Source organism: Phyllobates terribilis, unplaced genomic scaffold, assembly GCF_046119375.1.
Source record: "Phyllobates terribilis strain yellow unplaced genomic scaffold, ASM4611937v1 Scaffold_11__3_contigs__length_659146591, whole genome shotgun sequence".
NCBI lineage: Eukaryota > Metazoa > Chordata > Amphibia > Anura > Dendrobatidae > Phyllobates > Phyllobates terribilis.
The window spans coordinates 92,263,940-92,336,028 of NW_027362771.1; the positions used below are offsets into that span (position 1 = coordinate 92,263,940).

Consider the following 72,089-nt stretch of genomic DNA (forward strand, 5'->3'; position numbering starts at 1 on the left):
CCTGACCTTGGATGTACCCAGTACGTCATGGAAGGAAATTATTTCCTGACCTTGGAAGTATTGGGTATGTCATGGCGACTTTGCAAGCACAGGAGATGTTCGTGGGCGATCGCCGCCAGGTGTTCAACTAGCATCACAGCTGACACCCGGCTTTCACTGCCAGGAGTGGTGCCTGCACCGCTTCTGCTCTTTCAACCCCCTAAATGCTGCGATCGGTATCGATTGCAGCATTTAGAAGGTAGGGAGAGGGAGGGGGCTCCCTCTTCCTTCCAAGAGTTTTTTAAGCTATTTTTATTGCTGCACACAAATCGTTATGGCTGCCATACCAAGCATACTGTCCTGTAGCTAGAATCCCATGTAAGAAATACATCCCTAGTGTGCTACTAGTACTCACAGATCAGAGCTGCCTTTCTAGCTGCAAGGCCAAACACCTGTGCAGCTTGTAAACTCCATCCTGGCAAGGAGATGGTCACATTGGTCAGTATAGTGGGGAAGGACCTGGGATGATGTTACAGTCAAGTGGCCTGAGGGGGTGCGGCTTGTATGCAGAGATTGAGAAAGAAAATGAAACAGACTAGTGATGGACAGTCCGGCTCTTTTTGGTGATCTGGCTTCGCTCACCAAAAAGAGCCGGCTCTTTTGGATCCTAAATTGATCCCTATTAAATGTGTTCACCATTGGTGAACACATATTTAAGATGAGGATAATGCTGTCAAAACTCCGCCCACTCGCTACCTGCCAATTAAATCGAAGAGTGGGCGGAGTTCAGATTGGGTGGGAGGAGTTAAGACCACCGAACATCGCGATTTAACGCCCAATGAGAGCCATTTAGAAAAGTTAGTGACTCCCATCAGTCACAGCAGGGAGCCGGCTCTTTGTGTCAGGTCGTTCGCGACCGACACATCACTAAAACAGCCCATCTCCTCATGTGGTTAGTGCTCTCTGTCTGTATAAACGTGGGGAATGCTGGGAGACAAATGCAGATCTAGTTAGTATATACCCTCCTTGTAATATCACTGTCACATAGCCTGGACATGCTGAGAATTGTAGTTCACCTTCATATAAATTTCTCTGACATCCCATAGCAGCCTGGACATGCTGGGAGTTTTAGTTTGCTTTTTATAAGGGCACAAAATTTGTTTTATTGCTGCACATATGATTACTGCACAAATTGTGTATTACTGCACACTAAAAAAATACACTGCCCTCAGACATCCGCGTCACCAGGCCCAAGGGGTCTAAGGGGTTTGTGTCAGTGCAGCACTGACAGTTATAATGCATTGCAATGCTTTATAACAGTGATCAGAGAGATAAAAGTAAAAGTCCATTAAAGGAACTAAGTAAAAAAAGTAAAATAAACAAAAAAAAAAAATAACCCACACAACTCGGCAAAAAACTATGTTTTTTCATACCGCCGAACAAAAAGAGGAATAATAGGAGATAAAAAAGACAAATGTAAATAAAAATAGTATAGCTGAAAACGTCATCTTGTCCCGCTAAAAACAAGCCGCCATACAGCTCAGTTAGTGGAAAAATAAAAAAGTTACAGCTCTCAGAATAAAGTGATGAAAAATTCATTCCATAAAATACCGTCGTTTTTATTGTTTAAAAGCGCCAAAACACACAAAAAAAAATTATATAAATGTATCGCTGTAATCGTACTGACCCAAAGAATAAGGCTATGTGCACACGGTACATTTTTTATGCATTTTTGATGTGGTAAATCCGAGCGGAATTGGCCCCAAAAACGCATTGCAAACCTTATCTCAGCATTTTCTGAGATTTTGCAAGATCTGTGCACATGATCAAGATTTATCTGTACAGAATTCATGTGCGTTAAAAAAAGCAGCATGTCCATTCTTTGTGCGCTTTTCCTATACAATGCATTGGAAAAAACACATGGCAAATCGCCAGGCAAAAATGCATAAAAAAAACCTGCAGAAGAGGTGCAGAACCTTGCAGAAAAGCTGCAGAAATTTCTGCAAGCAAATACGGATAGTGTGCACATATCCTCAGGGTATGTGCCCATGTAGCATTTTACAAGCGTATTTGGTGCGGATTTTCCGCAGAGGAAACGCTTGTAAAACACATGGTAATCCGCACCCCATGGTCCCCAATGAGAATCCGCAAGTTCTATGCCCATGCTGTGGATTTTTCCGCAGCGTTTTTGATGCGCACAAAAATCCGCAGCATGTCAATTAATATTGCGTTTCCGCATGCGGAATTGCCTTTCAATGCAATAAAAAAAGCAAGGCAATTCCGCATGTCGAAAACGTGCGAAAAACGTGCGATAAACGCTTGCGAAATTCCGCATGCGTTTTTCCGGGAAAGGACATGCGGAAATGAAGCGCAAAGTTTCCGCTTCATTTCCGCAACGTGGGCACATAGCCTAAAGCTGCCTTATTAATTTTTACCACACGTGGAACGGCATAAAACAAACAATTACTGAATTGCTGATTTTTGTTCATTCTGCCTCCCAAAAATTGGAATACAAAGCAAAAATGGTACCAATAAAAATGTGAACTAGTTCCGCAAAAAACAAGCCCTCACACGATGCTGTCGGCCGATATATAGAAAAAATTATAGCTCAAAATATTGCAATGCGCAATAAAAAGAGTCTTTTAGTGTGTGACAGCAGCCAAACATAAAAACCCGATATAAATCTGGTATCGCTGTAATCACTCACCTGAAGAATAAAGTCAACTAATCATTTATACCGCACGAGGAAAAAACTAAAACAAATTCTTCACCTGCTGTTGATTTGTTCATTCAGCCTCCCAAAGTTTGCAGTAAGGCTCGGCTCACATTTATCCTGCGCTCTGACTGGGGTTTTTGTGTAAATCTCTGAAATTGTGATTTAGACAGAACCCCAGGCGGAAGATTCCCTATAATGAGGCAGATGGAGGCACTGTGGACGCTGTTTGACCTGTGATCTGGCGGAGTCCATCTTTTTATAAGGCGTGCATAAAAGTGTCATCACCCACAGTTTTGTGCACTTCTGAAAAGGAAAACGCTGAACAGAGGACAGATAGAGTCCAGAGTAACTTTGCTGCCTCATTATAGTGAATGGATCCCTCTGGGCTTTTATCTGAATCACATCATTCAGAGATTTAGGTGGAAACCCTGATATAAGTGCTCAGCATAAAGCGAAGGATAAATGTGATCCCAAATGTTATATAAAATGTTCCCAACAAAAGCTTTAACTCAAGCCACAAAGAGGCCCCACTCAGGTCCATCATCTGTTATCGGAAATAGAGGGGCTTCCATGTTACTGGTAGCACAAAAGCTCTGGAAAAGAGAAATGGCTCCTTGCTCCACATAAGAAATTCAGCAAATTCTGCTCTCCCAAATCCAAATTCCCCCTCCCTCCTGAGCCACAGTGTGCCTAAAACACATATATTGCGTCCACATGTTTGGCATTTCTGTTTTGATCAGAGCCCGCCTAATTTATGGGTGCATGTTTCCAGAAGCACGAGCTGAGCATAATGTACTGGTCACTACAACGTACTGATCACTACAATAACAGATTCGCAATTTTCACTCCGCAACATCAACTGCTGCTTGTTTCTGGATAACACACAGAGTCAAATCATCCCTACACCTGTAGATAAATTCCCAAAGAAGTATAATTTTCAAAACTGTCACTTGAGAGGGGATTCTGGTCTACTAGCACTTAAGGGCTCTGTACATGGAGTCCGCAAACTATTCAAGGAAAGTCTACGCTCCAAAAGGCAAATAGCACTTAGTCCTTCCCGAGTCTCGCTGTATGGCTAAGCAATACTGTAAATGGGGCATTTCTATGTTCAGCAGAAATTGTGGGACAAATTTTGGTGCCATGTTTACCCATTTCCCTGTGTGAAAATGTAAAATCTGGGGCTTATACAAAATTTTGTTGGTAAAAATTAAATTATTTTTTCTTTACTGCCCAATGGTATAAAATTCTGTGACACATGATCACTGCACCCCTAAATGAATTCATTGAGAGGTGTAGCTTGTAAAATGGTTTCACTTATGAAGGGGGGGTAAGGGATTCTGCTTTTCTGGCACCTCAGGAGTTCTCCCAATTGGGTCATGACACCCGCAAATCATAACCGTAAAATCTGCACTATAATATGGCGCTCCTTCCCTTCTGAGCTTTGCACTGTGCCTCAAAAGTATGTCTCGATTATATGCAGAGTATTGGCGCACTCAGGAGAAATATTTAAAACAATTTTTTCCTACTATCCTTGTGAAAATGAAAAAATGTGCGGCTAAAAACATTTTTGTGGGAAATATTTCATTTTCACAGATCAACGTAAAATTCTGTTAAGTAACTGTGGGTTCAAGGTGCTCACCACACATCTAAATTCCTTGAGGGATGGGGAGTTTCCACTGTTTAGGCACATCAAGGGCTCTCCAAACGCGACATGGCATCTGCTGTAGATTCCAGCCAATTTTGCGTTCAAAAAGGTGCTCCTTCCCTTACGAGTGCCCAAACAGTAGTTTTCCCCCACATATGGGGGTATCGGCTTACTCAGGAGAAATTGCACAACAAATTTTGGGGTCCATCTTCTCCGGTTATCCTTGTGAGAAAAAAAATGGGTCCAAAAGTAAAATTTTTGTGGAAAAAGTTAAATGTTCATTTTTTACCTTCCACGTTGTTTAAGTTCTTGTGAAGCACCTGAAGGGTTAATAAACTTCTTGAATATGGTTTTGAGCACCTTGAGTGGTGCAATTTTTAGAATGGTGAGACTTTTGGGTATTTTCTGTCATAAAGGGTTCAAAGTCACTTCAATGTGACGTGAACCCTAAAAAAATGGTTTTATAAACATTGCTGGAAAAATGAGAAATCGCTGGTGAACTTTTAACCCTTATAACTTCCTAGCAAAAAAAATAGTGTTTCACAAATTGTGCTGATGTAAAGTAGACATGTGGGAAATGTTATTTATTAACTATTTTGTGTGACATAACTGTCTGGTTTTAGGGCATAAGAATTCAAAGTTTGAAAATTGCAAAATTTTCAAAGTTTTCGCCAAATTTCCGATTTTAAACATTGGGAAAATTTCAAAATTTTCTATTTTTTTCACAAAAAAATGCAAGTTAGGCTGTGTGCCCACTATGTGTTTTTTTAAGGAGTTTCCACAGCAGCAATTCCGCTGCAGAAACACTTAAAAAACGCTTGGTAGAAGGCCTGCCATGTTCCCCAATGATAATCCGCATGTGCTGTGCACATGCTGTGGAAATTTCCGCTGCGGATTATCATTGCGGAAAAATCCGCTGCGGATTATCATTGCGGAAAAATCCGCTGCGGATTATCATTGCGGAAAAATCCGCAGCATTACCAATTATTTTGCGGAATCGCTGCGTTTTTGCCGCCATTGACTTGCATTGAATCGCTTAATATCAGCATGACTACATGTGCACATGTGGATATTAAGCGATTCAATGTGCGGATGGTACCCGGGTCTGGAGAAGAGGAGACTCTCCTCCAGGCCCGGGTACCATAGTACCTGTAAAAATAAAGAATTTAAAATAAAAAAACAAATTATACTCACCTTCTGATGGCCCGCGGTCTTCTATCCGGTATGTCTTGGCTCCCCGGTGGCTCCCGATGGAGTAAAAGGACCTTCCATGACATCATTCAGTCATGTGACAGGTCACGCGACCGCCGTCAGCGGTCGAGTGACCTGTCACATGATTGAATGATGTCATGGAAGGTCTTTTTACACCACCGGGGAGACCGGACGCATCGGAAAAGGCCATCGGAAGGTGAGTATATGGTTGTTTTTTTTATTTTTTATCATTTTTATTATTTTTTTTTTAACTAACTTGGTCACACTATATAAAATCCATGCCGATTGCATGGATTTATATAGTGTGACCAAGTTGTCAAGCACTTTTCCGAGTGATGCTAAAATAGCTTGGAAAGCGCTTGACAACCCGCATGCGAAATCGCATGTGCAAAACGCGTGACAAACGCTTCTACCTAGCAGGAAAAATGCACGTAAAATCCGCATGTACAATCCGCACGCGTTTTTTTTCTGCCAGGGAGATGCAGAAATGCTCAGGAAAAATCCGGAGCATTTCTGCATCGTGGGCACATAGCCTTATATTGAAGAAATTTTACCACCATCATGAAGTACAATATCACAAAAAAAGTCTCAGAATCAGTGGGACACGTTGAAGCGTTCCAGAGTTATTACCACATAAAGTGACAGTGGTCAGAATTGTAAAATTTGGCGTGTTCAGGTAGGTGAAAACAGGCTGTGGGGAGAGGGGGGTGTAAAGGTCCGTGTACAATAGCTGACTCGAGGTACTAAACAAAAACTAGTTGGCTAGTGTAAACTAATGCTTATACAGGCCGACCCCGCTTCAGATGCGTATTGAACGATCTGTGCTATTGTTCTTAGATGTGCGTCCGGTTTACACAGGATGATGAGCTGCAGAAAGCGATTTTTTAGAAATCAAACAAAAATAATTCCATCCAACAAATAAGCATTTTGGTCGTTCTTCAGGCGATTGGCAGCCTGTTTACACTGTACAAGTATCACGTACATTTGCAATAATCAGCTGATTTAAATGCAAGATTAAGTTATTAAGTATTTGAAGGGCTAGCATAAGGCTCAGTTGACTAAAAAAACAAACAAAAAAAAAACAACATATCCTATGCACGCTATAGTAAATTTATAAAATAAAAGTTTGCTTTTTCACCCCAAAATACCACTCTTGTTCACCGACTATGTTCAGGATATAAAAAATACCCACTAAAGTTAAAATGAGGGAATGTGATAAAATTAAACTATTACTCACCTGGAAATCCCCTGCCGTTTTAGTGGTCCCCTCAGTATTGGCTTAAATTCCTACAGCATAGACAGCAGGAACCAATCACTGGCTTTGGTAGTCTCAAGCTGTACATGCTATTATCACCGCTGCAGCCAGTGACTGGTTGCATCGGTCAAGAGGATGTAGGGCACTTCATCACTGCTGGGAAAATCAGCAACTCCATGGCCAACAGTGGTGTTTCAGAAAAAGCACACTTAATATGTTACCTGTTCAAACAAATGAAGAGAAGCGGCTTTACTTGAACCTGAAATTGCCAGTGTCGGGATAGCTAAATTAGGAGGAGGGGGAGGTTGTCCATGGACTGGGTCTGGTACGATTGGTAATCCTCATTGATGTGAAATAGGGAAAATATATATTCTTGTACCGGGTTAGCCAGTAGATAGAAAAATATTTAGATTTGAGAGTCCTCAGTGGTTGATACCTTTTAATGGCTAACTGAAAAGATGGTAACAAATTGCACACGGTACATTTTTTATGCATTTTTGATGTGGTAAATCCGAGCGGAATTGGCCCCAAAAACGCATTGCAAACCTTATCTCAGCATTTTCTGAGATTTTGCAAGATCTGTGCACATGATCAAGATTTATCTGTACAGAATTCATGTGCGTTAAAAAAAGCAGCATGTCCATTCTTTGTGCGCTTTTCCTATACAATGCATTGGAAAAAACACATGGCAAATCGCCAGGCAAAAATGCATAAAAAAAACCTGCAGAAGAGGTGCAGAACCTTGCAGAAAAGCTGCAGAAATTTCTGCAAGCAAATACGGATAGTGTGCACATATCCTCAGGGTATGTGCCCATGTAGCATTTTACAAGCGTATTTGGTGCGGATTTTCCGCAGAGGAAACGCTTGTAAAACACATGGTAATCCGCACCCCATGGTCCCCAATGAGAATCCGCAAGTTCTATGCCCATGCTGTGGATTTTTCCGCAGCGTTTTTGATGCGCACAAAAATCCGCAGCATGTCAATTAATATTGCGTTTCCGCATGCGGAATTGCCTTTCAATGCAATAAAAAAAGCAAGGCAATTCCGCATGTCGAAAACGTGCGAAAAACGTGCGATAAACGCTTGCGAAATTCCGCATGCGTTTTTCCGGGAAAGGACATGCGGAAATGAAGCGCAAAGTTTCCGCTTCATTTCCGCAACGTGGGCACATAGCCTAAAGCTGCCTTATTAATTTTTACCACACGTGGAACGGCATAAAACAAACAATTACTGAATTGCTGATTTTTGTTCATTCTGCCTCCCAAAAATTGGAATACAAAGCAAAAATGGTACCAATAAAAATGTGAACTAGTTCCGCAAAAAACAAGCCCTCACACGATGCTGTCGGCCGATATATAGAAAAAATTATAGCTCAAAATATTGCAATGCGCAATAAAAAGAGTCTTTTAGTGTGTGACAGCAGCCAAACATAAAAACCCGATATAAATCTGGTATCGCTGTAATCACTCACCTGAAGAATAAAGTCAACTAATCATTTATACCGCACGAGGAAAAAACTAAAACAAATTCTTCACCTGCTGTTGATTTGTTCATTCAGCCTCCCAAAGTTTGCAGTAAGGCTCGGCTCACATTTATCCTGCGCTCTGACTGGGGTTTTTGTGTAAATCTCTGAAATTGTGATTTAGACAGAACCCCAGGCGGAAGATTCCCTATAATGAGGCAGATGGAGGCACTGTGGACGCTGTTTGACCTGTGATCTGGCGGAGTCCATCTTTTTATAAGGCGTGCATAAAAGTGTCATCACCCACAGTTTTGTGCACTTCTGAAAAGGAAAACGCTGAACAGAGGACAGATAGAGTCCAGAGTAACTTTGCTGCCTCATTATAGTGAATGGATCCCTCTGGGCTTTTATCTGAATCACATCATTCAGAGATTTAGGTGGAAACCCTGATATAAGTGCTCAGCATAAAGCGAAGGATAAATGTGATCCCAAATGTTATATAAAATGTTCCCAACAAAAGCTTTAACTCAAGCCACAAAGAGGCCCCACTCAGGTCCATCATCTGTTATCGGAAATAGAGGGGCTTCCATGTTACTGGTAGCACAAAAGCTCTGGAAAAGAGAAATGGCTCCTTGCTCCACATAAGAAATTCAGCAAATTCTGCTCTCCCAAATCCAAATTCCCCCTCCCTCCTGAGCCACAGTGTGCCTAAAACACATATATTGCGTCCACATGTTTGGCATTTCTGTTTTGATCAGAGCCCGCCTAATTTATGGGTGCATGTTTCCAGAAGCACGAGCTGAGCATAATGTACTGGTCACTACAACGTACTGATCACTACAATAACAGATTCGCAATTTTCACTCCGCAACATCAACTGCTGCTTGTTTCTGGATAACACACAGAGTCAAATCATCCCTACACCTGTAGATAAATTCCCAAAGAAGTATAATTTTCAAAACTGTCACTTGAGAGGGGATTCTGGTCTACTAGCACTTAAGGGCTCTGTACATGGAGTCCGCAAACTATTCAAGGAAAGTCTACGCTCCAAAAGGCAAATAGCACTTAGTCCTTCCCGAGTCTCGCTGTATGGCTAAGCAATACTGTAAATGGGGCATTTCTATGTTCAGCAGAAATTGTGGGACAAATTTTGGTGCCATGTTTACCCATTTCCCTGTGTGAAAATGTAAAATCTGGGGCTTATACAAAATTTTGTTGGTAAAAATTAAATTATTTTTTCTTTACTGCCCAATGGTATAAAATTCTGTGACACATGATCACTGCACCCCTAAATGAATTCATTGAGAGGTGTAGCTTGTAAAATGGTTTCACTTATGAAGGGGGGGTAAGGGATTCTGCTTTTCTGGCACCTCAGGAGTTCTCCCAATTGGGTCATGACACCCGCAAATCATAACCGTAAAATCTGCACTATAATATGGCGCTCCTTCCCTTCTGAGCTTTGCACTGTGCCTCAAAAGTATGTCTCGATTATATGCAGAGTATTGGCGCACTCAGGAGAAATATTTAAAACAATTTTTTCCTACTATCCTTGTGAAAATGAAAAAATGTGCGGCTAAAAACATTTTTGTGGGAAATATTTCATTTTCACAGATCAACGTAAAATTCTGTTAAGTAACTGTGGGTTCAAGGTGCTCACCACACATCTAAATTCCTTGAGGGATGGGGAGTTTCCACTGTTTAGGCACATCAAGGGCTCTCCAAACGCGACATGGCATCTGCTGTAGATTCCAGCCAATTTTGCGTTCAAAAAGGTGCTCCTTCCCTTACGAGTGCCCAAACAGTAGTTTTCCCCCACATATGGGGGTATCGGCTTACTCAGGAGAAATTGCACAACAAATTTTGGGGTCCATCTTCTCCGGTTATCCTTGTGAGAAAAAAAATGGGTCCAAAAGTAAAATTTTTGTGGAAAAAGTTAAATGTTCATTTTTTACCTTCCACGTTGTTTAAGTTCTTGTGAAGCACCTGAAGGGTTAATAAACTTCTTGAATATGGTTTTGAGCACCTTGAGTGGTGCAATTTTTAGAATGGTGAGACTTTTGGGTATTTTCTGTCATAAAGGGTTCAAAGTCACTTCAATGTGACGTGAACCCTAAAAAAATGGTTTTATAAACATTGCTGGAAAAATGAGAAATCGCTGGTGAACTTTTAACCCTTATAACTTCCTAGCAAAAAAAATAGTGTTTCACAAATTGTGCTGATGTAAAGTAGACATGTGGGAAATGTTATTTATTAACTATTTTGTGTGACATAACTGTCTGGTTTTAGGGCATAAGAATTCAAAGTTTGAAAATTGCAAAATTTTCAAAGTTTTCGCCAAATTTCCGATTTTAAACATTGGGAAAATTTCAAAATTTTCTATTTTTTTCACAAAAAAATGCAAGTTAGGCTGTGTGCCCACTATGTGTTTTTTTAAGGAGTTTCCACAGCAGCAATTCCGCTGCAGAAACACTTAAAAAACGCTTGGTAGAAGGCCTGCCATGTTCCCCAATGATAATCCGCATGTGCTGTGCACATGCTGTGGAAATTTCCGCTGCGGATTATCATTGCGGAAAAATCCGCTGCGGATTATCATTGCGGAAAAATCCGCTGCGGATTATCATTGCGGAAAAATCCGCAGCATTACCAATTATTTTGCGGAATCGCTGCGTTTTTGCCGCCATTGACTTGCATTGAATCGCTTAATATCAGCATGACTACATGTGCACATGTGGATATTAAGCGATTCAATGTGCGGATGGTACCCGGGTCTGGAGAAGAGGAGACTCTCCTCCAGGCCCGGGTACCATAGTACCTGTAAAAATAAAGAATTTAAAATAAAAAAACAAATTATACTCACCTTCTGATGGCCCGCGGTCTTCTATCCGGTATGTCTTGGCTCCCCGGTGGCTCCCGATGGAGTAAAAGGACCTTCCATGACATCATTCAGTCATGTGACAGGTCACGCGACCGCCGTCAGCGGTCGAGTGACCTGTCACATGATTGAATGATGTCATGGAAGGTCTTTTTACACCACCGGGGAGACCGGACGCATCGGAAAAGGCCATCGGAAGGTGAGTATATGGTTGTTTTTTTTATTTTTTATCATTTTTATTATTTTTTTTTTAACTAACTTGGTCACACTATATAAAATCCATGCCGATTGCATGGATTTATATAGTGTGACCAAGTTGTCAAGCACTTTTCCGAGTGATGCTAAAATAGCTTGGAAAGCGCTTGACAACCCGCATGCGAAATCGCATGTGCAAAACGCGTGACAAACGCTTCTACCTAGCAGGAAAAATGCACGTAAAATCCGCATGTACAATCCGCACGCGTTTTTTTTCTGCCAGGGAGATGCAGAAATGCTCAGGAAAAATCCGGAGCATTTCTGCATCGTGGGCACATAGCCTTATATTGAAGAAATTTTACCACCATCATGAAGTACAATATCACAAAAAAAGTCTCAGAATCAGTGGGACACGTTGAAGCGTTCCAGAGTTATTACCACATAAAGTGACAGTGGTCAGAATTGTAAAATTTGGCGTGTTCAGGTAGGTGAAAACAGGCTGTGGGGAGAGGGGGGTGTAAAGGTCCGTGTACAATAGCTGACTCGAGGTACTAAACAAAAACTAGTTGGCTAGTGTAAACTAATGCTTATACAGGCCGACCCCGCTTCAGATGCGTATTGAACGATCTGTGCTATTGTTCTTAGATGTGCGTCCGGTTTACACAGGATGATGAGCTGCAGAAAGCGATTTTTTAGAAATCAAACAAAAATAATTCCATCCAACAAATAAGCATTTTGGTCGTTCTTCAGGCGATTGGCAGCCTGTTTACACTGTACAAGTATCACGTACATTTGCAATAATCAGCTGATTTAAATGCAAGATTAAGTTATTAAGTATTTGAAGGGCTAGCATAAGGCTCAGTTGACTAAAAAAACAAACAAAAAAAAAACAACATATCCTATGCACGCTATAGTAAATTTATAAAATAAAAGTTTGCTTTTTCACCCCAAAATACCACTCTTGTTCACCGACTATGTTCAGGATATAAAAAATACCCACTAAAGTTAAAATGAGGGAATGTGATAAAATTAAACTATTACTCACCTGGAAATCCCCTGCCGTTTTAGTGGTCCCCTCAGTATTGGCTTAAATTCCTACAGCATAGACAGCAGGAACCAATCACTGGCTTTGGTAGTCTCAAGCTGTACATGCTATTATCACCGCTGCAGCCAGTGACTGGTTGCATCGGTCAAGAGGATGTAGGGCACTTCATCACTGCTGGGAAAATCAGCAACTCCATGGCCAACAGTGGTGTTTCAGAAAAAGCACACTTAATATGTTACCTGTTCAAACAAATGAAGAGAAGCGGCTTTACTTGAACCTGAAATTGCCAGTGTCGGGATAGCTAAATTAGGAGGAGGGGGAGGTTGTCCATGGACTGGGTCTGGTACGATTGGTAATCCTCATTGATGTGAAATAGGGAAAATATATATTCTTGTACCGGGTTAGCCAGTAGATAGAAAAATATTTAGATTTGAGAGTCCTCAGTGGTTGATACCTTTTAATGGCTAACTGAAAAGATGGTAACAAATTGCAAGCTTTCAAGACTACTCAGGCCTCTTCATCAGGCTGGTATGACACAAAATCTGAAGAGTCACATATTTATATACAATAAGACACAAAAATAATGCAATAGATAAGACAGGTGATGGAAAGCAGAGTTATTATGGAAGAGATAAACAGTTCTGGCTATAAATATTTTAGCAGTTAATAGATAAGGAGTGTGAAGGTATTATTGTCCAGTGACTAGGTCCAGTGTTATGATGGCCTCACAAGTCTGAGGGGCACATTCCTTAGTTGATGTAGATTGACATAAATCCTTGCGACACATTCATTCCTGCTCTGAAAGTGTCAAAGGTTATCATCAGTTTATATTCTGAGATTCTTCTTTCTCTTTGAGATATAAAGTTACCTTTTAATACCAGTAATTTCATGTCATTTATGCTGTGATCAGGGGAACAAAATGCTTGGCTACGGGTAGATCTATTCTTTTGTGTGGCAATGAGGATTCATCCTTGTGCAAAGTTTTTGCCCTGTCTCTCCTACATAAAGACCCCCAGCTGGACATTTGGTACATATAATTAAGTACACTACATTAGATGTGATACAGCTGAAAGTCCCTGGAATCTTGTAGTCCTGATGTCAATTGGGTATCCTCATCTTGTCTGTGGTCGTTATAAACGGATATGTTTTACATTTTTTTTGGTTGCAGGGAAAGGTAGGTGGAATTGGTAGGGAGCTTCTGACAATGATGCTTCTTAAGATTTGGGGGCAGCCTGAAACACAGAAGTGGGGGGGTCTGGAAATATGGATTGTAATCGGGCATCTTTTTGTAGTAAGGGTTGTAGTTTCCGTGCAGCTCTTCTTAGCGCCTACAGATTTGGGTTGTAGGTGACTACTAGAGGCACCCGGTTGCTTTTTTGTTTGGTTTTGTAATGTAGGAGATGATTCCTTGATATTCTGGTGGCTCTTGTAATCTGGTTCTGATCTAGTAACTGCTAAAATATTTATAGCCAGAACTGTTTATCTCTTCCATAATAACTCGGCTTTCCATCACCTGTCTTATCTATTGCATTATTTTTGTGTATAAATATGTGACTTCAGATTTTGTGTTATACTAGCCTGATGAAGAGACCCGTGTAGTCTCAAAAGCTTGCAATTTGTTACCATCTTTTCGGTTAGCCATTAAAAGGTATCAACCACTGAGGACTCTCAAATCTAATTATTCATTGATGTGAACACAGCTGGAGTTCAATCGACAGTCTATGACCAGAAGCAGATCCTTTATTCTAGTCATGGACAATCCCTTTAAGGTAATGGTACATCCATTGCTGAAAATGTATAATACAGCATATTAATGTGTAATGTTATTCCACGTATGTTGTTAGACCTGCAGGAACAGTTCGTGCACAATGCAGACAAAGCTTGTTTCGGGAACCAGTTTGGTCTTGCTTGGGACGGTTAATTACAGGAAGGAATGTGAAAGGCAGCGTTGAGGAAGAGGAGGGGGAACACTAGGAGGGAGATGTTATAAAAGCAGAATTCTAGTGACTTATACATTTTCTGTTTGAGGTGTCATCTAAAGCTTTATTTAGAAGCCATATCTGTCCTTTTGGGTTTCAGCACTTCAGGTTATGCGTCACACTGCAGACCATTTTTATTTTCTTTTGAGTAACAAAGATGAAACTAGTGCAAGCAAAAAGCCATAGGAACTAGTATATGTAGTACGACTTTGTATGGCATGTAAAGTATAGTGGCTTTCGGCTATTTTTGTCTCTGGAAGACTTGGCAGGATCTACACACCATTTATTCTGTAGGCCTAAAGGTCCTCACATACAAGACTAATGCTGTCTGGTATCTATGGGTTCAGCTGACAGATATATTGAGAAAGTCCTCGGACTGAAGGTGTTGGGAAAATAGGAATCCAGTGTGTCTCATTTAGGACTGTCGATTCTTTGGTCCTCCCTGGACACAAGGCTCTGCAAGAAGTCGGGCAGCCACTCTCTCAGAGAACACATGAGCGCTCCTATGTGTGAGACAGCCTTTTGAAACATAATGCAGGTGATAGTCTAAAAGGTATATGAAGGGTCAGAGGGGGGTAGCTTTAGAATTAGATTGCTCACAATAATGTGCAATGTAAATGAACCTTCAGAACATTTCAATGCATTAAGGGGTTAACAAGATTACAGCCATTTACCTATACATGTCTGTATAACACAAGCAAGTTATGTCAGTGCCTTTAGCCAAGCACACCCAGGTTCAGAGAAAACTGTCAAGGGCAAGAGCATTGCCAATTTTCTCACATTAAAATTCCAACTTTGTAAAATTAGTAGTCACCACTAAAATTTTGCATTTTAAGGGAAATATTGATGCAGGCAGCTATAAAATACTTTGTACCCAGCATATTACATTTTTATCTTCACTTCAATGATTTCAGTAACATGCTTAAAGGAAATCTGGTCAGTAGGATCAACCCTCCTAAGCCACCTATATGGGTATGTAGGTCATAGGAAGCTGAATAAAATACCTTGATATCTGCGATCTGATGTCTTATTCCTGAGAAATCCAATTGTTCCTTAATATCTAAATAAGCTGTTAAGATCTATGGGCAGGACATAAATCTCCCTCCACAGCTTATTATAAATAAAAGTGGGTGTTACCAGTGTGAGACCTGTAGATCAGATGATCAGACTGTCAGTCATTACATGTCTCACTAGTAAAGCCCCCTTTTATTTAAAATAGAGCTCCCTAAAAATCTGCCACCAGGGCTTATGTCAGACCTATAGACCTTAACAGCTCATTTACATATTGCAGATAAAATACATGTTTTTCTTAAGACGACATGAGATTGCCAATATCAAGGTATCATTTTATTCAGCTTCCTATGACCTACATGCCTATAGATTGTTTAGGAGGGACGATCCTACTGACAGATTTCCTTTAGTGATGTACTACATGTACTTTAAGGGTGACCAATGGCAGCATGATTATGCACATAAAACCACATTGCCATGGGCTAGCACATGTGGGCATAGCTTCAGCCACATATGGCATACCAATTGTCTCATGTTAGAATACTAGAGGCAGTTCCCAAGCACATCACACTGATAGGAATCACAAAACTTTAACCAAACCATTGTTTAATCAATAAATGTATTTTGGTTGGAGTGAATTAAATTAAACCACAATCCATTTCCCAGCATGCATTTTGCTGTGACATTAGCAATGCCTATACATTCTTCAGGGCAGTCTGACCGGCATGTAGGATAACGTTGTCGTTAAATGGACATTCCATTAGCCTCACTACAAAAGCCTAATGTGGCAATCCCCTGAGAATGCCATACAAGGGTACTTGAAGGGCCTCAATGTGTATGATTTCAAGGGTATTACCATAGAAGATAAATGTCTAATCAGAGAAAACATTGGCGGTTACGGTCATTTATTTCCACTTTCCAGCATTAGACCTGGAGCCACATAATCACTTGCTGACGTTAAAAGAAGAGGATTACAATGCGGAGGAATAACCAGTATTTTTATTTCTAGTTGGGCATAGGAACAAGTGACAGGCTGTACCAGCATACTGCTCCTGTATATAGATGCTCTAAGTGGGGCACTGTAATCCAAAGTGATAGGCAGTTGCTGAATTCACGTGAGAACTATCTGCATGCATGTATAATGCGGTTCCCAACAGTGCTGCACATTAACCACGTGAGCCATATTTATAAGATCCCTGCTGTAATAAAGACATTCTGAAAACAAGAAAAATTAATAGCTCAGAGAAGGTCCTAGTACTTAGAACTTCTATACGGTGTGAAGTCATTCCATGTCAAACCATAAACTTCCCTCTGGGCTCGTTGCAGGCAAAATAAGACCATGATAGAAGATCTGAAAGCCAGATATTCAACCCCCCCCCCAAAAAAAAAACCCACAGCAAGATACCTTCCAAAACCAGCAATAGCTGGAATATAAAAGGAAACCTGCATCAATAAGCAGGTCAAGGACCCTACCAGGTTATTGCTCAAATCAGATCTTTGTGTTTTTTTTTAATAAAACTAGCAATCTTGCAAGTTTCACACTGACATTTTAGACTTCAAGTCCGTTTCAGAAGAGTTTTCAGCAAGGTTCCTTAGCAAAGGCAGGATTACAATGAGGGGGTAACACCTCTATACACAAAGTGCAGGTTCCACCAATCACAATAGCTGGTGCCACAGCAGACCCTGAACCCCCTACTTTCACAATGACCTTTGCTGATAAGACATCAGTGCAGAAGATGGGCGAGTGTCTGCTCATTGCAGCTATGAACATGTATTATTTGAAACAAGAGATTGGAGTCTAAAAAAAAACCCAGATGGCCAATGTGAAAATTGCAAGCTTTCTGTTTTTTATTCAACTTGTGATAGAGAAAAAAAAGACATTGTTAAAAGATATATTAAAAAAAAAAATACATTTAAAACACAAAAAGCAGATTTAAACAATAGGTTATTTACTAATGATGGCTTCCCTTTAAACTAAATGGCCCCTTTTGCCAGCCAAGAGGGTTAGAAACCAACTTTCATTAGAACTTTTTAAAATGAACTTTTGAGGAAATGGTGCATTCAGTGGGTACCATTACAACCACTGGTGGGCACTGCAGCAGCAGCCCGAATAAACTAGAGAAATGTCTTAGTGAGAACTCTCCAATAAAAACTAGTAATACATATATACCCTTCCTAAAGTGTGTAGAGAAAGGTGAAGTCTGAGTGAAGGATGTGAATGAGTGATCCCAGTATAACTGGTTACATTTAAGCACCATAAAAAGGACAACTTGAAGATGAGTTTGTGTCAAAGCAGCATTAGACTAGTGGCTAGAAAGACCTCTACACAATGCCAGTTTCAGAGCTGTAAACTGTGTATGGCACATTGGCCAACATACCCTTTCCATATCGGAATCACCGAACATTGCGGTCTCCGTAATGCTGCTCAGCTAGGCAGGATGGCAGTATGTGATGACCGCCTAGTCACCCTCCACTTGTTCTACACATTGCATAGCAAGAAGTGCTTCTAGTGGTCAGTGCCACCATGACAAAACAGTACTCTAAATCAGTGTCATGACAGCAAGTCATGGATGTCGATATGGGAAGTAGCGTCTGGTCATTCTAGTTTTGCGTTGATTGCCGATGGATAATGGCTACTTACGAGGGACATTTTTGTCCTCCAAGTATCATACTAAGCACTTTACTGGCAGAAGTACAAGTCAGGTAGAGTGCACCCAGCACCTTTTCAGCGAGATCCCATGTACATTAACAGTCATTTCAACAATAAAAGAAATAAAAATGTTCACTAATCACCCGACCATGAAGGTAAAAAAAATAACATCTAATCTATTTCTGGAAACTTTACAGATTATTCTTTTTTTTAGTTTTTAATGAACTTGTAAACAAACAGAAAGTGTTGAAAATAAAAACAAAGATCCTGGATGAGGTTTACAGTGATTACATTTCCTAAGCCACGTAGACAAGCTTTAAGTTTAGAGATGGTAACTAGGTTGTGACAAAAATGCTGCAGTTGGCTTTGTACAAGGTATCTCCCATTCTCTGAAGGACTGCCAGGTTGTGTTTCTAGGTCTGCGCTGGAGAAGACGGCAGCTTTAAAAACACAGAAGCTCGGTTAGATTATCTGCTTAAAATTGTAATCTTTGGTTACATCAGGGACATTTATTGGTTTCAGATTATCAAGAAACGGCAGACTGCTGTGGATGTATATCGAGTCGGGTATGTTTCTAGGAAGAGAAGCTGCTATGCCAGTAGATCCTAATAACCTGGAGCCATGTGGTCACCGTAATAACCAGACCAAGGTGACAGATGAGAGATCAAAAAAAGTTCTAGTTGCTCATTCACTGTAGGAACACCTACTCGTTCAGCAAGTGGCCTTACAATGCAACAGCTAAGAATGTTTTAAGTGTACAACTTAAAAAACACAGAAGTGAAGAAAAAAGGGGGAAAAAATTCAGAACAAAAGGAGTTTTCTCTTTAGACTTGGGTTGTCACAACTGTCTCTAGGAAACCATTTCCTGTCGCTCTTCTGTAGTAGAAGTCGTAAGCAGTGTAAGGTTCAAGAGGTTAACCATAGGAACAAAAATAAATTGGCATGTGCACAATTTCTTCCACCACTCTGCTGAACGCCAGATAACTGAACCACCCGTCCCACACTTTCAGGAGGGAAAAATTGCAATCAAAGAACTGGACACCATGTTTCACTAATCTTAGTGATATTCACAAGTATTAACAGCAGCTACAAGTCGGCACATCAATGCCGCAGGTAGCCAGTTTAGACTGAAATTAAGTTCCTTTTACACCAAGTAAATGGTCTCCCACAACAACTGGCAAGTGTACATATGAACTAAAAATCTCTAGGCTTTAAGGGAGTGACGGGTCCAGCTCGTGCCAAGAACTGCAATGCCTGCTCCTTGCGTATTCAAAACCCTGTTGGAGAGAGAAACAAGATTTACCAACTTGTAAGGAGAAAAACGCAAAATGTCACAAGTGATGAGCAAGACCAGAAATGACAGATTAAGGTAAAAGGAGGAGGTGGAAACGGATCTTTATCCCAATGTGCACCTTCACAAGAGGATAAATACTACCTGAGAATATTTGTCCAGGTCATATTTTGCTCTGAAACAAAACTCACATATATGACTGGCATTACGGCAAAGTAACCCTGGCACATTGCACCTTCAAGGCATCACTAAACGTCCAGGCATCAGAGTCAAACAACTTCCTATGGGGGTGCCAGTGAATATTCCCTCCTATTATCAGGCAGCCCAAGTGGAGGAATCAGAGCTCAGACATAAAAGCTTTTTTTGAATCTGCCTCTAAGCCAGAAACCTGACAAATGCACTGGGAGAAGGTTATAAAAAATAAATAAATACAATTTCACAAAACTTGTGCAATGGAGAGTTTTGCAAACATTTTGCGTGTTTTCAGTTTGAATCAGCGTTGCTGAAATGGGTAGAGCAGGGGCAGGGTAGGACTGTTTTGTATTCACTGACTGGAACAGGATTTCTGGAGCGGTGCAAGTCACTGAGAAGAGGCGCCAAATTCAAAGTGGCATGCGACCCTTAAAGGGAACCTGTCACGTCCTAGCTGCCCTCTAGACTGCCCCATAGCGTTGTTAGTGATGTAATGTGCATCACTAACAAGCTGTTTTCATGAAAATTGTTGCAGCTATAATGATTTTATAACGTTCAATATACTCAGATCCTACCTGCTCATTTAGTCATAGGGGCGTGCTTGTCATATTCAGTCATGGGCGGGCACAGCATTCACTCACTGCTGGTGCCCCCCATGTATTTGAAAATGACACTATGACACGCTATGTTGCCCACGCATGTGCAGTGAAGCTGGTAATCACAGCCTCACTGCGCAGGCGGCCGGACATATACAAGTGCGCCTGCGCCCCACAATATCAGCGCGTGCCGGGAGCAGGATTCAAATACATGGGGGGCACCAGCAGTGAGTGAATGCTGCACCCACCCATGACTGAATGTGAGGATCACACCTCTATGACTGAATACGAGCAGGTAGGATCTAACGTTATAATATCATTATACTACCACTGATTTTCATGAAAACAGCTTGTTAGTGATGCACATTGCATCACTAACAACGCCATGGGGGCAGTCTAGAGGGCAGCTAGGACGTGACAGGTTCCCTTTAAAGAAATCCTGACATGTCTATTAACCTGCAGATATCTGGTTAATCTGTAGGTTGATGGCATTCTAAAGCTGTGCAGCTGCCTCATTGGAAGTTCAGCTACTGGGAAGAAATTAACTTTATTCCTCCGGGCAGCCTCTGGCTTTCAGTCAGAGGTGTGGCTTGACACCGCTCCATACACAGCAGTGGCTGTAACAAGTGTATTTTGACATGACCAGAGCATTTTCCATTTTCATTTTTTGCTCCCCTTATTCCCATTTTTTATTTATTAGTGATGAGAGAGCATGCTCACCACTGCTCGGTACTCGCCCGAGCATCTCAGTACTCGTGATGCTCGGAGCTCGCCGAGTACTTTCGAGATGCTCGGGCGGGAGATCGGGTCCCCGTCCTGCATGTTTGGTGCTATTTAGAGAAATAATCATGCAGGGATTGTCTGCCACTCACTGTAATGTCACAGCCATGGTGGTTGTGGCATTACAGTGATTGCCCAAATCGATGGGAACAGTGCTCATAGTGAAACATGAAAAGCCGGCAATTCATCAGCGGCATACACCGGTACCCGACAATTTAGAACAGAAAGAATAGAGTTTCACACATAGATTAGATAGATAGAAACATGTCAGTCACATATATAAGAAGTACAGGGACAGTGTTGGTTACTGTACTTGTCATTTAGTGTTAAAATAAAGGATTTATTAAAAAAAAATTGTCGTGGGGTTCCCCGTAATTTTAGTCTCTAGCGGAGGTTAAGCAGACGGCTGGGGCAGATGTTTGAAGCCTGGGAAGGGGGTAATACCCACGGAGCTTCCCAGGCTACTAATATCAGCCCCCAGCTGAATACCTAGCCTTTACCAGCTATTAAAAACCCCCCAAAAAAATGACGTTGCAGTGAGCGCAGGAGAATTCTCCCATGCTCACCGCATGCGCAGGAGAATTCTCCCACGCTGTCAGTGACGTGCATGAGGTGAGCTGAGTTCATTGGACATGAACTCTGTTCATCTTTATGCCGTCACAGCCAGACACTGAGGAGCGCAAGCATGCCTGCGCTTCTCAGTGTCTGCGGCATGGCAAGCTGGATGGCAGCTTTCGGCTGCGATCCAGCCTGTCATGTGAATGTAGCAGAGCTGGAGCCGTCCTGGGAACCATGGAAAGGCAAGGATGATGTTGCTTTATTATTTTACTTTTATTGCAGGAGATTGTTGGCTTCAGCTGGAATGGGCGTGATGGTAAGTATGGTTTAATTAAGAACATTAAAGAATTGTGTGTTTATTTCAATTAAAGGACTTTATTCTGGGTGTTTGTGGTTTTTTTTTACTTTGACTATGGGGTTAGTAATGGGGGTGTCTTGTAGACGCCTCTCCATTACTAACCTGGGCTTGATGTCAGCTGGCATTATAAGCTGACATCAACCCCAGCCCTATTACCCCACTGCCACCGCTACAGGGCAGTCGGAAGAGCGAGGCTAAGTGCCAGAATTGGCGCATCCTATGGATGCGCCATTTCTGGGGCTGCTGACGTTTCTAGCCTGGGAGGGGGCCAGTATTCATGGCACCCTTCCTGGGCTATTAAAATCAGCCCCCAGCTGTCTGCCTAGCCTTTGCTAGCTATTAAAATAGGGAGGACCCCACATCTTTTTTTGGGGTCCCCCATTTTAATTGCTGGTAAAGGCTAGGTATTCAGCTGGGGGCTGATATTAGTAGCCTGGGAATCTCTGTGGGTATTACCCCCTTCCCAGGCTTCAAACATCTACCCCAGTCGTCTGCTTAACCTCTGCTAGAGACTAAAATTACGGGGAACCCTACGCCATTATTTATTTTTTTAATAAATCCTTTATTTTAACACTAAATGACAAGTACAGTAACCAAAGCTATCACTGTACTTATTATATATGTGACTGACATGTTTCTATCTAATCTATGTGTGATGCTCTATTCTTTCGGTTCTAAATTGTCGGGTCCCGGTGTATGCTGCTGCTGAATTGCCGGCCGGCTTTTTTTAAAGAGACGGGTGCATGAAAATCGGAGGGCACTAGTGTGTTCCAAGTGCCCTGCTATGTTTTTCATGCACCCTCCTATATACCCTGCCTGCCTAATGTTTAATTGAGCACCGTTCCCATCGATTTCGGCAATTTTTGACCTTCTGCAGACCGCCAGGGGGGGACCACCAGAAAAATGCTCTAGTTTCCCATAGACTTACATTGGGCTCGTTGCTCGGGTCGAGCACCCGAGTATTCCAATGTGCTCGACCCGAGCTTCGAGCACCCGAGCATTTTAGTGCTCGCTCATCACTATTTATCTGTTAATATGACTGTGTGAGGGCTTATTTTTTGCAGGACAAGTTGTGCTTTCGAATTAAATCACTGGTTCTACCATATCGTGCACCGGAAAATGGGGAAAAAACACCAAGGTTACTTACCGGTAGCCGGTTTTTCCTGAGCCCATGACAGCACACCTTGAGAGGATCCGCCCCACCAAGGACAGGAAACCGTCTGAAATAAAAGGGCGGCACCTCTCCCTCGCTTCAGTTGTTTACAGAGCATTGAGAGGACCTCCCTAAACAGGTTAGGCACATAACCAATACCACAATATACATATACACACCACCCCAAACAGTGCACACCAGGGTGTGAGAAACATAGAAAAAATAAGGGGGGGGAAACTACGGGTGCTGTCATGGGCTCAGGAAAAACCGGCTACCGGTAAGTAACCTTGGTGTTTTCCCCTCCCCCATGACAGCACACCTTGAGAGAATTTTGGAGAATTTATGAGCACCCTAGGGAGGGACCACCGCCTGAAGTACCCTTCTCCCAAAGGTGAGATCAGAAGAGGACAGATCCAACCGATAGTGCTTAAAGAAGGTGGATGGTGTAGACCAACTAGCAGCCCTACATATCTGCTCGATCGAGACGTCTGCTCTCTCTGCCCAGGAGGTTGCAACGGCTCTGGTGGAATGAGCCCTCACATTGTCCGGGGCTGGAACCCCTGTGGACGTATAGGCTAAGCAAATGGCCTCCCTGAGCCACCTAGAGATGGTACCCTTGGACACCCTGTGACCTTTCCTACACCCTTGAAAGGCCAGGAACAGAGAACAGTCTTTCCTCCACAGACTAGTCGTGTGAATGTACTGTAGCAGGGACCTCCTAACATCTAGGCTATGGAACCTGACTTCCCCTGGGTTCTTGGGATTGCTGCAGAACGAGGGTATCACAATCTCCTGACTACGGTGAAATCTAGATACCACCTTGGGAAGGTATGCTGGATTTGGCCGCAAGGTGACCCTATCCTCAAAGATTTGTGTGTAAGGAGGATTAACCGAGAGGGCCTGCAGATCACCCACCCTACGGGCTGACGTTAAGGCCACTAGGAGGATGGTCTTAAGGGTGAGAATTTTTGGAGAAACCTTGTGTAGGGGTTCGAATGGCTCACTAGTAAGAGCATTCAAGACTAAATTCAGGTTCCAAGGAGGAACACCCATGGACCTAACCGGTCCTGCTCTGGCACAGGACTTGATCAACCTCGAGATCCACCTATTCCCAGCCAGATTACAATTGTAGAGTGCTCCCAAAGCTGAAACTTGAACCTTAAGGGTCCCTGTAGCTAGACCCAGGTCCCGCCGCTTTTGCAGAAATTCCAGGATCCCCCTGATCGGAGGTTTGCTCGATAGCGGGATATCTATAAACTCTAGGAATTTACCCCAAACTCTGCTATAAATCTTGGTTGTAATTGGTTTTCTACTCCCCAATAAAGTAGAAACTAAGCCTGGTGAAAACCTCTTGCTACTCAATAGCGACCTCTCAAATTCCATGCCGAAAGATGGAACCCCCTGGCCTGGGCATGGAATACTGGTCCCTGCATGAGAAGGTCCGGCCTCTCTGGTAGAATCCAGGGATCTGACACCGACATTAGTCGAAGCAGAGAGAACCAAGGCCTCTTGGGCCAAAAAGGGGCTATCAAAATCACCCTGGCGCCTTCCTCCCGGATCTTCTTCCTCACCACTACTGGAATCATCACTAATGGCGGAAAGGCCTTCCTGAACCCCCAAGGAATCTGAAGGGCATCTACGGCATGGGGATTTTCTGCCGGATTTAGGGAGCAAAATCTCTGCACCTTTGTTTGCCCTTGTGGCGAACAGGTCTATGTCTGGCTGCCCCCATAACTGGACAATCTGATGGAAGACCTCCGGGTTCAACCCCCACTCCCCCTGTCTTAGGGTATGGCGGCTTAGAAAATCTGCTTTCACGTTTTCTACCCCCTTTATGTGAAGGGCGCTGAGGGATAGGAGGTTTCGCTCTGCTAGACCAAGGATCCTGTCTGCCACCACCATCAGAGGGCGTGACCTTGTCCCTCCCTGGTGATTCACATAGGCTACTGCTGTCCGGTTGTCGGACCTGACCTGGACATGGTGATTTTGGATGTGAGGGAGGAAGCCCCTGAGGGATCTTTCTACTGCCCAAAGCTCCTTTAAGTTTGAGGATGCTCCCCTCTCGTGGTAAGCCCAGTGACCCTGTATTGAGAGTTCTGCCAGATGACCCCCCCCATCCGGAACTGCTTGCGTCGGTCGTAATTACCCGATCTACTGGTCTGGACCATTGAACGCCTGCGGTCAGATTTCCCCTGACTGTCCACCACGAAAGGGAATCTACTACTTCTGGGGAGAGAGAGAGCCTGCCTTCTAAATGCCCGTTGCAGGACCTCTGTGCTGACAGGACCTCCCACTGAAGCCGCCTCATATGCCCCTGGGCCCACATAACTGCTGGGAGACAGGCCGTCATAGAACCCAGGAGGGACATTGCCTCTCTCAGAGACATCTCCGGAGCTTGAATGGCCTTCGAGACTAATGCAATCAACCTGGAGATTTTGTCCTCTGGGAGGAAGCAGGTTTGGCGACGAGAGTCTAGGATTAGACCCAGAAAGGTCTGAGTCCTGGAGGGGGTTAGTCTTGATTTTTGGAAATTTACTAACCACCCCAGCTGATGCAACACTTCCGTGACCACTAGGAGCTGACTGGAGCAGTGGGCTTCTGTTTTCCCTATTATCAAGAAGTCGTCTAAATATGGCACGATCACTACATTCTTGATCCGTAGGAAGGCTGTGACTTCTGCTATTAGTTTCGTAAATATTCTCGGGGCAATGGAGAGGCCAAAGGGTAGGGCAGCAAACTGAAAATGCCTCAGCTTCCCCTGAATAAACAGGGCTACTCTCAGATACTTCTGATACTCCGGATGGATTGGGACGTGATTATATGCGTCCTTCAAGTCTATTACAGCCATAAAGCAGTTGCGGTGTAAGAGCTTCACTGCCGAGCTTACTGACTCCATCTTGAAAGTCTGGTTTTCTACTACTTAGTTCAGACTCCTGAGGTTGATGATGGTCCTTAAGGACCCGTTTGTTTTTTTTATCATGAATAGTGGGGAATAGAACCCCCTCCCTCTCTGTGTTGCTGGTACTTCGAGAAGGACCTGCTTTCCTACTAACGCTAACACTTCTGTTTCCAGGGCTAATTGTTCTTCCTGGACCTTTCGTAGGGGGGGGGGTAACCACAAAAGTCCGCCAGGGGGTCTGGCTGAACCGGATCTTCAGGCCCCCACTGATAATTTTCAGAATCCAGGGGTTTGTTGTTATCGCGTCCCAAGCTGGAAAAAAGTGGGAAAGCCTTCCACCCACTTCCAGCCTGGCGTCATTGGGAGGATCTCTTTGAACTCGAGGATGGTCCTCCAAACATGTAGCCCAATTCTTTTTTGGACTTGGCTTCCCATCTCTTTGTATCCCGGAGGATGACCCCGGTTAAATTTTCTCCTCCGAAAACTAAATCTTCTTGGTGCCCCCGAAAATCCCAGGAACCCTTTGCTTTTATCGCCTGCTTTTTCTAACAGGTCTTCTAACTTTTGGCCAAACAGGAGTCTACCGTCACACAGGAGGGAGCACAGTTTCTGTTTCGAAGGTAGGTCGCCTGGGCAACCTTTGAGCCACAAGGCCCGCCTGGCTGCGTTGGATAGTCCCGCTGCCCTAGCTGACAGTCTGACCGAGTCAGCTGAAGAGTCGGCCAGGAAGGCCGATGCTGTTTGTATTAGAGGTAGCTCTGCAAGTATTGCCTGTCTGGAGACCTTTTTATCTTTAAGCTGGTCTTCCAGCTGTTGGAGCCACACCATCAAGGACCTCGCCACACAGGTGCTAGCCACCGCTGGTTTTAGGCAGTCTGCCGCCGCCTCCCACGTGTGGCACAGGAAGGAGTCCTCTCTTTTATCCAGTGCATCCTTTAGGACGCCAGAGTCCTCCAAGGGCAGGGAAGATCTTTTCGATGACCTTGCCACAGTCCCGTCCACCTTGGGGATCTTATCCCAAGGTTCCGCATCCTTCTCTTCGAAGGGATACCTTCTTTTGGAGAAGGAGGGTAAAGCCCCTGATCTCTCAGGTCTCCTCCACTCCTGGTCAATGAGGCCCTGAATTTTACTGTTAACCGGAAATGAGAGTCTTCTTCTCTCCCAAGCCCGCAAACATGATGTCCTCCCGGGATTTAGATGCTCTCTCTTCCTCCAGACCCATGGTTGATCTTACTGCCCTAACCAGTCTGTCTGTATTCTCAATGGGGAAGCAGGGTCTACCGCCCCCCGATGAGGAAGAGGACGATGAATCCCACTGCTCCTCGGACTGGGAGGAATCAGAGACGGAGGAAACCTCTCTACGGGGTCTTTTCTTCCCTCTAAGGAACCCTTTCAGGGACCCCTGAACTTCTGCATGTACTATGGACTTTAAATTTGCAGCAAAATCCCAGGAATTCTCAGCTATGGTTTTGGTCACACAGCCCTGGCAAAGTGGTTTCTGCCACTCTACTGAGAGAGAAGCTTGGCAAAGGGCACATATTCTATGCTTTTGCTTGGCACTACTCTTCTTAGGCTCCTAAAAAAAGGAAGCACATAAGAGACTTCCAGTTACTAACCAGTGACATTCACGAAGCTCACTCACCCTCGGAGGTCACAAACGGGTACCGGATTCGGAGGCTGTTGCGGAACCGATGATTCCATTCTGGATGGTCCCGAGGCACACGAAGCTTTACTCCTGCGGCTGCCACTACGATTACTCGAGCGGCTGTCTGTATACGATGCATCCCTCTGCTTTTTCTGTTGCTGAGGTGGGGGGGGGGGGTAAGCTGCTGCTCCTGGCTATCTGGATCAGCCATGTCTCAGAAGCGCACCACGCTTCCAGGATAGCTCCCCCCCCCCCTTAAATATAGGGCCATCCAGCCTCGTCCGGTCTGTGGGCCCTCCCCCTTCCTCAGGCCGGAGCTCAGTTGAAAAAAAAAACGGCCTGGGACGCTCCGATGGGCGCTGCCATCTTGGATCGGCGACGTCACCCAGTGCGCCGCTCCCAGCGTGCCCTGCGCCGTGACGTCAGGCGCGTCACACCCGGAAGCATTCCACACTGCAGGGGGAAGACGGCGCCGCGGTCTCTGGGAGGACAGAGCCTGCCTCACCGCGTGCACCTCGCTCGGCGCAGAGACCCCAGGGGAAGCTGCGGACGGCGCTTCTGGGCAGGGTGGATTTGATTTAAATCTAACTGATTTAAATCACGATTTAAATCACTAGTCAGTAAGGCTTGATTTAAATCAGTGATTTAAATCAAAGTTTCTACCTAAACTAGTGCTTGCTACTTTACTTTAACATGCAAGTAGATGAAGATTTTTAGAATCACTTTTTATATTACTTTTTTCTCCCCTGTTTAATGGGTTAATCATTCATATTTGGACACCACTATTCTGTTGTACTTAGGAAGGAGAAAAATAATCCTGACCTTAATAACAATTTAAATAGATTTATTCAACTGAAACAATAACATTACAGCATAAGTTATTTGCTTAAACAAACATCCATGTTTGTTAACCAATTTGGCTAAACAAAATCTATATATATCTATATATTTTAAGAAACTTAGACTGTCAGCCCAGCCGACACATGAAAAACGTAAATACTACTGTCCCTGCTGTCCTCTGTAGCTCACTCGTCGTCATCTTCATCATCTTCTTCTTTGTTCCTATTCATAATCTGGAAAAGAAAAACAAGCTTTCCTGCTTTATTGGGTCCCAACCGATTTCTCAATTTAGAATGAATGAGTCCAAAGGAAGAGAATATTCTTTCAACGCCTGCAGAAGAAGCTACTGCTGTTAAAAGTGAAATCATTACTTGAACAGTCTCTAAATCCAAGCGCTTAAGTGACTTCCACCAGTTTACTGGTGTGACCTTCCTTAAAATATCTTCAGCAAACATATATTTCTTGAATGGCTCCCCCTTAGCTCTGAAGTTTATTATAGTTGGCATTAAAGATGGATGATTGCTGGATACCCATGTCATAGCTAACTCCTCTTCCTCAGCACTTAGGTTTTGACCCTGATATTGGATATTGACAATATTTGCCAAAAAATGAGCTGGAGTCAGTGCTTGTCCCATTCGTTTGTTTACTGCTTGTAATTTAATTCTGTCCATGTGTAGTTCTGTTTTTAAGTGTTCACTCAGTTCCTTCCAAATTTCAACAGCATCCGCAATAAAACAGCTATTTTTCTGTATTTTGTTTAAAGCTTGAGAGATGGGTTTCAGGAAGCTCAGCATATGTTCAACATTTCTCTTAAGTCCAATGTTGAGGATTTTGGCCGTGACAGTGCCATCTATTTTATCTCGATTTTCTTCACAAAGTGTCATCAGAATAGGCCAGTTTTTGATATACTGCTCAAAACAGTCCACTACAGAGTTCCATCTAACATCTTGTGGGAGCGTTAGCTTGGTTCCACCCATCCTTTTCAGAGCTGCTGCAGCAAAATGATTATTACGGAAGTATTTAGCAATTTCAACAACATTAGCCTTTATTTCTGGAACACTTAAGTCTTTGGCTAAGAGGTGCAGCAAATGAGCACTGCAACCATGTTATTAGCAGCTTTGTATTCCCTCCCTGCTCTTCTAAATTTCTTCTCATCTTGGATACGTTTGCAGCATTGTCAGTGACCAAACTGCGTACTAGACATTTGAATTTTTGTTCACATGCTGTTATAGCTTTTACTGCCACTTCTTGTAAGTATTCTGCTGTGTGTGCATTTCCTGACGTATCAGTTGTTTGTGCAAGGAAGACTTTACCTTCTTCTGTTGTTATACAAGCACATACAATAGGATCATTGTGGACATTACTCCACCCATCAATACTTAGGTTAACAATTTTACCCTCCAGAGCTGTTGCACATTGCTCCATTTCTCTGTCATACACTTGATCCAGCAGTTTCCCTGCAACATCAGCTCTGCTGGGTAGACTGTATCCTGGTCTCAGTGACTGAACCATATTAATGAAATGTGGGTTCTCAGTCAGACGGAAAGAAGAGTTCGTTGCATAAATAAACTGGGCAATTTTTTCATCAATCAACTCTTTTTCTAATCTGCTAGTTCTTATCACAAACCTATCTATGGTGGTTCCAGGAGGTAAAGGTTTTTTCTTCCTTTTGGGTGATGGTGATATGTGGCTGTGGGTGTCTGATGATGATGCTGCTGCTAATGAAGCACTATCCTGGATGGATAACTCTGAAACTGTAGAACAGGATGATGGTGATCTTGGAGGTGGATAGTTTCCAGAATCCATGAATTCCCCTAAACAAAAAAAAGTCAATGCTGTTATTTTATTGTTTATACAATTTTTGCTTATTGTACACAACACATCACTGCCCCTGCTCCAAAAGGAATATTTGTTTTTCTTCATAACTGTACCAAATGACAGTAACATGCAGTAATAAGAAATATAATTTTTCTCACACATGACAGTTCAGTCTTTAGAAATAGGATTCAATAAAAATGTTTACCAACAGATCCTGCCTGTTCAGAAGTGTTTCTTTGGTCATCTTCATCACCGCACTTCTCATGATGTTGCCTCATTCGCGCCACCAGGCCTTGCATCTCTTTGTTGCATCGTTGGCATTTTGCACGCATGCCTGCCTTACCGATAGGCGAAGGAGCTTCATTAAAATATTCCCAAACTGGGTCTCTTTTACGGCCTGCTGCCATTATAAGGAAAGAATGTAATAAACCTCAGATCGTACACACAAACAGATCCAGACTTGTCTGTCTGTGGCTATGCTGCTGTATTGTGCTCAAAGTTTCACTTTCATTTTCTTGTCTGCTTGCCCTTCCTCCTCCTCACACTTAGATTCACATTCTTCTTGTGTTGTGCAGATCTATTCCACTCCAAACAATCAGAAACATATTGTCTAACTTCTTGGACTTGGCACAGAAGGGGTTTATTCTGTATTCATAGGTTTGTAGAACAATAGGATTAAGGTCTTTTTCTCAACTCTGTTCATGTTGTAACATTTTTGCCGTGAAGAAGAGGCTGGGACCTCTGCGGAGTCAAATTCAGTTTTGAGAACTGCGTAAGTAAAGCGAGCGTCTGTGATAATATAGGAGAGAAACTGCCCACTAATCCTACAGAAACCTCTGGAAGAGCATGGCATTGTGAATGTTACACATATACAGCCTTTATTCTACCGAGTTAAACAACTCAGCTTTATCTCATGATGGAAGAACCTTTGGATGGTAAAATATTTTCCTCAAAAAGCAGTTTATTGAAAAAAATCCGATTTTTTAAAAAAAAAAAAAAAAAAAAAAAAAAACATTGATTTTTATCCACCCTGCTTCTGGGATACTGAACCCGGTGCACAGGCCGGCGCCCACTCTTCCACACCGGGACAGCCCCAGGTAAGTCTTCTTTCTTCCAGACAGGTTCCCCATCAAGGACAGGAAACCAACTGAAGCGAGGGAGAGGTGCCGCCCTTTTATTTCAGACGGTTTCCTGTCCTTGGTGGGGCGGATCCTCTCTCAAGGTGTGCTGTCATGGGGGAGGGGAAAAATCCAAGTTCAGTGATATTGCAAAAAAAGTGCAATTCCTCAGTTTTGTTTTTTTTTTTACCACGGTCACTGAATGCTAAAACTGACCTGTCATTATTTTTCAGGTCATTATGAGTTTGTAGATACCAAACATCCAAAAGGTTATTTATTTATATGGTGAAAAAAAATCCCAAATTTTTTTTTTTTTTAAAGCAAAAAGTGCCATAGCGTCTTCATTTTTCGTGATCAGGGGCTGTGTTAGGGCTTATTTTTTGCGCACAAGCAGACGTTTTTATGGATACCATTTTGGGTTAGATACGATGTTTTGATCTCCTGTTATTGCAATGTTGCGGCAACCAAAAATAACGTAATTCTGCTGTTCTAACTTTTTTTTTTTTTTTTTTTTACATGCTTCAATAGTCTCCATGGGAGACTTGAAGCCGCAATTATCTGATCCCCTCTGCTACACACAAGCGATGATCAGATCACCTGTGTGTAGCAGATTTGCTTACTTGCTATGAGCGCTGACCGCTGGGTGGCGCTCACAGTAATCTGGCAGTGACAACCACAGGGGGTCTCTTGCAGCCACGGGGTTGTCATGCCAACCCATCGGCGACCCGCAATCATGAGACGGGTTCGCCGATGGGCAGGGCCAATGACGCGCTTTCCGAAAGTGGGTTAAATGCCGCTGTCAAAGATTGACATCGGCATTTAACTGGTTAGCAGCCGTGGGTGGATCGCGATTCCACACGCGGCTGTTGCGGGCACATGTCAGCAGTATACATCAGCTGACATGTGCCAGGAAAGGTGCGGGCTCAGCGTTGGAGCAATCACAAACAGGGGCTTAGGATGTGGGGCGTACTATTAAGCTCCATGTAAGAAAGGGATTAATGACTTCAGTGGCTTCTACTCAAGTAAGATCGGTGAAGTGAGAGTGTGCAGTGTGTGTCAGTCTTGATGAATTGGCCCCCACAGAATTTACAACTTTATTAAGCATCTTTCTAGTTTAAATGGAATGGGTTCAACCGACTCTAAAATACCAGCTTGCCCTGCACATGGTAATGTGGGTGATGAGTCATTAGAGCTATAGGCATGTCCCAATGTGAATATTTTCATAGGATTCTGCATAACACCAAATGTAGCACATCCCACTGGATACTAAACACCTGACCCCTCTCCCCGAGAAGAACCAAAACAAATGCTTTAGAATCTAAGGACTTTGAACAGCGCAAAAAAAAAAAAAGTCAAGTCACGGGGCATAACAGGTACTCTGCTTAGTCGTGCAGATTCACAGAACACTGAAAAGAGGCAGTGATGCACGCCTCTTCAACCCTACATAATGGGTAACACATTAGCAGCTTTGCCTGCGCCTTTAATTTGTTGATATCTATGCAGCAAGTCAAAGAAAATGGTGCGGAGTCCAAGGATGGAGGCAGTCCCTTGACAGCAAGGTCTTCCCAAAATGCTGGGTGGGGGACACTGGTAAGCAAGTGTGTTTTTATAGCAGGGAGCTGTAGAAAAAAGGGCTGAGATAGTGATGTGATCGAGGAAAGCTTGATCTATCAAATCTTCATAAGACCAAGCAGCCACACCACCTTTGTTTTCCATATTGCTATAAGTCAGCGTGTGGGAGGGGAGTAGCTGGCCTGCACATTTTCATGTAAAATGAGCCTTATGAATCAAATATTTCAAAATTTCATATCCTGTTGGTTGTCAACATAGGGTTAGGCAAGAAGCAGAGTTCAGGAATAGTGCGAGTGATCTGTGAGTTGGGCACACAGGCTTCAGTACAATTGTAATTCGTGCAATGTCTGAGTCTTCAGCTCTATCCTTGTCACCACCACAAGCTGTGTAAATCCAGTAGGGGCACAAGACTAAAGGCGTAGACTGCCTTTTAGAAATTCAACATTCTGCAATATTTAAAAAAAAAAAAAAAAAAGTTTGTAGCAATTGTGCCACTGAGTTAGGAGAGCCATCAGTATCAATGCATCAATAATACAAGGCCAGCATTGTCTGCACCCATGGACACAAGTGCCAACAAAACACTGTAGCTAGGAAACCCTGACCAGCAATGGAAAACAAACTCCATACAGTGCAACAAAAGGTGGAGTCACAGCAAACATATCCTGTAAGGCGTCAAATTCATTGGGTCCTATAGTGAAAAGTGACGTCAGATAGCAGATAACTGGGACCTAAACACTAGGCATTATGCTCTATTAACAACCACCATAAAACAAGCTCAAAGAGCAGTCTGGCTGGTTTATCTGGAGAGCAGGCATTTCATCATACAAGATGACATATCAGACGGGTGAGTGATCATGAAGCCACCACAGAGAAGATACCTCAGCTTCAACACCAAGAATAACCAACCTAGAACGGTCCGCACAATTACTGCACTCTACAGCATCTAGATTTATTCTTCATGACAACAATGAAAACATGCATCATGGAAGCATCTACAAGATGGTGGTGTCTTCCTGACAGCAAAGTATTAGCAAGAAAAGGGTTACAAAACAAGATTTAACTGCTTAAGGGAGTGAGCGCCAAGTGATAAATGTCTGCCTTTCCAACAAAATCCAATTAGCTGGCCTTAATCTGTCTACACAGAAAAGTTCTGACTAAATGAAAGTCAAGTGCCCAAGATAAGCCAGTTCACAGCAACGACTGTCAGACGTTTCCTGTCCCAGGAACAGTTCAGAGTCCATCTGAAATAAAACTGAACACATCACTAATCCCAGGGCTGTGGAGTCAGTAAGCCAAACCTCCGACTCCTCAATTTCCATGACTCCGACTCCCTCATACACGGCTCATGTTTAAGTGATAAATTTACTGTAGCACAGATTCATCTCAGCTAAAAGTCTAGACCCTTAGATCAGGAATAGGACAGACATTTATAGGACATTTCATAACTTTCCCAAATTGTTCTGAAAAAAATATTCCCACAAACTGCATTGAACTACTGTACCCAATTTATTATACATTTTATTTTAGGAGTCGCTCCATTTTATACCAACTCCGACTCCACCAAAATGGACATGGACTCCAACTCCACAGCCCTGATTAATCCTATAATTTACCTCCAGTTACAGTACCAAAAAGGACATGTCTATAATTCCTGCAGCAACACAGGGAAGAGAATGGCACTACACCACCAAGCTTTTACAGGGTTTGGTGTATTTGCTTCCAGGTCACTTAAATGATCCTGTTGTGAATCCTTAGTGACTGGTTTGGCTCAGTCTCCTTCTGCACATTTATTTTCTATTATCCCCAGCCCTGGACAGTTTTTCACATTCTCCCTTTGCGCTGTAAGCTTCACTGAAGTTCGTCGGCAGCAGCAGACCTGTGGACAGCGACATGTTTAATAGGTGCTACAGACACAAATGACCACTGACCTGAGAACAGTTAAGGTGCAGATAATGTAGAAACAAACATTGGTCTTGCTCAGAAAACATTATAAAATTACATAAAAAGCTCACTTGCAAAACAAAAAAACAAAGACAAACAAATGGTTAACAGACAAAAGCTGTATGGCTTGTGTGGAAAACCGTGACTGTATAGTACTAAGACTAAAATCATCCATACATCCTTCCAGGTGACATGAAGACCTATAGAATTTTTCCCTATATTCCAGGGCTGTGGAGTCGGAGTCGTGGAGTCGGTATAAAATGGACCGACACCGACAATATATAAATAAATTGGGTACAGTAGTTCAATGCAGAATGTGCTGAATATTTTTTCATAGGAATTTGGGAAAGTTATGAAATGTCCTATAAATGGCTGTTCTATTCCTGATCTAAGGCTACATTCACAGACAGCGTTTTTGCTGTGTTTGAGGATACGTTTTTTAGCTACAAAAGCAGATCAGCTTTTCAAAAAACCGCATCACCTGAAAGGTTTTTGAGCTCCTAGATAATGTTTCCAATAGCAAAAGCAGACTAGAAAAACGCCGCACAAATGGACATGCTCATTCTTTGCGAGGATCTGTTCTTGAGCCCAAAAACAGATCCTCACAAAACGATGTGTCTGAATGTCATATCTTGAAACACATTGACTTTGCTGGGATTCCCAGAGTCACTGCATTTTACTGCAAAAACGTTGTGTGTGAATGATGGATGTAGCCAGCGAGGGACACGGACCTATCAAAACTCACTTGTATGCTTCAGTGCTCCCGTCCTGCACCGGCTCCAGACTGCAGGGGGCAATCTCCCCTCCTCTGTCCTGTCTTCACCAGAGAGAGGAGGAGGGGTACCTACCCTGCACAGGATCTGATTCCTGGGCCCAGAGCTGGAGAAAGCGAGAAACTGAAAGTACTACTGCTCATCTCTGTCACAGGAAGGCAACTAATGCTAATATTGTAGGTGATTATTATGTGCTCTCTGTTCAATGTGTGAACTGCATGTGCAATGTACTATTTGCTGTCAATCTACCCCTCCCTCCATCCCTGTATCTATCCATCTCTCCATCTAGCCATCCCTCTATTTATCTATTCCTCCATCTATCTATCTATCCCTCTATCTATCCATCCATCTCTTATCCGTACCAAAAAGGATGAAAGCTGGGTAGCACACAGACTAACTTTTTTTTAGCACTAGTCAGGTACACCTCATAGCTGCCCAAAAGTACGCCCAGGACAGCCATTGCTCGTCTTCAGTAACACATCAACATCAATTGATAGTTGGAATAAATAGACTCCATTCACCGCATCTTCTTAAGGTGCAGGCTTTATTTTCAAGTGTAGGGGTGTGAAGTATGAGGTTCTGCAGCAGCTGGGGTGTGCAGTATGAGGTTCTGCCCCCCCCCCCCCCCTAGTTTTGATCTGGCTACGCCCATGGTGTGACTGTAGTTAGTGTAGAGAGGTTGTTCTCTAGCCTTAAAATTATTAGGTCAGATTTGAGGTCATCTATGAAGGAGGATCTGATGGAGGCAATTCTATTTCTTTAAATAAATTCATAGACTGCACAAATGTTATTTAGCATGTTTTTGTGGAAAACTGTTTTTTTGCCACTTACATTAGTGATATAGATATATGTAATCGATATTACATATTTACAATTTATTACATTTTTTTGTGCTCTAAAGTTGTATTCCAATAAATATATATTATGCTCTATCTAAATATCTTGATTATTGTATCATAAAAATGATTAAATGTCTGATGTTCACATGGTACTACAATAAATTTTTCACTTAAATATAAGCAATATATGTGGGAGTCGGAGAGACAAGAGTAAGGGAAAATGAGGAATCGGAGTCGCAGGTTTGGCTTACCGACTCCACAGCCCTGCTATATTCCCCATTCCATTGCGGATAGTTCTAACTTAGGGCCCATCTAGACAGGCCATGCCTAGCCGTTAAACAGTAACCAATTTGCCATGTCTAAGATACAGTCCAACTGCGTTTTGCAATAATTTTGACAGCAAAGAATGATTGTATTGTATAAATTCCTGCTCTTTTAGGGTTAGGAGTTCAATGGACGGTCCTACTTTGTAATGGACACCTATCTTTGTATTGAGCAGTTATATAGGCTGTCAGTTAATGATCAAGACTGCCCACTGGACTGCATAAAATACAAGTCACCCTAACATACTGATATATAGGTTTGTGGGTATCAGTCTCTACGGCTTTAACATGCTGCATGTTCAGTGTGATAGTTTTGCTATATGGGGCTAGCAGGATCAGCATTAGAGCCGGCTATCAGTCTGTGCCGGGGGTACGGTTACAGCCAGCGCTCTATACACTGAGCGGTGACTGAACCCATGCTACCTGAATGACTGGAAGCTGAACACTGACGGAAGGAAAAAAGTTAATTTCCTCCGGCAGCGAGACTGAGTGCCGATGTCAGAGCTCTATTAACCTGCATATTAATAGCGTTATTTTACATGACAGGTCCCCTTTAAGAAAGAGACAAAGTGACAATGATGAGTGAGGGTCATGTTAGATTTCCTGAAAGGTTATGGTTGCAATGTAACCCATTTCACACCAACAATATTCAGTCAGGCACACACCAGAACAAACACCGCAGCGTTACATTCCAGCCTTGTGGATGATGACAGGACCTTTGCCGTATAAACAAGCTGCATTGTGCCTTTAAACAGACTGGTCGTGTTAAAAAAAAAAAACAAGAACAAAAAAAACACACTTGTTGACTTAAGCAATATAGGGGAGCTCAACCATACTATGGCCAGCCTGTATTATAAGACAATGTCAGTAGATCTCAATGGCATGGGATGAACATGAAGCACACAGAAGGACGTGTACGTCTGCTCAAAGAAAGCTGGCTACCTAAAAACTAACATTCACTGGTGCTAGGGCTTTACTGAGCTGGTCCTAATGGTTAACAGCAAGCACCAGCATGTCTAGAGTCTGGCAATCTCTCGGGATAAATAGCCAGTCAGACAACCTCTGCATTCATTAGGAATGGACATTGTGAACAGCTAGGGCAGATAAGGGATGGAGAGGCGCAGTGAGAGTCGCCTGGTTTCGTAGCTACACGCTTTGTGCGCAGTCACTTCTCAGGTTCAAGGCCGTAACATTTTAAAACAGTCACAATTTTCCAGCAATTTTGTAGAGTAGAGACCCACCACATTCTACAAGCCTGCAGTCAAAAAGGGACCTGCAGCATGCTACAAGTCCCTTCTGCAACAGAAAGGCCAGAAGAAAATGCCACAGATTACAGCAACCAGGCAGAAATCAGAGCTCCCAATAATCATTAAAGTCTTAGGTCCAGGAATGTGAATTCAGAGAAGACTCCACATTCACACCACCAATAACTGGCCCCCACGTTTGGAAAAGGGAGTTAATACATGAGAGAGATGCAGTTAGAATGACCCCAAATCCCAGAAGATGAGAGATTTCTAGATATTGATACACAAATAAGGAAATTTGAATTTAAAGTTAGTAGTCAAATTCTCCAAGGACGTCTTTTTACATTTTTTTTTCTTTATTTTTTTGTTCCTTTTATAGGCCAAATTGGTTTAAAACACCTCCTCAATCTAACACTGAATTGTGAAAATCCAAATTGCGCTTTTTATCCCTAACAATAAATTTGATTTCCCTGAAACGTCTCTTGGTTCTTGGCTACTAACCTTTCATGTTACTCTTGGATTTGTCAGTTTGCTTGCCTGTGGGGGTTTGGGCTTGCTGGCCCTGCCCACTGGAGGAGGCCGCTTGCTGAGCTGCCTTCTGCTTCAACATTGTCCAGTCAAATGTGTAGTCATATTGGTGATTCAAAGTTCTGGAGAAGAACGTAAAACATGGAGTCAGGTAACAAAACTCACAATCACATAAGTGACATTTACAAAGCTAGGACGCAATGCTAAACACCAAAAAAATACTACACATACAACGGTAAGAGCATAGAATACCTAGTGAAAAGGATTTGTATTAAAAGGTTAACCCCTTGGAGCGTATGTGCATAGCATTCTCCACACTTGTGGAAAAAGTTAAGGAGCTGAGCTCCTTCCAAGGGCGGACGATGCTAGCTGCGTTACATAGCCTGCATCTGTCATTAACAGTGCCCAGGTGTTACGCAACTGCTACTGTTAACCATTTAGATGACGCTTTAAAACAAAACACTCACTGATTTTTATCGGCCTCTCAGTGCTAGTTCAGGAAATTGATGGGTTACCATGACGGTCAGCCATTAAGACTTTCAGCAGCCATCTTGGTGCCCAGCCAAAGGCGAAGCTTCATAGGAGACTGCTATTACCATAATATAGTGCAATACTATTGCAGTGTATACGATAAGCAATCAGATGATTGCAAGTTCAATTTACTGAAAAGGGAAGCTATCAGAAAAAAATATTTATGGTTTAAATGAGGGTGTGTGTTCGGGGTACTTAAAAAGAATATTGACATTTTTTCTCAAATCAAAATGTTTATTAAAATTTTAATTTTCACAGTGGCAACTGGGGCTATTTTATACTTGTACATGTCCTTTGAGGAAGAGTTTTCAGCAGGCTCCTTAGAGACCGGATTACAATGACAGGTAACACCTCTAGATACAGATAACACAAGATCCACCAATCACAATAGGCGATACCACAGCCGACGCTGCATCTCATTGGATGCTTCACTACAAAAGATAAGGTCAGGTCCAGACTATTGTGACTATGTACATGTTACATCCTGAAACCGAAGGAATCGAAAATAGTCCCAGAGGCCAGTGTGAAAAAGCAAGATTTATTTTTTCTTTTAAAAACATGTAAATAAAAAACCACACCACTGAGAATAATCTTACTGCAAGAAAAAAGATCATTTCACCCGACGAACAAGAGTTTTGCTCGTTCATTGGGAGATAGGTAGGCTGTTTAGATGGCAAGATAATCGTGAAAGGAGCGGTTTTTTTTTTTTTTTTTTTTTTAAACATTCATTCACAATAGTCATGCAGTATAAATGCCCCTTAACACAAACCTAATACAAAGAACTGTCTAATGTACAAACCTGAACAAAATTCGGAAGAGTTGCCGCAGATACATGTAGTCTGGTGCCTCCTCAAAACGCAATCCACGACAGTAATTGAGATACATAGCAAATTCTGCAGGAAATCCCTGTTAAAAGGATAATGTGAGGTTAAAAAGAAAAAAAAAATAAACTTAAAGTTATTGTGCTAATCTGTACAAGACAGTCCTAAATAAAAAGCAGGAAGTATGGAATAAAGTTTGACATAAGATATTGACCAGTTGTATGGACAAAGCCTAATCACTGTATTCTATTAGCGAATGAATGTCTGAATAGTGCGGCTACTGCTACCCCCATTTCTCACCACCTTCTTAAGGAGTAGCCCTGACGTTGCTTCTTTATGTCCGGTTAGCAGTCTTCTCTATAGTCTGTCACTTCCATTCTAAGCCACACATTTATGTAGTGGTTCTCATTTTCTTGCACAGTTGCTTACCTTACACAAAACCTCAACAGGAGTAGACATCTTCTTTTCACTAATCTTTTCGTATTTTTGTTTCTTGGTTGCCGCCTGTGGAACATGTGGTTCACAATATAAAAAGGTTGTGCAATACAATGTTAAACAGGATGGACACAGGCAAACTGGACATTAGAGATAAAAGTGGAAATAGAGGGGTGGAGGATGGGGTACATTCAGAATAATCTACACAAGTCTAGCTAATGAAGGTGAAGAACATTGCCTACCTTCAATCCTTGCCACGGAAGGCTGGTTCTGTTGAAATACATTAGCACATAGCCTAGAGATTCCATGTCATCACGACGACTATTAGAGGGGAGAAAAGAAGAAAAAAAAAATAGTGGGCCAACACGCATATTCAGAACTAAAGTATTTGGTCAAACGTGACCATACTATGCTGCATATTGTAATATAGGAAGAAATGTGTACATTTTGGCAGAAAGCTGTTCACTGTGACCTTTTTGTTGGTGATGCATAGATGCGAGGTGAAGTCTGACTACAGATTTCCAAATGTAAGGACTCTGGAGTAATCAAAACTTCTCAGGCACCCCTCAGAGCAAAGTTATTAAAAACAAAATTCAAACACACTGACAACTGATGGTAGTTTCCTTATTATGTTGCATCACATTGCAGTGACACGTCTCTGTGCGGTGTCTGGCATCAGTACTGCGCAGGGGAATTTCAGGGCATCAGAACTGGTGAAAGGTTAGAATTCTAATTCAAAGCAATATAGGCAAACATAAGCAAATGCATGGCATCAAATCATTCAAGTTCTGTGTTCTATGGTATCATTACCTTTGCTCAATTCCTAAGTGGGCATTGATACTGGCGTAGCGGGCTGTGCCAGTCAAGTTTTTGTCTTCTCTGTAAGGTATGTGCTGCCTTGTTCTGTTGTCTCTGTACTTTTTGGCCAGACCAAAGTCTATAAGGAATAACTTGTAGGGGGGGAAAAAAAAAAGTATTAATATCAAGAGCGTTGAAAAGCAGCAGAGCAAATCTGGAGAGACATGCACTGATTACCCAGAAAGTCAGTCACATAGGAGGAGCAGCCAGTTCTTTCACAATTGATAGATAATATATGTGGCATTGTTGTGCAGAGGAAAGCTGTGAACTGGACGCAGAGCTAAATCAGCGCTTCAGCCACTTAATTCTCAAGATGTCATTACTTTGTGACTGGAAACATCAAGGGTATGTTCACACATCCAGTATTTACTGCAAATCTGCAGATTAACAGACCCAGCCAAGTAAAAGAGGAGTCAAAATATTGTTAAAGCGCATCTGTCAGCAGGATTGTGCTTAGTAAACTACATACACTGTCAGGTGGGCGCCATTACACTGAGTAAAATGATACCTTTGTTGATGAAATCCGTCCAGTGGTCCTTTTATAATCTTTATTTTCATGTCTGCCATAATGAGATGCTCGTGCTCTCGGGCGGGACTTTAGGGAGGGGCTGTAACTGGTGCTCTCATTATGAATGCCCATCTCTGGCTTCTGACAGGTCACTGTGCCTTCAGTGACTGCCTACTGTTTTAAATGCTGCCTTAGTAACTTCTGTGATAAAGTCAAATGTACATGCCCCAAAGTGTCCGCTGCCGCCCGCGCAGTAGCACCTTTCGGTTGCCGAGAGAGGCTACTGTGCGGGCGCCATATTGCTTAAGGAAAAAGAATTTGGATGCATCAATATGGCACCCGCGCAGTAGCATCTCTCAGCAACCAAAATGTGCTACTGCGCATGCGCCATATTGCTGCACCCAAATTCTTCTTCCTTAAGCACCATTTTTGCCAGAGGAAAAGAAATATGGTTGCAGCAATATGGCGCCAGCCGCTGGCATTTGTACAGTAGCATTTCTTGGATGCCGAGAGATGCTACTGTGCGTCGCCATATTGCTGCACCCAAATTCTTTCTCCTTAAGCAATATGGCGCGCACAGTAGCATCTCTCGGCGACTGAAAGGTGCTACTGCGCATGCGCAGGCGGCAGTGGCCATTTTTTTTTGGGGGGGGGGGGGGGGATGGATGTACATTTGACTTAATCACAGAAATTACTAAGGCAGTATTTAAAACAGTAGGCAGTCACTGAAACCACAGTGACCTGTCAGAGGCCAGAGATAGGAATACCTAATGAGAGCACCAGCTACAGCCCCTTCCTAAAGTCTCGACCCAGAGCACGAGCATATCATTATGGCAGACATGAAATTAAAGATTAAAAAAGGACCACTGGACGGTTTTCATCAACAAAGGCATCATATTACTCAGTGTAATGGCGCCCACCTTACAGTGTATGTAGTTTACCAAGAACAATCCTGCCGACAGGTGCACTTTAAGAAAGTTTGTGTAAGACGTGTCAAATTTTTGTGCAGAGTTCATTGCGGTTCTAACTCTTTGCAATGCAGAAAGTGAAGTCTGCGTGTGAAAAAAATGCATACTTTTCTGAAGCCTGCTATGTGTGAACATATCTTTGTTACCAGTTTTCATAAAATGTAGCTAAATGGCAAAGTATAAAGCCTAGAAATGTTCTAAATGCCACAAGACTGGAGAGAATTTAGAAACAGACTAAGGTCCGTTTTGTGTGTCAGATGCATGGGAGTATGCAGCCTTATCACTGAGTCTCCTGAACGGCCTCATATATGCCTATGAGGCAGTTCACTGTGGTCAGGAGACTTGATTTTTGGGTCACGCAACTCTGATTAAAAGGAGCGTCCATGTATCTCAGACTCAAAATTGGTCTAAAATGTCCTGACAACTAAATAAGTCATTCAACCATCCCCACCTGGTCTGAGATGAACAGTAAGAAAATATGGACTATACCTGTAATTCTGAATTGTACTCCTTCAGTGTTAGAACTAAAGATTCCTAAATTAAGCTCAATTTCTCTATGTATACAAAGAGGCAGCCCTATAAAATGAATCCATGGCAAGTTTATTCAAGTAGCAAACCTGGGGTCAGAAACGAAAATTTGCATTCTCCAGCCAGCAGATTATTCCGAACACAATGTGCCATGCATTCCCTGTGTACAGGTATCTGCCAGCTTCACAGAGCGAACATGCACAGACATGCAGAACACCAAGCTGTACTGCTGATCCCATTCCTCAGTCACAACAGCGTCTGACCACAGAAGTTTCCAACAACCTATTGAGGACTGACAAGTTGTAATTCTAAAGCTGGACGCCAAGATAAAAGAATGAATTCACACACGGCAGACTTTTAGACATTTCAAGGGCCACAACAGATTGTTAATCTGAATAGGGCTTCATGTCCATGGTTCACTGCAAGCCACATTCAAATAGAAACATTGCAGAAATCTCTACAACATAGGCCACATGTGAGATCACCCAGAATATTCTTGTATGCTAAATGAAGGTCTTGAGAACAAGAAGCAAACTAATCAACACAAGAGGTTTGTCGTGCCCACTGTCAGGCCATCTAGTGCCATAGTCCAGTCCACCATATCATTTTCTATGCCAGGCTACCAAACTGATGCGCTTCTTTGGGTCTTTCATAAAAGGTAGCTGTGAACCCGAGGGCAATCTAAAGACTTAAGACCGCCTCCAGGTGAGAGCTTGTGGGGGACCAACTGCTGGTACCTCCATGATCAGCAGAATGGAGCACTTTTACCTCTGTTACCATAGAGCAGCACTGCACATGCTCGACGGTCATTTTATTCATTTTTTATGAGTTTTCTGGAAAAAGCACAGCATTAATGAAGTGGTGGTCAGGGATGCACGCTACTGCTACATTGTAACAGGAATATAAGTTATGTTCTGCTGATCAGTAGGGGTCACTTGGACCCACACTGATCTACAAGTTGTCCTGTTGTCTACACCAGAGAATCCCTTTAAAAGGGGCTCTCCAACATGGTTTGAAATGCTACTAAGGCATATATTAAAATACTTTGGCTCTGAATTATCTAGACTGGCGTTTGTTATGCTAGTCTTGATAAAGGATGAGCTGAAGTAAGACATGCTGAAAGGGCTGTCCATGGCTTGTTGTAGTACACAAAAAACAGCATCCACCTGGATCAGGCACAGGCTGCTGTGCTGACATAGGAAGCAGTGATGTCACAGCTCCACTAGCAGCAATACCACTGCGACCTGTGATTGGGTGCAGCAATCAGGTGATTTTACTTTACTCAGGGACTAGAGTACATTGCTGTTAATTTACAGCACTTTTGTGGCATAAATTACGATGCGTTTGTCTGCCATGCTGCCTCAAGTTCTGCCAACCAGTTATGGAGAAAGTTTGGAGATGCTTTTATGTTTATATATGCGACCTGATATCCAGGTTTTATAGTGCATCTCAGCAAACCACCGTTAGGAAGCTTTCTACTGTATCTAAACTATGTTAGCGCCTGACCAATGGTGTGTATGAGGGGCCTTGTATAGGCATTGAAATGAGCAGCCAGCACTTTCACACAACACTGTGCAAGTGCCCTTATAGGAAGCTCTCCTCTGTGGAAACCAACAAGCAAGTGGAGCTGCCAAGACCAGGAGGAGCATTGAACCTGGGAAGTATATTAGCAAGTGCCATTTTATAGCCTTTTAAACAAGGGCACGATGGACAAATGTGTCAGATGTAAGCGCAGCACATCAGAATGAGCGATGCCATAGAGGAATGACTATTACGTTACTGAACAGGCAAGTCTGATTTAAGTAGCAATTTAGAGCAGCCGCAATCAGAGATGAGAAGAGGACAAGCTAGCACCATCACCAAATGGAAACATGAAAATTACACAATAGTAAGTTACAATGCAGACCGTAAAAAAAAAAAAAAAAAAAAAAAGCACACATTGAATGGTGTGGAAACATTGTGGCCACACAGAAAGAACACTAAACCCTGGATTATATCAAACACTACAATGTGCAACTTTGCCAACAGATGACTGGCGCACACAAGTCCAAGGCATGCAGTGGTTCCCGTCCTAAAAGGGATCTTGTCTTCCCTGAAGCATGCTCTTATGCAGGTAGCACAAAAAGTGGAACAAAAAAAAAAATCTCAAAAGACATTCAGCAATAAATAAAGCGTACACATTCTTAGTAATGTTGCATGTTTGCCAAGTATGTCTGAATAATGCCAACATAAGAGGTGCTTGTGCAAGGCCTGGATTGTTTGGTTAAAATAAGTAGAAGGGAAAACCAAGGATAAAAAGCACATGAATTTGGGGTGGAAGGTGGAAAAGGAGACAGTTTTCAGACCTGGTTTAATCCTGAGAAAGATGGGTCCTGAGAAGTACTAACAGTCATGCTTCTTTTCCTCTTCCCCACTGGAGATTCGAAACACTGAACAGACAATAGAGGGTGGCAGTGCATCAAACAGTATCGCTAACATTGCAACAATGGCCGGCGCAGACAGGCAACACCGAGGCGGTAACAGGGGAGTCAAATGCCATCCTCCTTCCACCAAGTAGCTAACTATGGATAACTTCATTTTTTAAATTTTACCCCTTCCAAATTCAAATTTCTATAAAATTTCTCCACATTTCAGAAAAGGCCATTTAAGGTCATGATACTGCCAATTTTCTATTTCGGAAACAATTCACAGATCCCTTCCATAGCACAGGAGCCCAGAGCGCCTCTGTTACGGGAGGAGGCCAGAAAGCAGCTTCTTCATTTCCCAAAATGCCCTTCCTCAAACGCCCAATCACATAATGTTATAGGAAATCTTCAGTAAGGAAGAGGTGCAAGGCATTTTGTTACCTGATCATAGTGATAAGCATGCAGGCCTTTTTACTACAGGAGCACAATATCTGGCATTTAAATAAGACAGACCTTCCTGTAGGGAAAGTGATGCTGGCTACCAGGTGGTCCTGCCCCTATGACGTTGGATGACCCCCTCCCATCTATAATAAACCATGCTCGTTTATGGAATTATTATTTTTTTGGCTTTCTGCCATCTGGACTATGGATGTTAGGAATAACTGCACACAAGATGCATGCTTGGGGTGTACATGATATTGGCAGGAAAGGAAAAGGAAATGCCAGAAAAAGGTGAAGGAAGGGTTTAAAAATAAAAAGGAACATAGGCATTCGTGGGTACCAGGGGAAACAAAAAAAATATTTTACCCAAATTAAAATTCCATTATGTGTTCTTAAACTCTGCATTTAAGAAATCCAGTATAGACGGATATGAGGCTACAGAAACCTGCTATTTAAGCTCCACACACTTCTGATCCTCTAAGCAGTTTATATCAAGGGCAAACATTTGCTGTGGCATTTTACAGATACAGGGAAACAGGGGAGGTCAATAGAATTTGACGACAACTCATTCCCATCTAATCCCATGTGACAGTAAAAGAGGGGGCTGCAAGCAGAGTACCCTCCTCTATTAACCAGATCTCAGCACAACTACAGAGAACAGGTCTGTATGGCTCTTACTCAGCATTAAGGTATGGAGTAGCTACAAAACATCAGGTGCCCATTCTTAACATAAAGATATCAGTTAGGGTCACCTGTTTCAAGCACCCCTATGTTAAAACCTGATACCCTTCAGCTTAAAAAAAAAAACTTTAAAAGAGGTGGCTGGGGTTGAAATTAAGCCTATCCACAAAGGTTTCCCCACTGGCTTCTCCTCACCCTGCTCACCAATATTGGCAGGTCTCTCCCTATTCAGTATGGGTGGGCACATACCTCTGAACAGCAATCTTAGTCATCCTGTCCCCATATGTTTTCGCTGAAACCCCACAGAGTTTCTCAGTTTATCTAGGTTTCAGTATCTGACACTTGCCAACACTGTTTCGGGCAGCTTAAATCATCTGCCAATCTCCCATTATTGGCTGCAGTTTTAACAATACTGGATAGTCATCAGCAGTCTGAACATTATACCATCACTATATCTACACAAACAGTGGTTGAGAAAGTCTCTTAAGGGATTAGACAATCAGAAGTGTGTTTGGAGTAAACAGGAGTAAAGAATGGGGGAGGTATATTGTCTGTCATCTTGACAAGTCTAAGAGGAAATCATTACAGCTAGTGTAAAGATCACACCTGATAGCACAAAAGTAAATGGCAACCATCATGAAAAATAAACCTAGTCATGTAGCACTGTTATAACTCCCAGTAGATGTACAGCGTCCAAAGAGGAAAGAGTACGGTGCTGTCATATGACTGAAAGGAAATCTGCTCCTTTCGCCCATAATCATGACGGTCATCCAGCTTGTGCAGAAGCAGTGGCAATGCCAAGGATATAGGGGTAGAACAACAACTGTTTCCTTTTCGGCACACAGAGACCTGTACATCTACAGACAATGACACCCAGGATACCGATGCATACGTTTTATTTTGCTGCTGTGCACATGCCACATCACAACTACCTGCCCTAATACAGCAAGGTTGTGATTCGCAGCATTGCCAAGGCTGGCCATACACATTAAAAGGCCGTCGGCTGAGAATTGATTTGGCCAACAGTCACTCCCATACACCGGAGCGCTCATAAGAAAGCCGCTGACTGACAGGTCAGCCGGTGGCTTAAGTCAGGTGGCAGTCTGAAAACTGACATAAGCAATCAATGATATATTCCAGACCATCAGTCGGCCAGCGTACCCATGAACAATTGACCATCAGCTGAATCCGATGATATCGGCAGGTTCAGCCGACCTTAGCCTAATGTGTATGGGGGCCTTAAGATACAGTCACATCTCAACATAGTACAAAATAAAGTGGCAGCAAGAGGTAATGGGCACCATTGGCCTTTTTATATAAAAATAATGGATTCAAGCTTTGAAATTGAAAAGGGGGAAAACAGTGATGCTTGAAACTGAGAAGAGAGTTTATTTTAAGTCAAGATAGTTGCCCATTTCTTCATAAGTTCGTCTATATTTAAAAAAATCAAAAGGGGGAAAAAAAAAAAAAAAGTTTAGGGAGGCAACAGCACCTCTGTTGGGACCCAGTTCACTTGGCATGTTCTGGCCTCGAGTTGGCATTCATACAGGCAAACAAAGGTAAACATTACCCACAACCAGATAACAGATAGTACAATTGGCAATCCTGCTTCTGAAAAGTCGGAGTCGACATTTATGGTAAAACTGTCCCCAGTTGTATGTTATGCACAGCATGCTTATTGATTTGCCAATTGCTGCCTGTCTGCCCGCTTTTTACATATTGGTACCTTCAATGAAGCATGTTATGTTAGCTCAGAAAAATACTAAAGAAACTATATCAATTAAAAAAGCATGCAAAAAATAAAGAAATTCATGACCCATAGCAGCAATCAGGAGAGCTGCAATTAAAATGAGGTATGCAAAGTGTCTAAATAATTCAGTGTGCCAAAATATACGTGCTGAGCCCTAAATACTAATGCAAGACAAGTTAAAACTTCTACCAAAATGGGAAGGGGACTAAAATGTCTCTCTTAAGTGGTCACCCTTTGTCATATGTTCCTATTAGATTGTATGTGTATGCATAACTCCTTTTAATTACATCTTGCCTGACACATTGGGTTTAGTAAAACTACTATATGGGAACACATGAATATTGATTACTTGTCTCATTTCAGATTAAGAGAGGATGTGACAATGATGAGGGGTTATATACATAGAGGATCTGATGAAGAGATGACAAGACAAAGCCACAAAAAGCGATTATAGGCGACGGACTGTTAGCACACAACACTAACCTTATTACAATGACGTCCGATGCCCATTAGGAAGTTGTCTGGTTTGATGTCTCTGTGTATAAAATTCTTTGTGTGTACATATTCAATTCTACTGATCATCTAAAAACAGAAAATAGAAGAATACTGAAAACTTAGACCAATTTAGATGAGCCAGACTGAGCTGCAGCACCAGGCACAGCCGCCAAACATACAGGGCTGTGTCTGGTAACACTTGAGGAAAAGCAGCATTCACTGGAGCACGACGGCCCCTTTAAGCAGCCAATTAGTGGGTTTGATGAAAGTACCACTCCAGCGCGTTTTTTTTTTTTTTTTTTTTTTTATATCGCAGTGTTGTAGTATTACTAACAAGTCTTTAGTCTTACACTTACCATCCGCCATCTTCTGTTATCTTCCAGCTCTGGTTGGTGTCTAGCAGTTTGTGACCTGCTGGTTCGCTTCAGTGTTTGCTGGAGAAGCCGGAGGTCACTTTTCAATGCAAATCTATGAAAGTCTTATTCTGACTCACACAGATATGCATTGAGAACTTGTGACTGTTACCTCTGACTTCTGGTCAGTCAGAAGGCGGTGTGGGACCAGTAAGAGCTGAAGACGGCAGGTGGCGAGTATAATACTAGGGTCAGAGACCTTAACGTTAGTGGCATCACTACAGCGCTGCAATAAAAACAAGACAAACTCTGGGGTAGTGTTTTAATAATTATGAAAAGGCTATGAAAATCCTGGAGACCTCCTTAAAGGGAGCATTCCAGTTACTCAGTTGCAGAGGGATAACTTTTTGACGTTAGTGGTCTGACTACCATCAATCGTCAGAATGGGTCACTTTTCTCACCAGTCTGAATGGATGACGTTGTGCATTCTTGGACGCTGCACTAATTATTCTCTATGGGACTACTGGAGAAAGCCAAGTACTGAATGCCTTCTCCAGCAGCTCTGTAGAGAATAGATTGTCAATTTTGCACACTGCCATAAGACAGGGGGCAAAAAGTGCCATGTCCTGGCGATTGGTGGAGGACTCAATGGTCAGACCACAAACTATCTAAAAAGTTTTCACAAAAAAAAAAAAAAAAAAAAAGTGTAATACTTTAATCTACATTTACATTTAATTCCTTTAATAAAAAAAATAACTTGAGATCAAGGTGTTACCTGGTCTGCTAACATTAGCACAGTTTTCATAGTGAACCTGCGTGAACAAAAATTGAAAAGATCTTCGAGACTTGGTCCCAGCAAATCCATGACTAGAACATTGTAGTCCTTTTCCTGTCCATACCACCTAAAAGACGAAGAAAAACGCCAATAACTATGATCTTCTGATAAAGGGAAGAACTTAAAACTTATATTTCTACAAACTTTGTATAAGAAGTTTACAAGTGAAAGGTAATACAGCAGTGACCAATTTAAGATTTGTACTAAAGTTGCACTCCAGTAGTTGATATAGAAAACCCACAGCTTTTCCTTAAGCCCCCCACACACTTTAGGTGGCCATCGGCTGAATAGTTTGCCTGGAAGCAGGGCTGTGGAGTCTAAGCCAAACCTCCAACGCCTCAAGTTCCCTGACTCCCAACTCCACAGCCCTGCTTCACTACTGAGCATGTACATAAAGTGTAGCACAGATTCATCTCAACTAAAAGCCAAGATCCTTAGATCAGGAACAGAACAGACAGACATAGGACATTACATATTTCATAACTTTCCCAAATTATGAAAAAATATTCATCACATACTGCATTGTACTACTGTACCAATTAAAGATTTTAAAAGTCGATCCATTTTATACCGACTCCACAGCCCTGGCTGACCGCCATTGCAACCAACTCTCCCATATACAGGCAGAGCGCTCCAATGTTCTCTATAAGAGCCACTGTCCGACTTTTCTGAAAGAGGCTTAGATCAGGGAGAAAAGCATCAGTAGTCCAAAGTGTGACATGCCGAATTACTAACTCCCTCAACAACCATCTTGGTCGAATCCATCTATATCGTCAGGTTTGGTTGATGATAATCTGTATGATGGGTGGGGAACTCTAGATTATTGCATCTGCCCAATCACTGCCATGCTTGCGATGCATGACCCAGGCCTAAGACCATATGATAAGACCCCTCTCACAGCTTTGGGGCTGCCATTACCATGCCATAATGACTAGTGTCACCTTTGCCTGCATTATGGCAGTCACACAAAAATCTGCAGCGGCAAAATTCTACTTGTTAACAGTCTGGCCTTGTGATTTATCCTGCGCTGACAAAGTTGCAAATATTTATGCAACCTGCTTAATATTCAGAGCGGATGATGAACATCCTTTTTTCTGGAGTAGTCATTATGTCACATCACTACAATGCCACCATGGTGCCTCTCACAGATTTAGGACACACATCCTCTTGGGACCTTATATAGAGCGGACTAGAAACCGTGGCATCAGCTCCAGATTTACAGCATATCAGATACTAGCCAACAACTCAGCACTATACAATACATATGCACTGCATTCGTATATGGGAAAGATGCACATTTTCTTGCTCCCCTCCTGGGGTGCGTAGGCTAAAATTCTCAAAGCATAGCTTTTTGTGTAAAGTCTTAAAGCAACATATACAAGTCAAGAAAGTATATTAAAAAAAAAAAAGTAATGCTGCAAATATAAAACTATTTAATGAGCTTACAGGTGAATCCCTATCACCTGTAATGTGCTTTAAGCAAAATCTCGCAGTAATAGGTTCTGTCTTTGTTCACTGCTACAGAGAAAGCCTTTCCTGCCCTTGTCCTTCATAACACATACACTTTGATCCTCCTGATCTTCAGGGCTCCACCTATGCCCAACCCAGCACGTCACACCCTGACACTGCACAGACTTCAATAAAACTCCAGCCTTACACTGTAGAACGATGGACACGTCTTCACTCATGTGCTGAAGAATGCCTCGCAAATCTCACTGTATATGCTCAGAGGATGGCTCCTAAAACTCTGTGGATCAGTTTTAGCAGTATAAAGGCCAATATTGCCTTGGTTAAACCTGTGTACTTAGATAACAAGAGAAGCAATGCACGCTATACTCCGTAAAAAGGAGAAAATAGCACTGCGCACACAATTTACCCACTAACAGTTAAAGGAATACATTGGAAAGTCTTACCTGATGTGTGGTATCCCCACGCCACCTTGTAAGATCTTATATAATTTGCTCTCATACAACAGCTGAGGATGGCGAGCTTTCTGGGACTCCAACTTTACAGCAACCTCCTGAAAGAAAAATAAAAGAAGTCAAACTAATAGAGTCTCCAAACATCATTGTATATGGAGAGCCCCACAGGTCACCAGCATACTAGTCACCATACAGGCATTTACCACGACTGCACCAATGGCACAACCAGTACCGATCAGGGGGTGATGGTAGGAGTAACGCTGGCCACTGACAGATGGAGCATTTGCCAATGTCGGGGAGACCACAAACTCTAAAGGTATTGTGTCAACAAAAAAACGGTCAATTGTTAAAGGCTATGTTCACTTGTTGCGTTTATTCAAATTTTTACCAGCAAAGTCTATGACATTTCAGAATGCTCACAACTTGTTTTTTGTCCTCAGTAGTTTGCAAAATTCAGCACGTCACTTCTTTCGGCGTTTTTCACCCATTGAAAGCAATGGGTAGTGGAAAAAAATGCAGGTATCTGGTTTTGCTGAGTTTTGAGTGCCAAAACCTGAGGAAGTTTAATTAGGTTATTTTTTTTTTTTTGCACTAAGCTTTATCAGCATGCACAAGAGACAAAGATAAATACTGACAAAACCGTAGTTGAAACTGCACCAAAATCGGAGGAAAACCTGTTTTGAGGCAGTAACTTCACTGACAAGAAAGCAGGTTATGCTGCAAAAAAAAATGCAAAACCTAAATCAGGTTTTATGGTTACTTTGTTTAAATCCAAGGTATAAAATCCCCCTGCAAAAAAAAAGTAATTCCAGATAGAATCCAAAAGTGAGCAGAGCCATTAAAAATACACCAAACCGATACAAATTGTGTGCACAAAACCTCATGCCGAATCAGTGTCAAGGTACAGATGAAGCATGGACCGTCTGAACATCTCGGCAGCAGCTATTCCATATATCATGGTCTGTAATCAGACAGGTGTGAACGCGGCACTAGTCATGACAACAGTTTTGTCAAATTTTGTTCTTCTGGTTATATCTATACTAAAAACAAATAAAATAAATATATAATTTATTTTTTAAAATCTAGCAGTTATCACGGACCACCAAGTCAATTATGTAGCACTTTTCACTAGCCATCTTGTCATTACAGGCAGGATTACAACACTGTTGTCAAGAGGAGATGGCTACAATTCACATTGTACCCCTCCCTGTACATAGAAAATTCTAATATATAGATTTTTTTTCTATTCTGGTTAGAATTAGTAAAAGGCACTCCACTGATGACTGCAGATCCCATTTCAGCTGACTGAATGTGTCGCATTTCTACTGTCAGCTCCTTTCACGCTCAGATCTCCACATTTGGGGCTTGCACATAACTCCTCGGGATGGCATTTAGGCATTACATGGTAAGGAATAGCCTGCCCTCTAAGCTTGGAGATAATTATCTAGGCGTTCCTAGTAAGAGGTACATCAGCACTTTTTCTTGAACACGTGGCTGCCCCCAGGAGGAGCAGAGGGGGTGCTACCCCTGTCCTATACACACTTTGCTCTGAGGTTTGTGCTTTCTGTTGACAGCCATACCTAAACAATGTAAATATATGACAGGACACAGCACGTTATATCTGTGTTCATAGTTCACCAGAACTAGTGAATATGTATAGAATATTTTGTTCTTGGCCAGCTTTACTTTCGGCTTTAGGCTTTGAACACCAAGGTAAAATAATGTAACATCACCTGAATATGGAGATCTGCAGGAAGGGATTGGAAATTAGAAGTCACTTGTCATATCAGAGGGGTTGTCTACCCCATGGCAAAACCATCACTGGAGGCCAGAAACCATGGTTCAGTATTACTCAGAAAAGTATGAAATAAAGTAGGGTGCTACTAAACAATTTCAAGAGGCTGCACACCTAGCATAAAGGGCCAGTCATCAATTGGATGGGGGCCATCAGAGGCGGTACACATGGGACACGTGCACCAATGTTCTACCCTGCCAGCTGCCTGGAAAGGTAAGATGATGTATGCAGCAGCCGGTCACCCATCCACCAAGAATTGGTCTCAGGCTTCATTCCCTCCAATTACAGAACGCAGATCATGAAAAATGTGCTCTTCTCAGACAAAAAAAAAGAAAAAAAAAGATGGGATTTTTTTTTTTTTTTTACAGAGGGCTACAAGTTCAAATTGAGGCGGTAATGGTTTTCTTGTTTTTTTGTTCACACAATTGTGGCAAAAACACATCATTTTGCAACAGAGACAAAATTGCATCTCCACTGTGACAAAAACAAACCGCAACATGTGAATGCTGCCTTATGATCACCACTGTAATAAATCATAGGTAACATCTGCTCTGTGATGACCAATTATCAGGAAGGTGTGTGTGCTCACTGTGTAGCCAAACCCAAGAGGAAGTGACTCACTGAGCCGTGCTGGGGTTAGGGGGGACTCACTGCTATACCCTGCCACCTCCCCTAGGATTTACAGATGGGTCAGCCCACATATGGTCTGTGATACAAACACCAATAACTGCGCTGTGGAGCCAGAAGCCATACTGGATCCTCTATGTGGTTATAGGTGCATTATAAGGGGGAGATGGATGGGATAATCCTCCCAACAAAACAAAAACTGATCAGGAAGTGGGAGGTGGAGGAAACACTTACTCTGGGAACTTTAAGCAGAGAAAGAATATCACCAGCAAGACCAGCATGTGACCGTCACCTCCTGGTATTGGTTCTCCTATCTAGTGGCAGCCTGAGAGGCCAAGTCTATAGCAGGCCATACACACTGTCATCTCTCCAGACAGAGAGAGATCGGGGGACTGAAGCCCATCCACACGACATGTGTGGGGCAGCTACTGTCAGGTCACAATCAGGAAGCCCCCACACTGCAAACAAGACTTATGTATGGGGCGGTACAAACAGCCCCCAGCTCAATGGCCAATTTCACAGGACAGGAAATAACGAGTCATATCTCTATATAGGTGGTGGGGTGTCGTTTTCCCATCGTTCATCTACAATACATAGGCCATGGGCTGCTTTTTCTAATCATTAATTCTCCACATATACCGCCCTGTACTACCCATCATGGAGCCAGAATCCCATATGTCTACAGCCACCTTACCATCGCATGACTACAGTAGGACAGGCACAACCAGAAGGTAGCAGAATGCCAGACAGGCACACAGCTGATCAACATTGTGCCCAAAAGACCACCAGACACCATGATCTGCCACAACACAGCCATCACTAAACGCTCAGAGACCAAAGCCACCACGTAGCCGGAGGTTGGCAAGATCACAGGACGAGCGACCAAGGCCTGGAAAGTCGGAGGAGCCAAGCACACAAAACCTCCATAATCAACAGAAGTCTGCCCACAAGCCACAGCCCCAAACATTCATATGTACAGGGAAAGAACACAACTGCTGGACCCAGCATCCTATCCCTAACATGTAGTGGAATACAACAACCCCCAACATCCACAATGACATGGTGAGGGCCTCCCATCAACCCCAAGAGCAGGCTAGCTCTAGATTTAGACCTGCAATATATGGCTACACTAAGTGGATGACGAGCAAAGCAGTCTTGTGGTCAGGAGGGGGATCCAGGCAGCCACCACGGACAGCACATACGTGCCCCATACACCACCGGGCATGGCACACTATGGCCACATCACAACTCACCGCCAGGGCAACTACTACACCCATCCTCTTATACCCACAGCTTGTCACCACATCATTCATCTACCTCCCACATTCATGGTCACCATCAGGGCCTCCGTCGTCCTGGCTCCCCGCCACTACCCCCATCCTCCCATGGTCCCTGGCTCCCCGCCACTACCCCCATCCTCCCATGGTCCCTGGCTCCCCACCACTACCCCCATCCTCCCATGGTCCCTGCTCCCCGCCACTACCCCCATCCTCCCATGGTCCCTGCTCCCCGCCACTACCCCCATCCTCCCATGGTCCCTGCTCCCCGCCACTACCCCCATCCTCCCATGGTCCCTGCTCCCCACCACTACCCCCACCCATAGTCACTATCAGCTCCCACCACTACCCCCAGCCTCCCAGGAGGCGGCCGCCAGGGGGCAGTGCGCCGTGCTCGGACTCGTTACCTCGCCATTAGTGATGTTGATCGCCAGGTAGATGTCCCCGAAGGAGCCAGAGCCGATCTTCCGGACCAGCTTGTATTTCCCTCCGACGATAAACTCCGCTTTGGAGCCGCTGCTGCTCGCCATTATCCAGGGAGGAGAGGGGACGATAACTCCAAGATCAGCCCCGCCGGATCACTAGACCTCCGGGAGGGGAGATGCCTCGGTTCCCGGAGGGCTCGGCTTCTAGGTCCTCTTTGTTAGAAGAAGGCGGGGAGCCGCGTCCTCCCGCTCCCGACTCTCGCTATCCCGCTGCCCGAGCGATAAGCGGCTCCTCCCGAGCCTCCCGGAGCCCTAAGCGCCGGGTTTCTGTGGTCTTCCCTCCGTTACAGCCGCAGCCCTCCGCGCTCTCCTTAGGCCGCCATCTTGTGTTCTCTCCTTCCTGCTCCCCCCAGCTTTCTCTCTCCCTCACCACAAAATGCCCTCCTCCGCGCCGCAGTGCACGCTGGGTACAGGGAGGGACGCGGGATGTGTTATCCCAGCAGCGTCCGCACAGTCTGTGTCTCCCGCCCTTCTGACACGCGTCACACGTCACCCTATAACGGCTCCGCCATGTTTATCTTGGGCAAAACTCAGCGCGCCCTTCCGCCAGCGAGTGTGGATAGTCCGAGCTATGAAGCTGGCCAGACCTGGTGGTTTGGTAACCTTCCGCCTATCAGACACTCGCCCTAATGAATACGAAGTCAAATAGGAGTCGCGTATTTGTCAGTGTACGCGCCGGCTAAATGGCGGGGCTGCAGTGACCAGAAGACAAAATGGCGGCCGCTCCACCCGTTCCGCAGTGACCTGAGGGAAAAATGTCCTTGTAGAGGTGACTGGGGAGTAATGTGCGGCTCCCTCAGCTCAGCAGCCTCTCTGTGCCCCATGGTTACAGCATAGCGTTTCTCAGGATATTCGGAATTGGAGGAGACATTTTTTTTTAACCTTGTGGTAGTTGCTGACATATTTGCCCCAAATTCTTCAAACTAGAAGCCATGATTCATGAATTTGGTTCACAATAAAAGAAAGCTCTTTAATTTTGTTTTTGCCACTGTACTTGGCTATCATTGGCAGTCCCATAGACTATGCATGTGCACCGAGGCACTTCAGTGATCAGACCCCACCAATCTGCTGCTCACATTGCCATACTGGCAATAACTCTTTAACAGAATATTCCCAACGTGAACATTAGGCCTAAGCCCAAGGGCTGCCATACATGAAGTAGATGCAGGTCCCATTGTGCTGTCAATGGAGAAGTGGTCCGAGCTCCCATACAAATGAGTGACAATTCAGACCACCTTTAAACAGTAGCTTGTGACACAGCCCCCATCTCATTTAGGTCACATCTTAAAGATATTCTATATCAGAGGTCCCCAACCGCCGGTCCGCGGACCAGGACCGGGCCGTTGGGGTTTTTCAGCCGGTCCGCGGGGAGAGGGGGCCCCTCCAGCCTCCAGCAGGGCCGCCATCAGGGCATGACTGCCCTGACTCCAGTATGGGGCCCGGCCGGTAGGAGCCCCCCTCTTGTGCGTCTCTCTCCTCATGGGGCCCCCGGCCGCATGCTAAGCGCCGGGTCCGGGACATCTTAGCGCTGCGCTGCTGCGGCAGCACCTTCATGATTCCCCTGACTTCCGGTCATGTGACGGCGCCGTCACATGGCCGGAAGTCAGGAGAACCTGGTGTCAGCGATTTGGACGAGCGCCAGGATTCTGCAGGGATCGCATGGGGGTAAGTATAACAAGTTTTATTTTTTTTTAAATACAATTAACTAGGAGTGGGGGGAATGGGAGATGCACATGGGGGGAGGGGAGAGATGAGAGATGCACATGGGGGAGGGGAGAGATGAGAGATCCACATGGGGGGGAGGGGAGAGATGAGAGATGCACATGGGGGAGGGGAGAGATGAGAGATCCACATGGGGGGGAGGGGAGAGATGAGAGATGCACATGGGGGAGGGGAGAGATGAGAGATCCACATGGGGGGAGGGGAGAGATGAGAGATGCACATGGGGGGAGGGGAGAGATGAGAGATGCACATGGGGGGAGGGGAGAGATGAGAGATGCACATGGGAGGGAGGGGAGAGATGAGAGATGCACGGGGGGGATGAGAGATGCACGGGGGGTGGATGAGAGATGCACGGGGGGTGGATGAGAGATGCACGGGGGGGATGAGAGATGCACGGAGGGGATGAGAGATGCACGGGGGGTGGATGAGAGATGCACGGAGGGGGATGAGAGATGCACGGAGGGGGATGAGAGATGCACGGGGGTGAGCTGCACATGGGGGGGTTATGTTTACATAACTTTGTTGCCTTATGAAGGGCGGGGGGGGGCCCCAAAAATTTCTTGCACAGGGGCCCACTACAGTCTGTGTCCGCCCCTGGGATGAAGTAAATGCAGCTGAACAGCAGCTGTCAGGACAGCTGCCCTGTCCTGCTGCAGGGCGTGATGGGGCCTCAGTGATGCGGCTCCTGGCACAGCACATTATGTGGGGCTCCTGGCATAGCTCCTGGCGGGGACCTGGTCTACACTATATGATAAGTATGCACTAAACTCCAAATCCCTCCATTACCCCGCCCCCATATGACCAAAGCCCCGCCCACCCCACCCCCTCCTTGCTGGGCCATGGAAAAATGATCTTGCTTCAAGCCGGTCCCTGGTGCAAAAAAAGTTGGGGACCACTGTTCTACATGACCAAGATGTGCCCAATTATGACCAGCTCCCAAGCTAAACTATTCCGCAGATTAATAGTTTTCGGAAGAAAAAAGTCTTGCATTCTCCAGGACCTTTTTTATACTCCAGATGATGTTGGAGTTAAGGACGCAGTAAGACGGCCGTATAATAGTGACGACAATCGCATCGCAGTGCTGCCCGTGTGCCACATCAGGATCACACGGACGGCGCCTGGGAATCAGCGCTACAGTTAGCACGGTTCCCAAGCGCCTGTGCTGAACACTGCCCTCATCATGGTTCCTGCCGGCGCTGTGATCAGTACCAACAGGTACAATGATGAGGGTAGTGGTAGTCTGCTCCCGCAGTGTCCCCACCTGTAAAAATAAGAATAAAATAATAAAATCCATGTACTCACCTCTCCTAGGAGTCCCCCGCTGTAATCCATGCGACCTCTGCTGCTGAGGAGCAGGGGAGAATAAGACACTCTGGAGCTGCTGCTCAGAAGCAGTGTCCTGTCCCTCACTGAGCGCAGCTCTGGCTCATTCTCCCCAGCTCCTCTGCAGCAGCGGTCGCATGGATTATAGTGGTGACACCTAGGAGAGGTGAATACATGGATTTTATTATTTTCTTATTTTTACAGGTGGTCACACAGCGGGAGCAGACTACCACTACCCTCATCATTGTCCCTGCTGGTGCTGATCACAGTGACGGCAGGGAACCATGATGAGGGCAGTGTTCAGCACCCGGCACTTGGGAACAGTGCTAACTGTAGCGCTGATTCCCAGGCGCCGGTACGTGTCACACAGATGACACACATGTCATCCGTGTGGTACATTTTGTGGACCATGTATCCGCAAAAAAACAGACTTGTCTCACGGTCCGTGAAAACACACTGAGATGTTAACAGACCCATAGATTTGAATGGGTCTGCGTGTGTCAGTGTCTCCGGTACGTGTGGAAACTGTCACCACACATACTGGACACACTGACATGTGAAAGAGCCCTTACCCTTCTAATATTCCCACTTAGATGTCTCTTCTCAAGACTATGGGTAGAGCCAAAGGGTGTGTTGGTGCGATCGCAGTGCGGACAAAGCTCTGCTCTTCCTTGGTGGGTCAGTTGCCAGACAACTGTGAAAATAAATTATTTGGCAATAAGCCATCATGCTGACTGCAGACTAAATTGTGGCAGGCTCATTGTCTAGCCCTACCCTAAATAAATGTCATTCTTTTATTCCATTGTAATTAAGATCATTTGTACCCCTAATCAGTTTAGTACCTTTTTATCTGTCTATGGACAGATGCATATTCCAAAAAAGTCCTAACTAGCATATGGTAATGGAGCAATATTACATCCTTGTCCCGCGAGTCCATGCCTCTTTTATGACATGACAATATCCTTCTGGCTTTAGAAGCCACTGATTGACATTGCATGCTCTTATTTAGTCTATGATCTACAAATACACTCAGATCCTTTTCTACAAGTGACTCTCCCAGTCTTAACCTCCTTGGTCTAGTTTCATATGAGTGTAATACTGATGCAAGTGTTGTCTAGACTACGACCTAATGACACACCTTAACAGCATCATAGAGATTTAAAACCAAATGGATGCTTAAACACTCCATTTGTCCAAGTAGGAGTGTAATTTATGAACATCTTCCATAGACTGCACTATTCTACATAGTTAGGTTAAAAAATAGAAACATTGCTATTAATCCAGTGTTTTATATTATAAAAAAATAGGTTAAAGCGACAAATCAAGTTAGTTTGATCATTTTTGCATAGTAAACCCCTTCTGGCTATTACCTTTAATATTATTTGTTACATACTCCTGCATAGTCCTTTAAAGGGAAGCTATCTTCAGAAAATGGCCTATTGGTTTTAGTGTTATATGTATTGTTTATTGACAATATTTTTTTCCTATCACAGTCAGTATTAAAAATAAAAAATCTTGCAATTTTCTCATTGGCCAATGGAGCTTTTTACAATAACTTTCTGTTTCAGGAAACAACATATGTACCGTATTTTGCGGATTATAAATTATATAAATTTTTGGGTGCAAAATAGGAAAAAATTTTTTTTTTAAATAAAATGGCAGGAGAGGGGCGATGCTGCGGGCCCCATCCTCAGAAGAAGGGTTGCTGATTCAAGGCGGTGGTGATGGCGGCGGGAGCGGGGCGATGCTGCCACCATTGTCCTCAGAAGTCGGTGATTAACGGAGGTTCCCTATCCCGTAGCCCTGCGGTGGGCTTAGAGAAAATAGCCGCCGGAGCATGCGCAGATCTCGCCTCCTGAGATCACAATCTGTGCATGCTCCGGCAGCCATTTTGCCGAAGCACACCGCAGGGTATGGGATAGGGAACCTCAGCTAACCACCGACTTCTGAGGACAGGCCGCAGCATCGCCCCGCTCCCGCCACCACCTCCTTGAATCAGCGACCCTTCTTCTGAGGACAGGGCTGCAGCATCACCCTGTCGCAGCCACCGCCAACCTCCTGTATCTGTGATCCCTATCCGACGACGTCCTCCAGGTAAAATACTGTACCTTCGCATTTTAAGATGCACCCTCTTTTTCCTCCCAAATTTGGGGAAAAAGTGCGTCTTATAATCTGAAAAATACGGTACATAGCCACAATAGACCTCGACCCTATCTTTTGTATTGAAGCATCTAATGAGCCTGTGCATAGGACATTGTGAGGGGCCGCACGGTCAGCTGTGACATCGCCTATTGTGATTGGTGGATTCTGTGTTATCAGCTGTATATAGAGATGTTACTTATCATTGTAATCTTGCCTCTGCTGGTAAAGAGCCTTGCTGAAAACTCTTCCTGAAAGAATAAGAACTATGAGTCTAAAAATAGCCCTAGTGGCCACTGTGAAAACTACAAGATCGCTAATTTATTTTTTAATAAAAATCATGGTAATTTAAAAAGTACATGGAACACAAAAACTGGATTTAAATAACAAGCAATTTCAGAAAGTTTTTTAAATTTAGCAGGCATTTATCTTGACACCCCGACCGTTCGCAGAATAGACCCCAGAACAGTGTGTAGCTCTGGGGACAGGAGCACACTGCTCCTGCCTGAGAAAAGAGCAGCACATATGCTCAATAGAAAGCCTAAGCTACAAAGTCTATTCAGCAATCGGATCGGTCAGGGTCTAAGGACCCGGACATGCACTGTTCCATGCAATTAAAGTACCTACCAAATATCAAAAACGTCATGAGAATTTAAGCTGATTTTTTTTATAATTGCCTGGGTAACACCTAGTGTCCTATTAGAAAGTTGCAACCACTTTTGCATTTTAACAGCCCCATGGCACTGGATTCTTTTCTCACAGCTGATGTAGACCAAGAGAGCACCCAGGGAGGACTAAAGGGGTTATCCCCGTTCTGCAAGTTGTCACCTATCCACAAGAAAGGCAATACATTGCTGATCACTTGGGACCTGATCATGGTTCTGTTGATAAGTGATAACTTGAGTTTGGATAACCCTTTTAAGGAAATACATATCTTAAACATAAATAGTCTGTTTGTAAAAAGCCTTTAGGCTAAAAGTGATGTGTCTTAAATATGGAATCATGACTATTGAAGCCTCCAAGGCAGAGAGGAAGACATTTCTTTCAGAGGTAGGGCTGCATAGTGTGGTAATGCTGATTATTGAAAATTTAGATCATGTATAAAATGTGAAATTGTTCATCCATCCTCCATAGCAGATCCAAGATGGACATAGACTTGCTAGGCGTTCTTTTATTTTAGGTAGACAGTCATTTCAGCGCCCCAATAATCATAGTACCCATCTCCAGTATACACACCCATAATAGTGCTATCCAGAGCTCCCTCAGTAGTATTAAAGGGAACCTGTCATCTGATCCACGCTGACTGGACCACGGGACACTGGCATTGGCTGTTTTATTGCAACATGTCAGTTTTACTCTGAAACGCCGTGTTTGAAAAGCCGTCTGGGGACTATGAGTCTCATATGACTAGTTGGAGGCAGGTCCCTGGCCGGCTTTTCCCCAGTCTCCTATACTGACAGGTCTCTTCCTATGTATATGCCTTGGGACAGACCTGTCAGACAAAGGTGTTGGGCTGGACCTTCAGGCTCCCTCAATGGAAGGAGAGAGAAGGTTCTGGGAGTTTCTTTCAGTATGCCCAATTGTTTTGTTCTCAGCAGTGCCTGGCAGTGGCCTACTCCCCTTTTCCCAGTCATAAAATGTGGCTTTTATGGGAGGATGGCAGTGATATCCAACTTTTAACTCCACTTTTCACGTGATTGAGGGGCTTCTAGGTTAGAAAACCCACAAACAAGATTTTATTTTAAAAATGGTACCCTTCAAAGTATTCAAAGCCGCATTCAGGAACTTTGTTAACCTCTTCACTTGCTTCATATGAGATAATGCTATCTGAAGTGCGTGTCCACCTTTTGTAATGATACACTAACGTACAAGTGACACTGTACTATTGTTAATACTTTGCTATGTTTAGGTTTTATATAGGGATATCTGATGTTAATACAAAATGCATCTCCATGACAAAGGTCTTTCTGATAATTCGTCAGACCTTATATTAAGGCCCCGTCATACATAACGAGATCACTAGCGAGATTCGTTATTACGTCACGGTTTTGGGATCGCTGGACAGTCGTTTCGTGATCGCTGGGGAGCTGTCAAACATGCAGAACTTCCCAACGATTTCGGCCGCCCCAGCGATCTAACTAACGATCTCGGCGGTCGTTGGGACGCTTTCACACAGCAGCTATTTCAACGATCCACACCTTGATAGGGACTGTACTGTGTCACAAAGGCGTGCATAAAATTACTTTTCCGTGCCCCCTCATCTCCGATTGGTGGACGCTACTGCGTTCTGATTGGGCGGCCTTGGTTTAAAAGAAGGCCACGTTGTAGCCATTCCGTCCCTTTGTTCCTGACTGCGTTCTGGTTTCAGATCGTAGTAGCGTTCTCCGGCTGTGACTCTGTATCCATTCATCTGGGCTTTGTTCCTGACAAGCGTTCTGGTTTGTGGATTGTAGTAGTGTTCTTCGGCTGTGACTCCACATATCAACAGCTCGGAGAATTCTGCTAGGATCTGCAATCCAGCACGAGGTCAGAAACAAAGGATGGAATCGCTATTCTATTGCCTTCTTTATGCACGGCGGAAAATGAGAACGCTGTAGCGACCACCAATCGGGGACGAGGGGCGCGGAAAAGTCCAATTTATGCACGCCTACGTGTCTCAGTTCTGAATTGCAAACGAGGTCGTTGATAAGGTGTCAAATACAGCGATGCACACTGCCCAGCGGGAGCGCAACAACCCAGGAATGGTCCAGGAAGCTTTGTAACGATCAGTGATCTCACAGCAGGGCCTTGATCGTTGCTACCTGTCAGACGTAACGAGATCGCTAGCGAAATCCCTATTGCGTCACAAAAACCGTGACGTATCAACGATCTCGCTAGCGATCTCGTTATGTGTGACGGGGCCTTTAGAGAGTGGGCTATTATGTATGCCTTATATTAGAGAGTGGGCTATTGTATATGTCTTATATTAGAGAGTGGGCTATTGTATATGCCTTATATTAGAGAGTGGGCTATTGTATATGCCTTATATTAGAGAGTGCTCTATTGTATATGTCTTATATTAGAGAGTGGGCTATTGTATATGCCTTATATTAGAGAGTGGGCTATTGTATATTATTATTTATTATTATTATAGCGCCATTTATTCCATGGCGCTTTACATGTGATGAGGGTATACATAGCAAAAACATTTACATAGTCTTAACAAAACGAGTCAGCGACTGGTACAGGAGGAGCGAGGACCATGCCCACGAGGGCTCACAGTCTACAAGGGATGGGTGAGGATACAGTAGGCAGGGGTAGAGGAGGTCATGCAGTAATGTGGTGGAGCGGTGGTTAATGCAGGTTGTAGGCTTGTCGGAAGAGGTAGGTCTTCAGGTTTCTTTTGAAGGCTTCCATGGTAGGCGAGAGTCTGATGTATTGGGGTAGAGAGTTCCAGAGTAGGGGGGATGCACGGGAGAAATCTTGTATGCGATTGTGGGAAGAGGAGATAAGAGGGGAGTAGAGAAGGAGATCTTGTGAGGATCGGAGGTTGCGTGCAGGTAAGTACCGGGAGACTAGGTCACAGATGTATGGAGGAGACAGGTTGTGGATGGCTTTGTATGCCATGGTTAGGGTTTTGAACTGGAGTCTCTGGGCAATGGGGAGCCAGTGAAGGGATTGACAGAGGGGGGAGGCTGGGGAATAGCGGGGGGACAGGTGGATTAGTCGAGCAGCAGAGTTTAGGATAGATTGGAGAGGTGCAAGAGTGTTGGAAGGGAGGCCACAGAGCAGGAGGTTGCAGTATTCGAGGCGGGAGATGATGAGGGCATGCACTAGTGTTTTTGCAGAGTCTTTGCTGAGGAATGCACGGATCCGGGAGATATTTTTGAGTTGGAGTCGGCAGGAAGTGGAAAGGGCTTGGATATGTGGTTTGAAGGAAGGATCAGAGTCCAGGGTTACCCCAAGGCAGCGAGCTTGTGGGACTGGGGAGAGTGAACAGCCATTGACGTTGATGGATAGGTCAGATGGGGGATATGAATGAGAGGGTGGAAAGATGATGAACTCTGTTTTATCCATGTTGAGTTTTAGAAATCTGGCAGAGAAGAAGGATGAGATGGCGGACAGACATTGTGGGATTTTGGTTAGTAGGGAGGAGATATCGGTATATGCCTTATATTAGAGAGTGGCCTATTGTATATGCCTTATATTAGAGAGTGGGCTATTGTATATGTCTTATATTAGAGAGTGGGCTATTGTATATGTCTTATATTAGAGAGTGGGCTATTGTATATGCCTTATATTAGAGAGTGGGCTATTGTATATGCCTTATATTATAGAGTGGGCTATTGTATATGTCTTATAGTAGAGAGTGTGCTATTGTATATGTCTTATATTAGAGAGTGGGCTATTGTATATGCCTTATATTAGAGAGTGTGCTATTGCATATGTCTTATATTAGAGAGTGGGCTATTGTATATGCCTTATATGAGAGAGTGTGCTATTGTATATGTCTTATATTAGAGAGTGGGCTATTGTATATGCCTTATATTAGAGAGTGGGCTATTGTATATGCCTTATACTAGAGAGTGGGCTATTGTATATGCCTTATATTAGAGAGTAGGCTATTGTATATGCCTTATATTAGAGAGTGTGCTATTGTATATGCCTTGTATTAGAGAGTGGGCTATTGTATATGTCTTATATTAGAGAGTGGGCTATTGTATATGCCTTATATTAGAGAGTGGGCTATTGTATATGCCTTATATTAGAGAGTGGGCTATTGTATATGCCTGATATTAGAGAGTGGGCTATTGTATATGTCTTATATTAGAGAGTGGGCTATTGTATATGCCTTATATTAGAGAGTGGCTATTGTATATGCCTTATATTAGAGAGTGGGCTATTGTATATGTCTTATATTAGAGAGTGGGCTATTGTATATGTCTTATATTAGAGAGTGGGCTATTGTATATATCTTATATTAGAGAGTGGGCTATTGTATATGCCTTATATTAGAGAGTGGGCTATTGTATATGTCTTATATTAGAGAGTGGGCTATTGTATATGTCTTATATTAGAGAGTGGGCTATTGTATATGTCTTATATTAGAGAGTGGGCTATTGTATATGTCTTATATTAGAGAGTGGCTATTGTATATGCCTTATATTAGAGAGTGGGCTATTGTATATGCCTTATATTAGAGAGTGGGCTATTGTATATGTCTTATATTAGAGAGTGGGCTATTGTATATGTCTTATAGTAGAGAGTGGGCTATTGTATATGTCTTATATTAGAGAGTGGGCTATTGTATATGCCTTATATTAGAGAGTGGGCTATTGTATATGTCTTACATTAGAGAGTGGGCTATTGTATATGCCTTATATTAGAGAGTGGGCTATTGTGTATGCCTTATATTAGAGAGTGGCTATTGTATATGCCTTATATTACAGAGTGGGCTATTGTATATGTCTTATATTACAGAGTGGGCTATTGTATATGCCTTATATTAGAGAGTGGGCTATTGTATATGCCTTATATTAGAGAGTGGGCTATTGTATATGTCTTATATTAGAGAGTGGGCTATTGTATATGCCTTATATTAGAGAGTGGGCTATTGTATAGGTCTTATATTAGAGAGTGGGCTATTCTATATGCCTTATATTAGAGAGTGTGCTATTGTATATGTCGTATATTAGAGAGTGGGCTATTGTATATGCCTTATATTAGAGAGTGGGCTATTGTATATGTCTTATATTAGAGAGTGGGCTATTGTATATGCCTTATATTAGAGAGTGGGCTATTGTATAGGTCTTATATTAGAGAGTGGGCTATTGTATATGCCTTATATTAGAGAGTGGGCTATTGTATATGTCTTATATTAGAGAGTGGGCTATTGTATATGTCTTATATTAGAGAGTGGGCTATTGTATATGCCTTATATTAGAGAGTGGGCTATTGTATATGCCTTATATTAGAGAGTGGGCTATTGTATATGTCTTATATTAGAGAGTGGGCTATTGTTTATGTCTTATATTAGAGAGTGGGCTATTGTATATGCCTTATATTAGAGAGTGGGCTATTGTATATGCCTTATATTAGAGAGTGGGTTATTGTATATGTCTTATAGTAGAGAGTGTGCTACTGTATATGTCTTATATTAGAGAGTGGGCTATTGTATACGCCTTATATTAGAGAGTGGGCTATTGTATATGCCTTATATTGGAGAGTGGGCTATTGTATATGCCTTATATTAGAGAGTGGGCTATTGTATATGCCTTATATTAGAGAGTGGGCTATTGTATATGTCTTATATTAGAGAGTGGGCTATTGTATATGCCTTATATTAGAGAGTGGGCTATTGTATATGTCCTATATTAGAGAGTGTGCTATTGTATATGCCTTGTATTAGAGAGTGGGCTATTGTATATGTCTTATATTAGAGAGTGGGCTATTGTATATGCCTTATATTAGAGAGTGGGCTATTGTATAGGTCTTATATTAGAGAGTGGGCTATTGTATATGCCTTATATTAGAGAGTGGGCTATTGTATATGTCTTATATTAGAGAGTGGGCTATTGTATATGTCTTATATTAGAGAGTGGGCTATTGTATATGCCTTATATTAGAGAGTGGGCTATTGTATATGCCTTATATTAGAGAGTGGGCTATTGTATATGTCTTATATTAGAGAGTGGGCTATTGTTTATGTCTTATATTAGAGAGTGGGCTATTGTATATGCCTTATATTAGAGAGTGGGCTATTGTATATGCCTTATATTAGAGAGTGGGTTATTGTATATGTCTTATAGTAGAGAGTGTGCTACTGTATATGTCTTATATTAGAGAGTGGGCTATTGTATACGCCTTATATTAGAGAGTGGGCTATTGTATATGCCTTATATTGGAGAGTGGGCTATTGTATATGCCTTATATTAGAGAGTGGGCTATTGTATATGCCTTATATTAGAGAGTGGGCTATTGTATATGTCTTATATTAGAGAGTGGGCTATTGTATATGCCTTATATTAGAGAGTGGGCTATTGTATATGCCTTATATTAGAGAGTGGCTATTGTATATGCCTTATATTAGAGAGTGGGCTATTGTATATGTCTTATATTAGAGAGTGGGCTATTGTATATGCCTTATATTAGAGAGTGGGCTATTGTGTATGCCTTATATTAGAGAGTGGCTATTGTATATGCCTTATATTAGAGAGTGGGCTATTGTATATGCCTTATATTAGAGAGTGGGCTATTGTATATGTCTTATATTAGAGATTGGGCTATTGTATATGCCTTATATTAGAGAGTGGGCTATTGTATATGTCTTATATTAGAGAGTGGGCTATTGTATATGCCTTATATTAGAGAGTGGGCTATTGTGTATGCCTTATATTAGAGAGTGGGCTATTGTATACGTCTTATATTAGAGAGTGGACTATTGTATACGCCTTATATTAGAGAGTGGGCTATTGTATACGCCTTATATTAGAGAGTGGGCTATTGTATACGCCTTATATTAGAGAGTGGGCTATTGTATATGCCTTATATTAGAGAGTGGGCCATTGTATATGCCTTATATTAGAGAGTGGGCTATTGTGTATGCCTTATATTAGAGAGTGGACTATTGTATATGTCTTATATTAGAGAGTGGGCTATTGTATATGCCTTATATTAGAGAGTGGGCTATTGTATATGCCTTATATTAGAGAGTGGGCTATTGTATATGCCTTATATTAGAGAGTGGGCTATTGTATATGCCTTATATTAGAGAGTGGGCTATTGTATATGCCTTATATTAGAGAGTGGGCTATTGTATATGTCTTATATTAGAGAGTGGGCTATTGTATATGCCTTATATTAGAGAGTGGGCTATTGTATATGCCTTATATTAGAGAGTGGGCTATTGTATATGCCTTATATTAGAGAGTGGGCTATTGTATATGCCTTATATTAGAGAGTGGGCTATTGTATATGTCTTATATTAGAGAGTGGGCTATTGTATATGCCTTATATTAGAGAGTGGCTATTGTATATGCCTTATATTAGAGAGTGGGCTATTGCATATGTCTTATATTAGAGAGTGGGCTATTGTATATGTCTTATATTAGAGAGTGGGCTATTGTATGTGTCTTATATTAGAGAGTGGGCTATTGTATATGTCTTATATTAGAGAGTGGGCGATTGTATATGTCTTATATTAGAGAGTGGGCTATTGTATATGTCTTATATTAGAGAGTGGGCTATTGTATATATCTTATATTAGAGAGTGGGCTATTGTATATGTCTTATATTAGAGAGTGGGCTATTGTATATGTCTTATATTAGAGAGTGGGCTATTGTATATGTCTTATATTAGAGAGTGGGCTATTGTATATGCCTTATATTAGAGAGTGGGCTATTGTATATGTCTTATATTACAGAGTGGGCTATTGTATATGTCTTATATTAGAGAGTGGGCTATTGTATATGCCGTATATTAGAGAGTGGGTTATTGTATATGCCTTATATTAGAGAGTGGGCTATTGTATATGCCTTATATTAGAGAGTGGGCTATTCTATATGCCTTATATTAGAGAGTGGGCTATTGTATATGCCTTATATTAGAGAGTGGGCTATTGTATATGTCTTATATTAGAGAGTGTGCTATTGTATATGTCTTATAGTAGAGAGTGGGCTATTGTATATGTCTTATATTAGAGAGTGGGCTATTGTATATGCCTTATATTAGAGAGTGGGCTATTGTATATGCCTTATATTAGAGAGTGGGCTATTGTATATACCTTATATTAGAGAGTGGGCTATTGTATATGCCTTATATTAGAGAGTGGGCTATTGTATATGTCTTATATTAGAGAGTGGGCTATTGTATATGCCTTATATTAGAGAGTGGCTATTGTATATGCCTTATATTAGAGAGTGGGCTATTGCATATGTCTTATATTAGAGAGTGGGCTATTGTATATGTCTTATATTAGAGAGTGGGCTATTGTATGTGTCTTATATTAGAGAGTGGGCTATTGTATATGTCTTATATTAGAGAGTGGGCGATTGTATATGTCTTATATTAGAGAGTGGGCTATTGTATATGTCTTATATTAGAGAGTGGGCTATTGTATATATCTTATATTAGAGAGTGGGCTATTGTATATGTCTTATATTAGAGAGTGGGCTATTGTATATGTCTTATATTAGAGAGTGGGCTATTGTATATGTCTTATATTAGAGAGTGGGCTATTGTATATGTCTTATATTAGAGAGTGGGCTATTGTATATGCCTTATATTAGAGAGTGGGCTATTGTATATGCCTTATATTAGAGAGTGGGCTATTGTATATGTCTTATATTAGAGAGTGGGCTATTGTATATGCCGTATATTAGAGAGTGGGTTATTGTATATGCCTTATATTAGAGAGTGGGCTATTGTATATGCCTTATATTAGAGAGTGGGCTATTCTATATGCCTTATATTAGAGAGTGGGCTATTGTATATGCCTTATATTAGAGAGTGGGCTATTGTATATGTCTTATATTAGAGAGTGTGCTATTGTATATGTCTTATAGTAGAGAGTGGGCTATTGTATATGTCTTATATTAGAGAGTGGGCTATTGTATATGCCTTATATTAGAGAGTGGGCTATTGTATATGCCTTATATTAGAGATTGGGCTATTGTATATGCCTTATATTAGAGAGTGGGTTATTGTATATGCCTTATATTAGAGAGTGTGCTATTGTATATGTCTTATATTAGAGAGTGGGCTATTGTATATGTCTTATATTAGAGAGTGGGCTATTGTATATGCCTTATATTAGAGAGTGGGCTATTGTATATGTCCTATATTAGAGAGTGTGCTATTGTATATGCCTTATATTAGAGAGTGGGCTATTGTATATGCCTTATATTAGAGAGTGGGCAATTGTATATGCCTTATATTAGAGAGTGGGCTATTGTATATGTCTTATATTAGAGAGTGAGCTATTGTATTTGTCTTATATTAGAGAGTGGGCTATTGTATATGTCTTATATTAGAGAGTGCGCTAGTGTATATGTCTTATATTAGAGAGTGGGCTATTGTATATGTCTTATATTAGAGAGTGGGCTATTGTATATGTCTTATATTAGAGAGTGGGCTATTGTATATGCCTTATATTAGAGAGTGGGCTATTGTATATGCCTTATATTAGAGAGTGGGTTATTGTATATGCCTTTTATTAGAGAGTGCGCTATTGTATATGCCTTATATTAGAGAGTGGGCTATTGTATATGCCTTATATTAGAGAGTGGGCTATTGTATATGTCTTATATTAGAGAGTGGGCTATTGTATATGCCTTATAGTAGAGAGTGGGCTATTGTATATGTCTTATATTAGAGAGTGGGCTATTGTATATGTCTTATATTAGAGAGTGGGCTATTGTATATGTCTTATATTAGAGAGTGGGCTATTGTATATCTCTTATATTAGAGAGTGGGCTATTGTATATGTCTTATATTAGAGAGTGGGCTATTGTATATGCCTTATATTAGAGAGTGGGCTATTGTATATGTCTTATATTAGAGAGTGGGCTATTGTATATGTCTTATATTAGAGAGTGGGCTATTGTATATGCCGTATATTAGAGAGTGGGTTATTGTATATGCCTTATATTAGAGAGTGGGCTATTGTATATGCCTTATATTAGAGAGTGGGCTATTCTATATGCCTTATATTAGAGAGTGG

General features: G+C 42.8%; 1 protein-coding gene across 6 annotated transcripts; it reads right to left on the bottom strand.

The window, feature by feature from the left end:
- Positions 1 to 18,220: 18,220 nt before the first annotated feature.
- Positions 18,221 to 56,681, bottom strand: CSNK1A1 (casein kinase 1 alpha 1). 6 transcript variants are annotated; one of them, XM_073651336.1, is made up of 11 exons: positions 56,128 to 56,659; positions 52,013 to 52,119; positions 50,040 to 50,166; positions 48,900 to 48,998; positions 45,485 to 45,568; positions 41,088 to 41,227; positions 40,520 to 40,598; positions 40,272 to 40,346; positions 39,821 to 39,927; positions 38,464 to 38,612; positions 18,221 to 19,299 (listed from the first exon to the last, which is right to left on the bottom strand). In XM_073651336.1, exons 1-11 carry the CDS (start codon positions 56,248 to 56,250, stop codon positions 19,292 to 19,294), a joined length of 1,098 nt encoding a protein of 365 aa, XP_073507437.1. In that variant the 5' UTR covers positions 56,251 to 56,659; the 3' UTR covers positions 18,221 to 19,291. The 6 variants fall into 6 exon arrangements, with proteins under 6 accessions (XP_073507437.1, XP_073507439.1, XP_073507433.1 ...); XM_073651338.1 differs by having other exon boundaries at positions 38,500 to 38,612; positions 56,128 to 56,657; XM_073651332.1 differs by lacking the exon at positions 18,221 to 19,299 and adding an exon at positions 29,229 to 30,148 and having other exon boundaries at positions 56,128 to 56,681.
- Between the last annotated feature and the right edge of the window lie 15,408 nt (positions 56,682 to 72,089).

Bases quoted from the DNA above. Each gene is read 5' to 3' on its own strand.
- CSNK1A1 (XM_073651332.1), bottom strand. From the start codon at position 56,250: ATGGCGAGCAGCAGCGGCTCCAAAGCGGAGTTTATCGTCGGAGGGAAA. The intron at 39,928-40,271 runs GTAAGCAACTGT...TCCTTTTAACAG, and splicing joins CTGTTGAGGTTTTGTGTAAG to GGATTTCCTGCAGAATTTGC. The intron at 30,149-38,463 runs GTTAGTAGCCAA...TTTTTTGTTTAG, and splicing joins ATCCAAGAGTAACATGAAAG to GGGAATTCATGGATTCTGGA.